The sequence below is a fragment of the Papaver somniferum genome, chromosome 3 (genome assembly GCF_003573695.1).
Source record: "Papaver somniferum cultivar HN1 chromosome 3, ASM357369v1, whole genome shotgun sequence".
Lineage (NCBI taxonomy): Eukaryota > Viridiplantae > Streptophyta > Magnoliopsida > Ranunculales > Papaveraceae > Papaver > Papaver somniferum.
This window is the reverse complement of record NC_039360.1, coordinates 158,572,468-158,644,556: the sequence shown is the minus strand read 5'-3', so window position 1 is coordinate 158,644,556 and position 72,089 is coordinate 158,572,468. Positions and strand designations below refer to the sequence as shown.

The following is a 72,089-nucleotide window of genomic DNA, read 5'->3' as shown; positions in this document are numbered from 1 at the left end:
CAATTTCATGGTGGGGTGTAACTTGTGGAGCAGTTGGTTTTGCACTTTGTTGAGCGGCTTGTTCAACACTTGGTTGCACCCCTTGTTCACTGCCTTGTTGTTCTACACTTTGTTCAGCACTTGGTTGCACTCCTTGTTGACTGCTTTGTTCTTGTAAGCTTTGTTGAGCACTTGAATTATCTTTGGAACTCCTTTCCCTCCTAGCACTAGCTGTCACTTTCTTCCTCCTTTCTCGACTTTTTCTAAACAACAAAGAAAGGAACAATATTTACAAACTATACAATCGGAAGACAAAGTATGGAAATATAACCCGAATGTACACATTCGGACGTAAGAAGACACATATTGTTCCCGAATACAAAACAATCGAAAGCCAACTAAACATATTTACAACCGAATATTCATCAATTGGAGTTCAGAAGCTCTAAATTTTTCATCCTACACAATCGGAAGAAAAAGTACAAAACTATAACCCGAATGAACAAATTCGTAAGTAAGAAGACACATATTTTTCCCGAATGAAAAACAATCGGAATATAATTAAACATGTTTACAACCGAATATTCATCAACTGGAGTTCAGAAACTCTAAAATTTTATCCTACACAATCGGAGGTATAAAACATTATATTGTCTTCCGAATAAATACTGGCCCCAAAATGGGATTTTTCCTATATCAGAAATTTTGAGATTTTTTCAATATATATATATATATATATATATATATATATATATATATATCTGTTCGGTAGTGAGTGTACTTCAGAATACTGTGTGTCTACTTAAATATATTCGGGAGCCAAAAAATTCATTAAACTACCGATTATTACCAGTTTGTATTCAGGAAGATATGGCCAACAATATTCGGCCGATAACCATCAAATATTTCTCCCGAATACTGTCGATGTTCTTGAGATATGAAGAACAAGATTACATTCGGAAGTAAATAAGCATGAATATTGCCCGAATCTGGATAAATAACTGAAAACCTAGAAAACTTTTTTCTCGATTTGTCGAATTAAAGCGAAATAAACCCCAAAAATGATAGATTCTTACCTAATTTGGGCCATTTGAAGTTGACGAAGTGTTTGACTATCGGAATCGCAACCACCGACTACATCGACAGGTACTTCTTCTTCGCGTTCTTCGCGTTCTTCTTCATTTGCAGCAACAATTTCTTTATTTCTTGCTAAAATCCCAATCTTTGGATCGATACCCCGAACAACATTTTTGGTTCTAGGTCTGTGGGTTTCATTTCCCTTATCCATTGTTTTATAAACGAATCGACGATGTTTTGATTTTACGATTCGCGGCGATGTTTCGGTTGAACACAAGAACGAGGGAAAGTTTTTTTTTCTTCCACAATCGGAAGATAATATGAAACTGGAAGAAGAAGAGTTGAAATGAGTAGAATTTTTTTTAATTTGGTTTTTATACAGTTTTACCAGAAGGGCATTTATGTAACTTCAATATCATATAGGGTACCCCTTAACTAGAGTCTTTGGCTGGGTATAAATTGATGGCCCCTAAATCCTTTCGGGTGGCCCCTAAAAACGCGAGGAAAAAAAGTACTATATGCAAGCTTAATTTTGCTTATTTGCACCCTTAAAATTTTATTTGCAACCCAAAGTAAATTTTTGCACCCCATCTCTTAAATCTTGGCTCCGGCCCTGGTGATTGATCGCTTCATTTGTTTGTTTGTCCGCCGCCGGGTTGGCTCCCCCGTGAACATGCGTTATTTTTACGTGTGGAATGCTTTCCATTAACAACTTAATTTCCTGCGTCATTCCCTTTAGGTACTATAGTGTTATGTCTGTTTGAAGTTGAACCTACTATCAAGTAAAAATGTAAGTGCCCCACCACGGGTTGAATCTTGTGATGTGTCCTCCACAAGCACAGGGGGGTGGGACTACCGTAACCACCCTTTCACACCCACCCATTGCCAAAATACTGGGTTTGGAGGGGTTCCCGCGTTGTGTCGGAATCCCGCAGCGAGTGTAGCAGTCTCGTGGCTCGGTAGAGAAAAGACATGTCATGGGAAAAGTTTTGACAAGAAAAAGTAAAACATTTTTGTTGAAATGATATTGTAGGAGTGAGATATCGCACATGTTAGTAAGTATGTGAAGTGAAGACTATATAACTTAAACGAGGGAGATCGCACACAGCAAGGTTGAGATGACGTAATGGATGATGTCAGCAAAGTCACGAGTAAAGTGTGAAGATCTGTGCGAAGTATGGTCTGTGCGAGAACGAGTGATTGTACATGAACGAGTGTATCGCATAGAGATTCCAAAAATAAATGATCTCTTAGCTGTCATCCACTACGTAAGATCTTATATAAAGAGGAGAGGTTATTACTTGAAGGGGGGTGTTATAGTTTTGAAAGTTGTAGTAAAAGTTTGTTGCTCGGACTTGTAAAGATAATGGATTTTTAGATTTAAAATATATATACAAAAATATTAACAATGGGTGCGAGAGGTAACCAAGACACTAGATTCCACTATTAGGCAAAATTGATTGATAAATATTTCAAATCTCTAATTAATTCTTAAGTCCTCTTTTATCTTTAATTCACTATCAATCATACAAATTCTCAAACATTATTTGTAAACCTTAAGCATAGATTATCAAGAGATTAAACCAAGCATAACCTATCAAACTGAATAACAAATAATTAAGACAATCATTCAAACAATTTAAAACTCCGCAAAAGCAGCGATTAGGTGAATTATATAATTAAATGAAATAGTTACCCATTTATGTTGCGTGAATAGCTTCCTCCATTGCCTTGGTTACGAGGGAATTAGCTCATCATAGTATAAATGCTCTCAAAATAATTTATTATGGCTCAAAAATGATTTACAAATGATGAGAAGAAAAGAAAATGGTGTAAACTGTAATCTGCGACGCACAAAAAGCGTCTCAGAATGAACGATAAATAACAAGTGCTGCTACTGTTTAGACTGTGCTGCGACCCACGCTTGCGAGTCGTTTCACTGTTGATAAACGACTGCTTCTGCTAGTCCGTTCTTCATGTTCTTCCTCTTCATCAATGGCAGCAGCAGCAGCAGAGAAAAATGGTGATTCTCCCTCTGCAGCCTTCTTTCCTCTCCTCCCAACTCTCGACAGCCTTCTACTCTACCCTAGAAGTCTTTTTATACTCAACAGGTAGACGAAATCCTTTGCAATAACTCCCAAAAATCTTCCATTACTCGGACAGTTCATAATATATTTTTTTTCCTTTTTTATTTCGATTACGTATCTGCAGCTGTTAATTTCATGGAAACTCACCTTAATTGTCTTCTACACGGTCCAAAAGTGTGTTAGAGTCCTCCATGCATCATCATAACACGTTCGAATTCCTCCAAAAATTCTCTCAAACCCGTGACAGACATGAACTGCCCTGTTCCCAACTCGTGAATTTCCTAGACGATTCTAGCCAAATTCGATCGGACCCGACACCCAAAATATCTTCCTTAGGCTTAATCACATCTTCCTGCCAAGTCTCAGCCATTTAATCTCCCTATAACACGTTAAAAAATTCGATCAAACTTCTGCCTGTTCTCATGCACGTTTTCCCGCAAAAATTCAGTTTTTGAAATGAAGAAGATGGTGTCCCCCTATCCAAACTGGGGGTGCGAATATCAATTGGGGTGGAAATAGTAATTTTTCTGGATTCCTCCGGCACATTTCTGGGACGCTTCCGGTGCATTTCGAGGGTGCCTTTAGTACTCTATCCTCGGGTGTAAAACACCACTTTTTGAGCCAATATCGCCGCAAGAGCTTATTTCTCTAAGAATTCCTACAAAGACATAAAAGAACACAATAAATACAAAATTGAGCACTAACAATACATACAATAGAGACATATTAGACACATAAATGCGTCTATCAGGGGGTTCCTTTAGTGAGTGTTAGATAAGAAATAAGGAGAGAGAAAGTAAATCTAGGAGCAAGTAAGATTGTTGTAATACTTGTATTTATCTTGTAAACCGACTTAAGTCTTGATAAATCAATGGAGAGTTTAATGATGATTACCTAATATTGATTATAGTTATAGTGGAGTGTGGTTGTGAGGAAACTTGCAACTACATTTTTGGCGCTAGAAACGGTTTTGAGTGATAAACCATGTTAGTAAATCCATTGAATCTTGGAAAAAGTAAGATCTGAAAATTGTGGAGAAAACTTTTAATTCTTTGAAATTAAAGATGGTGAGAATCGGATCTACTATTGAGCAAGGAACAACGGCTAGAAGGAGCAATAGAATCGCAGAAATAAGAAGAATTACAAATCTTGATCACCAAGAGGAAAGAATAGAAGAAACTCAAGAAAATGAACTCCAACATGAACCTCAGTCCGAACAAGAGCGGAACAATGATATTAATTATGATAGAGTGAGTGTTCATACTTCGCAAACAAGTTCTACTGGTGAAGAAACACAAAGGACTGGAATACCAGGACGGATTGATGGAAATGAAGAAGATATGACAATTGCAGAACTTAGACAAAGATTGATTGCAGAACGGAGAAGAGATGACGAAGAGCGTGCGAATTTGATTCGTCAAAATGATGAGAGAAGAAAATCATAGGTTACATGAACAGAGATCAAGAAGTGCTACAAGGTCAAGCAGAAGTCCATCAAAACAAAGTCAATCTAATTTGGCGACATTTATTTCTGTGTAACATTTGTGTGATCCATCAGTTTTTTTGATTTTTTGAATATAGTCAAATTTAGCGGACGTTGGAGATGACTGGGAAGCAGGGTTGTCATTGCAGGGAATATTGTCTCACTTCGAGTATATTCATATTGAAGAAATGGAAGGCTGTGATGATGAACTCATACTTCTAGGATTTTTGTTGAAAAATGCAAAGGTTTTGAAGGAAGTTGCTCTATACTTTTGTTCTAGTGTTGGCTCGCCCAAAAGAGTCAACTTCCAACAGCCTCTTCAAATATCAAAATGTTGGTTTATCAAAACTAGAACTAGGTTAGTCATAATAGGGTGAACTAGTTTACTAGTCAGAGAGAAAAGTCTAGAGAGAACTAAAGTGTGAACCAGGTAGTTTAGTCTACCAAGTAATACTGTAGATTACTTGGAGTGCAAACAGATGTATACTTGGAGTCCAAGGGAAGTATACTTAGAAGCCAAGGGTCTGTAGCCTATAAAAAAGGCAATCCAATATCATTTGTACGTGTGAGCAAGAAATACTAACAACTAGTTTACAGAGAAGTAAGTCTTTCTCCACCACTATTACTATCTCTATCTCTATCTATCTAGGAGCTCTGTATGAGCAACTCTATCACTAGCTCATACATCTCCACACACTACCTTCTATCAATATTATATCAAGAATCAAATAGATATAAAATTCAACACAAAATGATGTTGTTCTAACCTTCACAGATAACAACATAATGATATAATGTCTAGTAGTTTGGGGTTTTTCCCTTTTGTTTTTGGTGATATATCTTTTTCTGTGAAAAAGAGTGATTGAAAGTCTATTAGGGACTTCGTTGATGCCAGTTAAGAATTTCATCAATATCACAATCTACATTAATTGAGATACTTTTCGCAGTGCAGCTGTCACATTGTACTTTCCTGTAACCAAAATTAGTCGGATAATCAGATTTAGTAATCTAACAACAGATACTCGTACACTCGGGAAAGAAGCAAGAAAATGGTATGGAATCCTAAACGTTGAGTTTGTTCTTTCTGTTTTGCTTTTGCTTCTGGCAATATGTCTTATTGATTATGTCTATCAGGGACTCCGTTAAATTGCTTATTCAGACTGTTCTTCAGCGCTACTTAACTGAAATTTTGTCTACAATAGTACTTGTGTTTCTGCTTCCATAACTGAACTATGGGAGGCGAGATTGTTTATATTTGCCGCTTTGATGTGCCTGCATAATATGGAGTTCTGATGTTTTTGTACGTAATGGACTAATTTGCTGATTTGATCTGGGATCTTCTCTGCTATGAAAAGTTTTTGTTTTCTTTTACATTCTTCAAAAGATTTACTTGTACACGGCTTAGCTCTGAAATTAATTTGGTGAGCTGTTCAGCTGATTTTGATGTGAGGTTTTCAGACCAAATAAATGTAAAGGTGATGCACAGTAGCTTGAATTTACCTCATATGTAACTGGGCATAATTCTATTTGTAACTAAAAGAGAAACAGAAAACAATGCAAAAGATTTTAACTCGAATTTGTTGATTGCAATTGAGAATATTTTCACTGTGCATTATGTTGTCCTGTGAATGTGAACTAGTTGGATATATCCACATTTAAATGTAGAATAGAATTCAATAGATTACAGACAAATCTATGGGAATCATACTTTCTTGTTTAAATGCTTGTTTTCTGTGTACACATATATCTCACTATCAGACACGTGTATATAAAAAGATACGTGGAAAGCATGCAGGCCAAAACATCAAAACATGATGCGTCACGAAACACCAAATAAACCCCGAGGAATTACTTTATCTCATCCCCAAAAGAGAAGCTAAGATCAACAGTGGAGAGAAAGTTCGCTGACACGGACTGACAGGGGCAGAAGACACTTGTCTGACACGAGCAGACCCCTCAACTACCCGCATTAAACACTCTGAGTAGTGTATGTGTCGACCAACCTGTGGAACGAGCGAGGATGCTTCTGCGGGATCAAGGGGCAAACGCAGACCTCCGCGTGATGGACGCAAGGACACAAGAAGATAAGGTTCCAACGGTCTTCAGAGATGGGTCCCACGTTCTAACCTTATAAATACCCAATCTCCACCAAGAGGAAAGGGGATCGGAAAAATCAGGGAGAGAAGGAGAGAGAGAGAGAGAGAGAGAGAGAGAGATTGCAAGGGTAAGTTAATCACTAAGAAGAGAGAAACATGTAAACCCAAAAGTCATTCGACTATTCATGTAACCGTGAAGAACATAGTAAAACAACAAACCCCGTGGATGTAGGCCTTAGTGCTGAACCACGTAAACCTGGGTCTTATTTATATTTCAGCACTTTACATTTATTTAGCTCCATGGATGTTTACTTATATGTTTTGTTTTCCTTAATACTTATATCCCATGCGCAAACGCCTCGCATGGAGTTGTTAGATGAGGCCATGATAAACCCGAAGGTTTTGAGCCAACGAATCAACACCAGGATATCATCATCACAATCTCTTTAGATGATAATGATTGATTGTGAGCGTTCGGACCCTCACGCAGGTTTTTGTGCTCACAATTTGGCGCTAGAAACAGGGACTTCGTCCCGGTAAAAGATTTATCTTGTCCTGTGATTTCATTTTAAATTGGCATATGATTGCTCTGATTTATCAGCTCGGACCGTATAGATCATTCGTTAACTGTATTGTGTTCAAAAACCCACCTTTTATCTTCGATAAGAGTTATTGTTCTAATCCGTCGGATTTACAATTTTCGTAGTTTTTATACTAAGGATCTCCTTTAATAAAACTTTAACCCGTATATTATAACTTGCGTGTATTAATTCTCTCTTGGAAGATTGTATTTCGCCAACTAACCCGCTTCACGCGGATATTCCCGTTTTTGTTGTTTGAAATAACTTATGCAGAAAGAACGTGTTGTGAGTAAAGAAGGCAAGTTTCGGCGAGATTTCATTATCAACAAAAGGGCACGTGATGGAAAAGACGCAGGAAGCAGGAAAATCCAAAGCTTTGTCAAAAGAAACACCCAGGACAACCCCGGTCATCACCCGAAGCAAGCAGAGAGGAGATAAAGCTAAAATGACCAATCGAAGGCAAGATACTGCGGAAATCACTTCACCCATGAACGCTAATTCAGTTGCAGCGGCGGCTCTCATAGCAACAACGATAAAGTACGGGGAGGCTGCGGTAGTCCCGAAGGTTGCGGAGGCTAGCAATACCTTCACCATGAGTCAACTTAATCAACCAAAAGAAAGGGTGGATGAATCCAGAACATTCCAACCCGCGCACCTTCTAATTTTTGGAATGCCACTAACAAATGATCAGAATCAAACCATACCGGCGGCTCTAGCACCGCAGAGGGGCGCTCACCCAATTTGGAAATACCAGCAACCGAAGCTGAACCCCTGCCACCTTTAGTACAGACCATGGAGGAGGGCGCGCACCATGGCTGTAGCAGCACGCGCTGGGACTCCCAATCAGGGGTCCAACCAATCACACCGACTAATGGCTGAGCTTGAGGAACTGAGGAAGAGCCAGCAGGTTTACGCAGAAGCTGTAGCTCTGTTGGCCAGAGAAAATCAAGATTTAAAGGAGCGGATTGCTCTAAGCACGAAGACCAGCCAACAACTTGATGAAGCAAGCTCCAAAGCACCAGAGCCAAACCGAGACTGTAGAGTCGTCATAGCGGCTAATGAAGACGCGACAAGGAGACGTAGCGTATCCGACCCGGATTATGACGATGGAGAGTCAGACGGTAATGAGCCGAAGAATTTAGAGCACCAACGCGCAATGGAGGAACTACGAGATGAGATGATGGCCGAGATCAGGCAATTAAAAAATAAACAAGGGGGGGAAGGTTAGAAGAGGTCATGAGAGAAGCTAACTCCACGCCCTTAACTCATCGCTTGGCCAACACCCCTATTCCACTGAAATGCCCTGTCCCAACGTTCGAATGCTATGATGGATCCAGCGACCCTGCTGCACATTCGGTACTACAACCGTGTCTTAGCTAGATGGGGTCAGAACGACGCCGTACTCTGCAGATACTTCCCGTCAAGCCTGAAGGGATCGGCGTTATCATGGTTTGATAATCTGCCACCAAACTCCATCCACTCATACGACCAACTCGCAGAGAAATTCTTAAGAACATACATGTACAACAAGACTGTAAACACCGGGATGGATAAGCTCTTTTCACTAGCAATTGGCTACAAGGAAACCACGAGGGAGTACACTAACAGATGGCACAAGATCTGCCAAGCCATAGGGAGCGTGGACCCAGTGGTAAGCATCAACTGCTACAAATGGGGCTTAGACCGAATGAGTCCCCTATTTGTTGAAATTCATGGGAGCGTGCCCAAGACAGAGGAGATCTTCGAATAATTATCGAAAAGCACGCTCGACTTGAAGAAATTCAACGGGAAAACCCGAGGGCATATCCGCAGAGGTCTCACCGCACCAATTCAGCGGAACAAACCAATGGGGCCAAAAGGAGTTGCTCAGAGAGACCTCACGAAGATAGGAAGGAACGGAGGGATGAACGAAGAACAGGCGACCGAAAATTCGAAGATCAAGTTTACACGAAACTCAACGCTAGCTATGCTCGTATCCTACGAGAGATCAAAGGGAGGGAAAACTTAGAGTGGCCATGGTCTAAGGGAAAGCAGCCCCCGAGATCCGAGAAGTCTAAAGATTACTGTGAATATCACTGTTTCAACGGACACCAGACCGAAAAGTGCAAGAACCTTAAAATAATGATCCAAAAATTAATTGATGCGGGAGAGCTCAAACATTACATACGAAAGGATGTTACCGAGGACAGATCCAAACGAACCAAACCAGTCCAACTTCCGGAAGGAAACCGAACAATCAACACCATCTCGTGTTCCGAAGCCACAGGACCCTCACTCACAGCGCAGATTGGAAAAAGGTTACGGAAGCAATTCGAAGACCGCTGCGAGTATAAGGTCGATGGGATAGCGGTGGACGAACACGAAGAATGGATGGAATCTCCTATCATCTTCGATGCCGAGGATATCGAAGAAGATATGGAAGACCATAACGATCCCTTGGTCCTAACATTACCAGTAGCTGGATGTAACCTCAAAAAGATCCTCATAGACGGGGGAAGCTCTGTAACGTCCTATTCTATGATGCATTCAAACGGATGAAGCTCCATGATGAACAGTTAATGACCTCTTATCACACCATCTACGGATTCAATGGAGCAGCCACGAAGCCCTTGGGAGACATCGTGTTACAGGTTAACGCAGGGCCCATGAAACTGGAACCCGATTCAGTGTGGTGGACACCCCTTCCCCCTACAACGCTATTATTGGACGAAAATGGGTACATAAGCTCAAAGGAGTTGCGGCAACATACCACCAATATCTCAGATTTCCAACACCTGAGGGAATAATGGAGATCAAGGGAGATCGGATCACTACGCGAGAGTGTCAGGCCACTCAGGATCATATCAACAATGAGCAAGAAGAGCAGCGAAAAATCCGAAGAGTAAAAAATCAAGAAACCGCGAAAGAGAAGGCCGTAGACCTGTTCCTTAAGGAAACTACAGGAAAGGGCTTGACGAAAGATGGTAATTTCCAAAGCACGGAAACAAGTACCTCAACAACCATCGAAGAAAAGAAACACGCTAAATAGCAATTAAAGAGCGTTCCAGTCCTCGGAAACCCAAAGCCTGTGTTCACACCAGTAGAACCCGTAAAGGAAATTAACATAGGAACGGAAGAAGACCCGAAGATGATCGAAATCGGGACCATCATGGACGAAGAAAGAGAACATTCCTTAACCAAATTACTTAAAAAATATGCGGATGTGTTCGCCTGGAAGTTAGGAGATATGCCGGGGATTGACCCAAAAGTAATCCAACATGAACTACGCATCAAACCGGGCACGCCCCCGTTCAGGCAGAAAATACGAAAAGTGGCTCCAGAGTATCATGAGGCAGTAGAAACAGAACTTCGGAAGCTACTAGACGCAGGATTTATAAAGGAAGTCAAGTACCCTACCTGGATCTCCAACATGGTCATTGTTCCTAAGAAAAATGGAGGGGTTAGAATATGCATCGACTTTACTAATCTCAACAAGGCATGTCCAAAGGACAGCTATCCCCTACCGAGCATAGACCAGCTAGTAGAAGCAGTAGAAGGATACGAAGAACTATCATTCATGGATGGACATTCTGGCTACAACCAAGTAGCCCTGGCAGAAGAAGATCAGCCACACACAGCGTTCTATACCCCACATGGCCTTTATTGCTATACCAGAAATATTAATAATGGGTGCGAGAGGTAACCAAGACACTAGATTCCACTATTAGGCAAAATTGATTGATAAATATTTCAAATCTCTATTTAATTCTTAAGTCCTCTTTTATCTTTAATTCACTATCAATCATACAAATTCTCAAACATTATTTGTAAACCTTAAGCATAGATTATCAAGAGATTAAACCAAGCATAACCTATCAAACTGAATAACAAATAATTAAGACAATCATTCAAACAATTTAAAACTCCGCAAAAGCAGCGATTAGGTGAATTATATAATTAAATGAAATAGTTACCCATTTATGTTGCGTGAATAGCTTCCTCCATTGCCTTGGTTACGAGGGAATTAGCTCATCATAGTATAAATGCTCTCAAAATAATTTATTATGGCTCAAAAATGATTTACAAATGATGAGAAGAAAAGAAAATGGTGTAAACTGTAATCTGCGACGCACAAAAAGCGTCTCAGAATGAACGATAAATGACAAGTGCTGCTACTGTTTAGACTGTGCTGCGACCCAAGCTTGCGAGTCGTTTCACTGTTGATAAACAACTGCTTCTGCTAGTCCGTTCTTCATGTTCTTCCTCTTCATCAATGGCAGCAGCAGCAACAGAGAAAAATGGTGATTCTCCCTCTGCAGCCTTCTCTCCTCTCCTCCCAACTCTCGACATCCTTCTACTCTACCCTAGAAGTCTTTTTATACTCAACAGGTAGACGAAATCCTTTGCAATAACTCCCAAAAATCTTCCATTACTCGGACAGTTCATAATATATTTTTTTTCCTTTTTTATTTCGATTACGTATCTGCAGCTGTTAATTTCATGGAAACTCACCTTAATTGTCTTCTACACGGTCCAAAAGTGTGTTAGAGTCCTCCATGCATCATCATAACACGTTCGAATTCCTCCAAAAATTCTCTCAAACCCGTGACAGACATGAACTGCCCTGTTCCCAACTCGTGAATTTCCTAGACGATTTTAGCCAAATTCGATCGGACCCGACACCCAAAATATCTTCCTTAGGCTTAATCACATCTTCCTGCCAAGTCTCAGCCATTTAATCTCCCTATAACACGTTAAAAAATTCGATCAAACTTCTGCCAGTTCTCATGCACGTTTTCCCGCCAAAATTCAGTTTTTGAAATGAAGAAGATGGTGTCCCCCTATCCAAACTGGGGGTGCGAATAGCAATTGGGGTGGAAAGAGTAATTTTTCTGGATTCCTCCGGCACATTTCTGGGACGCTTCCGGTGCATTTCGAGGATGCCTTTAGTACTCTATCCTCGGGTGTAAAACACCACTTTTTGAGCCAATATCGTCGCAAGAGCTTATTTCTCTAAGAATTCCTACAAAGACATAAAATAACACAATAAATACAAAATTGAGCACTAACAATACATACAATAGAGACATATTAGGCACATAAATGCGTCTATCAACACCCCCAAACTTATTATTTGCTAGTCCTCGAGCAAAATTTATTCTTGAAAAATGACCGAGTTAATCTCGGGTGGGTTTATCAGAGGTGTACCCACAAAAACCAATACTCCAGACCCTAGCTATCTACGCAGAACCTTGGAAAGCACTAAAGAACCTCCTTGGTTGGCATACTTATTAATTACAGGAGGAAGTACCCTGATGCGAAATTCCAATTGCTGTATACGAGTTTGCACTCAAGCATACTAAAATTCATATAAGTGACAGAGCTCTACTAAGATAGTTTCACGATGGACATCATACTCGGAGTCAGACTAATCACATGAAAAGATTAAGAAGATGGAAAAAGAAAAATGTAGATGGTTGAAAAGTGAACGGTGTTTCCCATATCTGTCTGAAGGCCTCTGCCAAGGTGAACCTAACCTAAATGACTGAGATACCGGTCTGACTAATATTAACACACTGGCATATACAAGGGAACCAGTGGTCAATAACTTAAATCTAGATCAACAAACTGGCAAATACAAGGGAACCAGCAGTTGACTACACAATCATTTTTTTTTTTTTTAAACTTAACGACATGAATAGATCTTTTGGATCCAAGCGCATGCTTCTTGTCAGCAGATTACACGATAGTTCCCACGGGTCCTGCATTCCACGCTTGCTTAGGCGACGGAAACAGGGAGAACACACGCATATTGCTATCCAAGTGTTAATACTTATTCTGATTGGTCTAACTGGTCCGGTCTAATTTTTTTTATTTTTTTATTTTTTTTTTGAAAAGGTAACTCAGTCAATCTATTTCACCCTAGCAAAGGTAACAACTTGAATCGTGTGCCCCACCAAATCACTTGAAATAAAAGAAAACTAAAAATAGAAAGTGAAAAGGACTCGACGAGATATGGCGAAACTATCATGTTAATTCTAACACCTGAGCTCTGTGCTTTTATGAATAGACTCTATAGATGTTTCCATCTAGTCAGATTGGTTCCTCAGCTCCTAAAACAAACATGTTTCCATCCACTTAGATTGGTTAGTGCTATCCTTAATAGGCGTAAATTTCTAGGCTCTGGAGTTTATTTATTGCAACTAAAAAGTTTCTCCCATACCCCCAAACTTAAATCTAACATTGTCCTCAATGTTCTAAAGATGAAACTAAAAGCATGAACAAGGAGAAACTGTTACCACTTGAAGCAAAAGAGATAAGGAAGGATATTACCGTGTCGCAAGAATATTGGGTTACCACCCAAGAAGTGCTAAGTTTAAAGTCTTCATCCAGACGTAGGAAAGGGTTAGTCAACTCGAACCATATAACAGTAGCCGGAATAACTGTGGGTCTTTAAAACCCAAAAGAGCTGACAAAAGGAAACTGCATTGAACCAACGAAATGAACAAGACTAGCATGCCCTTACTTAGTTTCCTGATTAAGATATTTATATCTAATTGTGGTTCAGGTTCTATGAAAGGGTCTAAATAAAATATTTTTCTTGGATGCATTTCTTCATAGGTTGGATTCAAATTAATAGGTCCTAGAGTCTGGAAAAACTCAAATAAGAACTTGGAATCACAAAGTAATAACCTAAATAATTGCGGATCCTATAAGTCAATCATATATGACTTACAAAATTGACCACAATGAGAATAGTGGTCATTCTTAAGCAAATGTGTCGATTCTAATTTCCTAAGGCATTTAGGTTTAGTCTCACAACTTAATATTCGACACATTTGGAATATAAACGTTCCCACAGTTGGAAGAAAACTATTTGGTGGGAAAACAAAGTCAATCTGGGGATCATAGCCTGGGCAAACCACATCAACCAGAGGATGGGTTTCTAATGACTGAACTTCTTCTTGGACATCATTAGGTTCGGGAAAACGAGTATGAAGGTAATCTTGTAAAATGGTTGAGGCACATATGTCAAGTCCCAAGTGAGGGACCTTTCTAAGAGTTAAAGGTAAGGCACTAGGAAGGTGATAATCACCCCCAAACTTAGAGTTTTCAGTGTCTCTAGCTAGACTAGTCATAATCTCCCTAATTTCTGGATCATTAGATTCTTGAAAATGGTCAATTGATTCTCCTAAGTTATTATCAGGTGGTGCATCTTTACTCATATTTAAAATCTCTACGAGTTCATGTTCTTCGTCTAAGACTAATGTTTCTAAATCGCTAGACTCTAAAACAATATTCTCAGAATAAACTCGTTCCTCTAGACCATTATCGGCTTCGTAATCATCGTCTAAAACTGTGGTATCTCTAGTCAAATCCTCGTCCTTTTGAATAGGTGAATAATTATTAAAATTATTTGGATTTGAACTAGAAATAACATTATATTATAAGGCTCAATTGGAGAAACAAATTCCTGACTACTCTGCCTACATATTTCAGATTCTTCATCATCACTATCCTCATCATCATGATACAATTTTTGAAATTCAAGAATTCTCAATCTTTGTTCCAAACTAGGCGGTCTGTTTTTATAATACTTCTCGTAGATCATTAGAGGTGATTCCTCGCTTACCGTTGGAACATCCCAATGTCGTTTCCCATCCATATATTCACGAAGAGTTATTTTAGATGACGTCTCCTGATAATGAGAATTTCTAAGCTTATATTCTCGTAACGTCATCTCAGGTGGCGTCTCCTGAAAAGGATTCATCACCCTAAAGATACAAACTACAGAGGAATTCTACACAATCACAAACAAGGCTGACTCGACCAAATCAAACCTACAAAATCTAGCAAACAAAAAGCATGATGGCTCCACTTAGATTGTTTCTAGACCAGCTTCTAATCCTTCGAAGGGGAATTCGTTACAATTTAAGCAAACCCATCTGGAATCAATCCGAGTCAAAGCAAGTTGAATCGAGGCGAGGGAAGCTTAGTGGAGCTTTGATACCCAAGGCCTCACCGCAGTACAAGGCGGCGCAGTCACGCATTCAACTCACAGAAACCGTCATGAACTTCGAAGTATGCTAAAAGAATAATCAATATCCTTCGAAAAATTTTCCTAACAAGCTCGATACCCTATAGGTCTCTTTCTAATCAAATTTTAAAGCTTGGGTTCGCGTTAGGTTTTGTTCTCCTAAAGCGCGCAAGAAGGGAACGATGATGAAATCCGAACCCTTATCTTGTATTGGCCAGGCCTTGCCCTTTACTAGGAATTTAAAAACAGTCCAAATTCGTCCTCAATCAATGATCACCTTAAGGCAGACAGTAACCCGCTTGCAGGAGATTCGCGGGTGTTTCCATTGGACTTACCTCCCGTACCAGACGGGCGATGAACCGTTGTCGTCGACTCGGGCCACGACTCCTATGCCGTGTGCGAACCCGAGGGGCCGAGACGATATAGTAATCGTCGTCCTTCCCTGCACACAGTTTGTATTTAATTTTTTTTTTTTAATTGTATAACCCTTCCGTAGGGTTTTAAAAAAAAAAGTCCAATTGTTTAAAGTCCAATGTCCAAAAAAAATAAAAAAAAAATTACAGTTTTCCTCACACACTCTAAAAAAATTAAAAATTAAAAATTAAATCCTAAAATTGTCCTTTTTTTTCTTCTCTTTTCGCTTTTCGCTTTAAGCTTTTTCCTCTCCAAGTCCTTAGTTTTCACTTTGAACCTGCAAAATAAAGACAAAAAGAAACATAAAAAGGAACAAACAGTTCTAAAAAAAATAATAAACCTAAAAAAAAAAATCAATCTATATACAAGTCCGCATCTGCGGCGCCATTTTGTTATAGTTTTGAAAGTGGTAGTAAAAGTTCGTTGCTCGGACTTGTAAAGATAATGGATTTTTAGATTTAAAAATATATATACAAAAATATTAACAATGGGTGCGAGAGGTAACCAAGACACTAGATTCCACTATTAGGCAAAATTGATTGATAATAATTTCAAATCTCTATTTAATTCTTAAGTCCTCTTTTATCTTTAATTCACTATCAATCATACAAATTCTCAAACATTATTTGTAAACCTTAAGCATAGATTATCAAGAGATTAAACCAAGCATAACCTATCAAACTGAATAACAAATAATTAAGACAATCATTCAAACAATTTAAAACTCCGCAAAAGCAGCGATTAGGTGAATTATATAATTAAATGAAATAGTTACCCATTTATGTTGCGTGAATAGCTTCCTCCATTGCCTTGGTTACGAGGGAATTAGCTCATCATAGTATAAATGCTCTCAAAATAATTTATTATGGCTCAAAAATGATTTACAAATGATGAGAAGAAAAGAAAATGGTGTAAATTGTAATCTGCGATGCACAAAAAGCGTCTCAGAATGAACGATAAATGACAAGTGCTGCTACTGTTTAGACTGTGCTGCGACCCACGCATGCGAGTCGTTTCACTGTTGATAAACGACTGCTTCTTCTAGTCCGTTCTTCATGTTCTTCCTCTTCATCAATGGCAGCAGCAGCAACAGAGAAAAATGGTGATTCTCCCTCTGCAGCCTTCTTTCCTCTCCTCCCAACTCTCGACAGCCTTCTACTCTACCCTAGAAGTCTTTTTATACTCAACAGGTAGACGAAATCCTTTGCAATAACTCCCAAAAATCTTCCATTACTCGGACAGTTCATAATATATTTTTTTTTCCTTTTTTATTTCGATTACGTATCTGCAGCTGTTAATTTCATGGAAACTCACCTTAATTGTCTTCTACACGGTCCAAAAGTGTGTTAGAGTCCTCCATGCATCATCATAACACGTTCGAATTCCTCCAAAAATTCTCTCAAACCCGTGACAGACATGAACTGCCCTGTTCCCAACTCGTGAATTTCCTAGACGATTCTAGCCAAATTCGATCGGACCCGACACCCAAAATATCTTTCTTAGGCTTAATCACATCTTCCTGCCAAGTCTCAGCCATTTAATCTCCCTATAACACGTTAAAAAATTCGATCAAACTTCTGCCTGTTCTCATGCACGTTTTCCCGCAAAAATTCAGTTTTTGAAATGAAGAAGATGGTGTCCCCCTATCCAAACTGGGGGTGCGAATATCAATTGGGGTGGAAATAGTAACTTTTCTGGATTCCTCCGGCACATTTCTGGGACGCTTCCGGTGCATTTCGAGGGTGTCTTTAGTACTCTATCCTCGGGTGTAAAACACCACTTTTTGAGCCAATATCGCCGCAAGAGCTTATTTCTCTAAGAATTCCTACAAAGACATAAAAGAACACAATAAATACAAAATTGAGCACTAACAATACATACAATAGAGACATATTAGACACATAAATGCGTCTATCAGGGGGTTCCTTTAGTGAGTGTTAGATAAGAAATAAGGAGAGAGAAAGTAAATCTAGGAGCAAGTAAGATTGTTGTAATACTTGTATTTATCTTGTAAACCGACTTAAGTCTTGATAAATCAATGGAGAGTTTAATGATGATTACCTAATATTGATTATAGTTATAGTGGAGTGTGGTTGTGAGGAAACTTGCAACTACATTTTTGGCGCTAGAAACGGTTTTGAGTGATAAACCATGTTAGTAAATCCATTGATTGAATCTTGGAAAAAGTAAGATCTGAAAATTGTGGAGAAAACTTTTAATTCTTTGAAATTAAAGATGGTGAGAATCGGATCTACTATTGAGCAAGGAACAACGGCTAGAAGGAGCAATAGAATCGCAGAAATAAGAAGAATTATAAATCTTGATCACCAAGAGGAAAGAATAGAAGAAACTCAAGAAAATGAACTCCAACATGAACCTCAGTCCGAACAAGAGCGGAACAATGATATTAATTATGATAGAGTGAGTGTTCATACTTCGCAAACAAGTTCTACTGGTGAAGAAACACAAAGGACTGGAATACCAGGACGGATTGATGGAAATGAAGAAGATATGACAATTGTAGAACTTAGACAAAGATTGATTGCAGAACGGAGAAGAGATGATGAAGAGCGTGCGAATTTGATTCGTCAAAATGATGACCTGAGAGAAGAAAATCTTAGGTTACATGAACAGAGATCAAGAAGTGCTACAAGGTCAAGATCAAGGTCAAGCAGAAGTCCATCAAAACAAAGTCAATCTAATTTGGCGACATTTATTTCTGTGTAACATTTGTGTGATCCATCAGTTTTTTTGATTTTTTGAATATTGTCAAATTTAGCGGACGTTGGAGATGACTGGGAAGCAGGGTTGTCATTGCAGGGAATATTGTCTCACTTCGAGTATATTCATATTGAAGAAATGGAAGGCTGTGATGATGAACTCAGACTTCTAGGATTTTTGTTGAAAAATGCAAAGGTTTTGAAGGAAGTTGCTCTATACTTTTGTTCTAGTGTTGGCTCGCCCAAAAGAGTCAACTTCCAACAGCCTCTTCAAATATCAAAATGTTGGTTTATCAAAACTAGAACTAGGTTAGTCAAAATAGGGTGAACTAGTTTACTAGTCAGAGAGAAAAGTCTAGAGAGAACTAAAGTGTGAACCAGGTAGTTTAGTCTACCAAGTAATACTGTAGATTACTTGGAGTGCAAACAGATGTATACTTGGAGTCCAAGGGAAGTATACTTAGAAGCCAAGGGTCTGTAGCCTATAAAAAAGGCAATCCAATATCATTTGTACGTGTGAGCAAGAAATACTAACAACTAGTTTACAGAGAAGTAAGTCTTTCTCCACCACTATCTCTATCTCTATCTCTATCTCTATCTATCTAGGAGCTCTGTATGAGCAACTCTATCACTAGCTCATACATCTCCACACACTACCTTCTATCAATATTATATCAAGAATCAAATAGATATAAAATTCAACACAAAATGATGTTGTTCTAACCTTCACAGATAACAACATAATGATACTAATGTCTAGTAGTTTGGGGTTTTTCCCTTTTGTTTTTGGTGATATATCTTTTTCTGTGAAAAACAGTGATTGAAAGTCTATTAGGGACTTCGTTGATGCCAGTTAAGAATTTCATCAATATCACAATCTACATTAATTGAGATACTTTTCGCAGTGCAGCTGTCACATTGTACTTTCCTGTAACCAAAATTAGTCGGATAATCAGATTTAGTAATCTAACAACAGATACTCGTACACTCGGGCAAGAAGCAAGAAAATGGTATGGAATCCTAAACGTTGAGTTTGTTCTTTCTGTTTTGCTTTTGCTTCTGGCAATATGTCTTATTGATTATGTCTATCAGGGACTCCGTTAAATTGCTTATTCAGACTGTTCTTCAGCGCTACTTAACTGAAATTTTGTCTACAATAGTACTTGTGTTTCTGCTTCCATAACTGAACTATGGGAGGCGAGATTGTTTATATTTGCCGCTTTGATGTGCCTGCATAATATGGAGTTCTGATGTTTTTGTATGTGATGGACTAATTTGCTGTTTTGATCTGGGATCTTCTCTGCTATGAAAAGTTTTTGCTTTCTTTTACATTCTTCAAAAGATTTACTTGTACACGGCTTAGCTCTGAAATTAATATGGTGAGCTGTTCAGCTGATTTTGATGTGAGGTTTTCAGACCAAATAAATGTAAAGGTGATGCACAGTAGCTTGAATTTACCTCATATGTAACTGGGCATAATTCTATTTGTAACTAAAAGAGAAACAGAAAACAATGCAAAAGATTTTAACTCGAATTTCTTGATTGCAATTGAGAATATTTTCACTGTGCATTATGTTGTCCTGTGAATGTGAACTAGTTGGATATATCCACATTTAAATGTAGAATAGAGTTCAATAGATTACAGACAAATCTATGGGAATCATACTTTCTTGTTTAAATACTTGTTTTCCTTTAAGTTTGTATCTAGCAAATGACAATTGTTGACTAGATGATTTTCAATTTGTATTGATTGTTTGAGCTTCCAATTTGCAAAAATGCATTTGGTAGTTGGTATTAGGGTTAGCACTTCCACTATTTCATCGTGGGCCTGATCAGGTTAGGCCTTTACGGTATAGACAGATGCATGACCCACTCACTATATAAATTGTCACATGCCCATTTAATCACCTAAAATTTTCATGGGACATGATCGATAGTAATTGTGGTTCATTGAATCAACTTCACCCACAATTATTCAGTTTTGCGTACTTGCATCAAAGTACGCATATCCCATCACTCTAAAGGCTTTCCACAACGGAATTATTTTCTTCTTTCTCTTTAACTCTTCATGCCCCCATATGCATAAGAGATTTGCCATGTATCAAACCAATTGATCAATTCATACAAATCAGCAACATAAGAACACAAAGATATACTGCAACAAACATATTTTATTGCATTAAAAGAAGATTACAAAACTTGGCCATCACATGGACCAAAATAAGCCATTCACCCTCTTGGTGAATGCCTAACACTCTCTACAAATCGGTGGTTCTTCTCTCAATTGAACAACACCAACATTATTGACTCCTAAGCTATATATACATGCTAGAATCAGGCCAAAACTTCTGTGCAACCGCTTGCACAAGCCTTGAACAGCCAAGTGTCCAAGTAGTTTCCATAACTGCCAACTTCAATATCCACCTTTTGTGTTGTCACGCCAATAACCAACTCATAACCGTCACTTAAGTTGTATTGCACAACTTTAGTGCTTTACTGAGTTCTCTCTTGATCCAATGCTCAGCCATCTTGGGCATGCATACTTCTTACTCTTAGATAATGCACGGATAATCCTTGGGCTTCAATCATCAAGGCCAACTCCTTAATCTCATTCTGGTTGCTCATGCGTCATACGCTTCACTTAGCCAATTTGGTTGACAATAACAATGTCGCTCCTGCATTGTTAGCTTGTTTGCACTTCTCAAGCTTTTAATACTCGTGTTTCTGCTTCCATAATTGAATTATGGGAGGCGAGATCGTTTATATTTGCCACTTTGATGTGCCTGCATAATATGGAGTTCTGATGTTTTCGTATGTAATGGACTAATTTGCTTCTTTGATCTGGGATCTTCTCTGCTATGAAATTTTTTGTTTTCTTTTCCATTCTTCAAAAGTTTTACTTGTACACGGCTGAGCTCTGAAATTATTTTGGTGAGTTGTTCAGCTGATTTTGATGTGAGGTTTTCAGACCAAATAAATGGAAAGGTGATGCAAAGTAGCTTGAATTTACCTCATATGTAACTGGGCATAATTCTATTTGTAACTAAAAGAGAAACAGAAAACAATGCAAAAGATATTAACTCGAATTTGTTGATTGCAATTGATAATATTTTCGTTGTGCATTATGTTGTCCTGTGAATGTGAACTATTTGAATATATCCACATTTAAATGTAGAATAAAATCCAATAGATTACAGGAAAATCTATGGGAATCACACTTTCTTGTTTAAATGCTTGTTTTCCTTTAAGTTTGTATCTAGCTAATGACAATTGTTGACTAGATGATTTTCAATTGTATTGATTGTTTAAGCTTCCTATTTTCCAAAATGCACTTGGTAGTTGGTATTAGGTTTAGCACTTCCACTATTTCATCGTGGGCCTGATCAGGTTAGGCCTTTAGGATATAGACAGATGCATGACCCACTCACTATATAAACTGTCACATGCCCATTTAATCACCTAAAATTTTCATGGGACATGATCGACAATAATTGTGGTTCAGTGAATCAACTTTACCCAAAATTATTCAGCTTTGCATACTTGCATCAAAGTTCGTATCTGCCGTCACTCTAAAGGCTTTGCACAACAGAAGTCTTTTCTTCTTTCTCTCTAACTCTTCATTCCCCAAAAGCATAAGAGATTTGCCATGTATCAAACCAATTAATCAACTCATACAAATCAACAACATAAGAACACAAAGATATACTGCAACAAACCTATTTTATTGCATTAAAAGAAGATTACAAAACTTGGCTATCACATGGACCAAAACAGGCCATTCACCCTCTTGGTGAATGCCTAACACTCTACAAATCAGTGGTTCTTCTCTCAATTGAACAACATCAACATTATTGAATCCTAAGATATTTATACATGCTAGGATCATGCCAAAACTTCTGTGCAATCACTTGCACAAGCCTTGGACAGCCAAGTGTGATCTACTACTCTGTGATTGAAATTTTGCGTCTGCAAAATGATAATAGAGATTAGGGATGTGAATGAGATATTATTTTGGTTTATTATGAGATTACACAATTAAATCATCTGTCATAATGACTTCTCCTCTCATAAGCATTTCAATTGATTACACTGAAACCTAAAAATTCAGGTGGTCTTCATCTTCTCGGTATTGGTTTTGGGGATGAAATATCTTCTTGTAAGTTTTTCTTTTGGGTGAGATTCAAGGTTATGAACTTGATGTTCCAAGGTAGTTGGTAGGTATATGTCTTCTGTTGATTGTAGCTGAAGTAGTATTAGACTCTTGAAGTTTTTTAAGAGAAATTTGAAGAGCAACTTAGTTTGTGTGGTAAAACGGAATGGAACTATATTTCCATATGTTTCAGGAATCAATTAATAAATTTGAATGAATCATTGTCTTATCCTATGTATGTGTCATGCTCGGTAGAATTCTCAATACAATCTTAATGTAACTCCATCTGTATCCGGAATTTTGTTAGATGAAATTCATCATGGTGTCTTAGTGAGTAACAATGTGAGATTCAAGTAGAACTTGTATCAAAGGCTTCTCTTAAATATAACCCACGCATTTATTAACCATAGTCCAAAAATTTCAAATTAGAATGTAAAGCCAAATGTTAAACTGAAAAACCAAACAAATTTTAAATTGTTTTACTAATAATTGAACTTTAACTTCCTTTTTACTCAAACTCAAAATAAACCCTAATCATTTTTGTTAATCATACTTCAAATAATTATCATTGTTCTGTTAGTATTCTCACAAATTGAAAAATTATATATAAACCCTAATTCTTACTTTTTCACCAAAACAAAATAAATTTTTAATTTTAATTTTCTCTAAAATAATTTTTTCTTAATCATGATTATATTAAAATTGATGTATATTCTAATTGTTTACTTAGAAAAACTCCACAACAACATCAATCAAAATGGAATAAACTAAGATTTTGTTCTTTCCTATGGCCAATGTCCTATAACTTCATAAACATAATCCATAAAATAAAAAAAATCTCTAAGATGATGTTTTTTTTTCTTCTCAATCATGATTACATTAAGATTGATTGTGGGTATTGATTATTCTTCAAAAAGATTAATTATATCATATATCTTACATAAATGTAATTATATAATTAACTCTTTTTTTTATTGTTATAGATGTAGATGTAAAGATTTAATGAGTTTATTATTATTTTGGGCTATACATAATATAATTATATATAATTGTTTGGGCTATGTGGAATGATTATAAAGGTGTGTTTGGCTAGCTTAATCACTTATTTTAAATGGGTTATGGTTAATAAATGTGTGGGCTACATTTAAGAGAAGCTATAGCAAATAGTCATCAAATGAAAATTTACCAGATGTAGATAGTATACTCGATCCAAATGCAAGGAAATGCTGTGACAGATGATTTAATAGTGTATTCTCTTTCATTGTCATTCTTATCAAACAAAAACCCTAGCCGTCTCCTCCACTTTCCTCTCTTTGGGGATCTACTACTCCGTGATTGAAATTTTGCGTCTGCAATTCTGTGAATATGATTTCTTTCATTCTAAAGCTTCCATGCCAACAAAAGATAAATAAATAAATTCTTAAATGTATAGTAATGAAAAATAATGGGCCAAATGCCCCGAACTTCCTACCTGCCTACAAAAAAAGAAGAATCGGCTAAATTTGACAGAAATGGGTCATTATGATTTTCAACCAAATTGATCGATTTGTTGTGATTATGTTCATCAAGATTGTTGTCAGTACGTGTTTAAAGTTCAACTACGACAACTTTGAGATCTAAAGTCGTTTATAAACGGAAAATGGCCTGAATACATGAATGGAGGCAGCTTTGGTTTGGGGAAAGGCTACTTCGCCTCGACAAGCAATGTAGAAGTGCTTAACTTGAATTATATTATACAAATAATATATAATATAACTCCATTTGGTGTGTTCTTTATGTCAAAAGTTGGATAAATTCAGAATGGAATTCAATATGTTAAACACACATCTATTCATCAACTCGTCAAATATTACAGTTTACACTATTACCTGTTATCAGAGAAACTATGAGTCCCTTCTAACCACAATTTTGATGTTGGTGTAACTGGGAATAGAACTTGTTAAAACAACTATCCCGATCATTAGCGTTGCCAGTATCTTGTCTTGTTTACTCGCACATCTATGGGAATGGCGGATATTCATCAACCCAACATATATTCCAGTTGTACACTACTAATCAAAATGGTATCTTCTTTTTTTTTCTTCTTTTTTTTTGAATAAGATTCAGATTCATCCTAATATTAGATTTATCTAGTGAAAGTTGTTGTATAATCCCGGCTCCTAATATACTCTCGCCTTTTTTTTTGTGAGAGTGTCAGCTATTTCATTTCCTGGTATATAAATGAACTGAAAACCCAAAAAATTAAAAAAAGATTCAGCTAAATTATCTCATGCTACTGAAAGTGCTTTGTTGTGTCAAGAGATCATAGATTGCTTCCCATTCACAAACTTTGTTAACCTTTCTTAGTTACCATCAATGCTGAAATTGTTTATTTTCTTCTCTAGACTGCCCATGAAGTTGCTTGAAAAGAGCTTATATCTTCTGCTTCTTATGAACCTGTGCTTGTGGATAGTTTTGTCCTTCCTCTGGCGAAATCACATGCATCATCTCAAAGTATTAGATCAAAAGTAAAAGAAACAGTTATTAAATCCTAAGTGGCATCTTCATTAATTTGGGAATTGTGTTTCTCACGAGCTCACCACACAACATTTTGTCTTTTTTTTTTCTTTTCTTCTACGGTATACAACATTTTGTTTCTTGATCATGCAATCTTTTGAAGCTTTAGGGAGATTCTTTTTGGTCCAGAATAAAACATGTCTTTGGATTTTTAATGACAGTTTAAGAGGTGTTTTTTCTTTTTATGAAATTCTTTGTTGCATCTTTCTTTCCAAATAAACCACATGCACCAATTCTATATAAATTTCATTTTCAAGGTGAATTATCTTTTTTTTTTAATAAATACCTAACAGTTAAGTAGAGCTCTCGAATTGTATTTGAACAGAGCTAGGACCTACTTTCGAGAATGCTTTAGCATAAGGATAATGTAAGAAAATATGATCAATTGTTTCTCTTTTTCCCCACAAAAAGCACAAAAATGGTTGATGTTGTGAATTTTCCCATACGTCTTAGAATTTTTTGAGAGGAAATCCTGAATATATACCCATAAGAAAAATTTAATCCTTTGCGATACATTTATTTTCCCTATGGATTTCCACAAGAGCTCACCTAAACAATGACTAGATAGAAAGAAAAACCATACTCATTTAGTTTATTGTACATCGGTTTTACTGAAAATTCACATGGGTTTGTGGGAGCCTAATTAATGTTATCTTTCTTATGATGGTTATAAATGTCTAGGAAAATGTGGATGCTAGTGATCAAATTAGCTACATATTCAAGAAATGAGGCATTGATAAGAGAAATATTCCACTTTTTGTGACTGGATGAATGAAATCAGCCACAAGTGATAGAGAGTTATTAGAAGAATTGTGATACTCTCAAAGTTTAGTAGTTTACTACCTAGACCAAGTACCAAGTTACCGTCCCAAATATACTTAAAACCATCTCTCACTTCCCAAATACTATTTTGTTAACTAATTCCAATACTTTAAAAATACATCTCCAAATTCATGAACATTTATTTGATGGATCAACTCATAAAAAAAAATTATTTTTAAAGTATATATTAAACACCCATGGTTTTGGCCCAACGAGAATTACATTCTTTTATTAACCTCTAAGCCACTTTAGATAGCATTGGTAAGTTGAATTTATGGGCATCTCTGAATCTCAGTTCCCCATTTTATGATGGTTTACAAAGAGTATGCCAAGCTTTTGGATAAAAACCCATAGCTTTGGGTTGAACTCCACCCCAAAAGGTTTTTGAATGACATTTATCTTGTTAGCTATTTTTCAGATGGGATCCTGGCTAGAACAATTTTATTGAGCACCGTTTTACCAGACTATAATAGCATTATACTTTTCCATTCTTTACACTATTGTTTCAAAGTTTTTATTTTAGACCGATCTGTCAATGAATAAGGGAGTTCCTAGATAAGAATCTTTTAGATCTATATGTTTAATCCCTAAGAGTTTTGACAACCTTCATTGAAGTTTAGCGTGGAAGTTTTTGATTAAAAAAATATTAGATTTACTGAAATTTATCAATTGTCCTGATGCTTTACTAAATAGTTCTATGGTATTTAGGAGGTTTCTGCACTCACATCTGCTTTAACAAAGAGAATGCAGTCGTCAACAAAGAATAAACGAGAGATAGACTCACTTTTTAGAGTAATTTTAATTTCATGGAGAATTTGTTTGTTTTATTGAGAAATCTTGAGAAAAAATTTATAGATTTTATGAATAGGTATGGAGACATAGAGTCTCCCTGTCTAAGACCCCTAGATAGTTGAAAACATCACAAAAAATTCCATTAAGCAGGACAGAGTTAAAACCAAAGGATTTGAGAGCTCTAATAAGAAATTCTCAGTTACCTTATCAAAATCCTTTGACATGTCTATCTTAACCCCCATAGCACCTGTTTTAGCTTTTTTCTTCTAAAAGGAATGGATGATTTCATGAGCAACTATGATAGTCGGAGATCTGTCATGAAGATAGAAAATTAAGCCGATATTAGAATGAAGAAATAATTTCGACTAGCAAGGGTGTTATTCTATTAGGTAATTATTCTTTTTTTGCAATTATCTCATAAACGGTGTTGCATATCCCTATAGGTCTGATTTTTTTAAAAGAAAAAAACTTAGGCAGTACCTAAGGAAGGTGATACATAGTTGTGCAAGTGGTGTCATTGTTTGGACAAACATCAGACCCACTACTAAGATTCTTACAGACGATAGCTATTTTTAAATCTTCCAAGTTTTGGGTTCTATGAAGAAGTTTAAGACCCGTTAAGACAAAAGTTACATGTTTAATGTTTAAGGTGATTTCTTCATTCAAAAGCTTCCTTTCCCTGTGGAAGTTCCTGCTGAATCTTCCTGTGATGGCTTTGATGTAAAGAGCATGTATCTCGATATTCATGTGCTGCTTTTCCTCCGCCCAACCAAAGGCTAGTTCTGCTCCTTCTGCTTCCCATTGGAATGTGTGTCATCTGCTATCAACATAGTTTCCTACAAAATCAGTAACAGTTAGGGCTGAAAAAAACTGATAACTGTTAGGATCCTGTATAGTGCATATTTTGATTATGTAACCATAATACTGCTTTTGTTGAGGGGTCCCAACATGACTACCAGTTTCTGCTCTTTGGGAACCAATATTGGAGAGAAACCCCTGAGTATTCAGGGCATGGTTAGGAAAATTGTGAATTCTGTTATAGTCACATAGATGTTGTTGAATGTTAAGGAAGGTTTTTTTAGCATTGGGTGTGATGTTTTGAAAAACTAGATCACATCTAGTCTTCCAAATAAACCAGCAAGTAGTTGCATAGATGCTGACATTTTCACTGGTACTGATATGTTGAAACCAAGTATTGAACCAGTCCATGAAAGGTGTTTGATGGTTAAAACAGACCATGACTTTCACCTAGCATGTGCTGTCAAACATCAGAAGCAGTTGGGCAGTTAAGAAACAAATGTGTCATTGTCTCATCCCCACTTTTGCATATTTTGCATATGGGACCAATATAATGAAGAATACTTGCAGTTTTTGCATTAGTAGGGAGGATTTCATGAGCACATTTCCAGAGAAAGATTTTGATAGCAGGTGCAACTTCCAAATTCCATATAGCTCCCCAATCTCTTGTAGTTTTGTCATTTCTGTAAAGATTCTCTATTTTGGCTTTGTACAAAGATTTAACAGAGAATTTTCCTGTGTTGTTGAGGCTCCATTGCATAATATCATGTTCCCTGGGTGTATAGCAAGGTCAGAGATATTTTGAGCAATATCAGGAGTAAATATTTGTTGAATAAGCTGAATGTTCCATTCCTTTTGATCTGTCATCAAGTGATCTAGAATTTGAATATCATTGGAGCAGTTGGAAGGTTTTGTGAGCTTGACAGTTGAATTTGGTATCCATATATCTTCCCAGATTCTTATGGCAACCAGAAGAGGTATCAAAGGTAATAAAGGAAGTATGGGGATCAAGATTGATATGGAAAAAGCCTTTGATAGAGTTGACTGGAAATTTCTCTATTCCATTATGACAAAAATAGGCTTTAACTCTGGTTGGTGCAACAAGATTATGCAATGCATCTCCATCACTTCTGCAGTTGTTCTTATAAATGTCTCTCCAGATACTTTCTTCAAACCCTCAAGAGGGCTTAGACAAGGGGACCTTCTATCCCCATACCTATTCATTTTCTGTATGGAAGCTCTTTCTAGAACTCTATTTAATGCTGAAGACCTGGGCATTATATCTGGAATAAAAATATGCAAAAATGCCCCATCAATAAATCATCTTCTTTTTGCTGATGATTGTATAGTCTTCTGCAAAGCCAACACTACTGAATCCAAAAAACTTAAGGATATCCTTAATATTTTTGGAGACACCTCTGGTCAACTTATCAATTTCAACAAATCTGGTGCCTTCTTCAGCAAAGACACAGATCCAGCTCTAATGCCCTCTATATGCAATCTGTTAGGAGTTCAAGTTCTACCCTTAAATGACAAATATTTAGGCTCTCCTCTCTTCACTAATAGAAGAAAGATTCAATCTTTCGGACCAGGAGTGAATTAGATGAAGATAAGGCTCTCAAATTGGAAGAACTCTCCTCTAAACCCAGCTAGAAGAGAAGTGTTAATAAAATCTATTACTTCAACAACCAATATTTACCAAATGAAGTGTTTCATAATACCAAAGCAAACTTGTCAAGATATGAACAAGTTACAAAGGGATTTCTTCTGGGGGGAAAACCTGGAAAATCCCACAGGTTACTACCCTAAAGATGAGATAGCTGTTTGCAAACCTAAGGAGCTTGGTGGTCTGGGATTCATGAATATGGAACTATTCAATAGTTTCATGTTAACAAAAATAGGTGGAGATTGGAACAGGACAAAGATTCTCTATGGTTCCAATTGATGGATGCTAAATACTTAATAGGAAGAAATGTGCTTAACATGAATACCAAAGTTAAAGATGGAGACTCTTGGATATGGAAAGGGGTTCTTGAAGGGATTCAGAACATTCAACAACACTGTTCCTGGAGAATAAGCAATGACAACAAAATAAGAACCTATGGGTCTGATTGACTTGGGTCTTTAGGTTGTTTAAATTTTGGAATAGGAAAAAGGTGTGTGTTATTGAGTTTGAATTTTTTTAGAATTGGGGCAGTTAATCAAAAGGGTGTCGGAGCCCATCTTGTGTAAAGGCTCCTGACAAGTTTTTTGCAATCTTTTGTATAATTTCAATGTATAAGTTTCAAATAAGGGTAGCTTAAGTTCTTACCATTTCCCAATTACTTCTAGAAAAGCTAACATGAAAATTCCTCTGGACTAGAAGATTTGTTAGGTTTCTCTCTTTTCAGAACCATAAAGATTTATTGCTTAAAATGAACAGACAAAAAGAACATTCCACAAGAAAAATAGTCCACAAAAAGGTTTTCATGAACAGTAAATAGAGTTTGAAAATAATTAATTAGTATTTTGCTTATCTCAGTTTTATCATGTATCACCATGTTTTGGTCATTTCTATAACATACTATGTTATTTCCTTTTATTCTAAAAGTGATTGTACGGAGGTAACCAAGTTGGTATCAGTCGGATTTGATTGAGAAAAATAAATCTAACAAAATTCCAAACGCCAAAATTACGAATTAGTAGTAATTCCGTGGCAATTTCTTTCCTCCATAAATGCATACACAAGACGATAAGTTTAAGAAGCTCAATGCCCAGAATCGCTAATATGAGGTACCGATTTGTTTGGATGCCTACCAAAATACATATAAGACAAAAAAAGTCATTGCTTGTGGGTTAGTACACCGCCAAGCAAATTTGCGCCCCATTAACACCCTTGAGAGGGCTTGCTTTGGAATTTTTAAGGTTATTTGCGGTACCCTTGAGATTTTCGAGTGTAAAAGGGGTGTAATAAGAAAAGTGAAGGTTATTTGCGTCACATTCCCATTTATTCACTCTGTATTTCTCTTCAGTTCAGCATCCAGGGTTTTCCCATTCGACTCTGCTCAAGATTGACTCGTTGGTGATTGATTCAATCGTTCAATAGTTACCATCTGGTTGATTGATTAGAGATTCTACTTATAACAAAAAATACATCTTCATCTTCATCTTCATGTTTTGGTAATTTGAGGAATTAGATTTTGATTTTTACTTCAAGACCTTGAAATCGAATTTCAGAAGCTACAAATCATCAGCCATTTATACACTCAAAGGTATTTCTTCTTTTCTTCTATGTTTTTTCAACTAATTAGGGTTTTCGACTGCTACTAGTAATGCTCATAAGAATTGCAGATTAGGGTTTTTGTTTCTGTTCAGAGTGGTGGTGGTTCATAACTGCAAATTGGAAATTAGGGTTCTGAAACAACAAAATTTGGTGGGTTTTCTAAGGTTTGCTTACTTTTCGGTTTTAGTTAAGAATGGAAGAAACAAGAAATGCACCATTTGTTAATGGGGAAGATAGATTTAGTAGGTTACCTGATAATCTAATTCATCATATCTTGTCTTTCATTGATACAAAATATGCTGTTCAGACTTGTGTGTTCTGTCCAAAAGATGGGTCGATACTTGGAAATCTCTACCGTTTCTGATCTTTAATAGGAGTTCGTTTTCGGGCGAGGATACCGAGAGGTTCATAGAATTCGTTTACATGGTATTCATGTTTCGCGACCACACCAATATTCAGAAGTTGAGTGTGCCTTGGGAGGGTGCTGCATCTGGTGATTCGGTGGTAGTGAATGTCAATAGATGGATCCTTTTTGCTATTAAGCAAGATGTTCAAGAAATAACTATAAGAATCGGTGAAAGTCATGTTGCAGCATATGAAATTCCTCACCGACTCTTGAATTGTAAATCACTGAGAAAGCTGGAAATTTACATGTATGGTAATGGCAGATATACAGATATTATTCTACCAAAATCAATGAATTTAACTCAGCTTAAAGTACTAATTTTAGAGGGATTATCATTCTCCAATGTAGAACTACGTAAAAGACTCATATCAAGTTGTCCAGTTCTTGAAATTTTAACGGCAATCGATTGCGATTTACAGACTGATAATCACAGAGAGTCAGATGTACTAAACGAACAACGGATACTTGTACTCTCGGGCAGGAAGCAAGAAAACGGTATGGGATCGTAACATTGAGTTTGCTCTTTCTATTTTGCTTTTGTTTCTGGCAATATGTCTTGTTCTGTGAAAAGAATGATTCAAACGTCTATCAGGGACTTGGTTAACTGTCAATTAAGAATGTTCTTATTCAAAGCATCATATCTTCTAGCTTTAATACTTGTGTTTCTGCATCCACTATTGAACTATGCGATGCGAGGTTTTTCTTATTTGCTGCTTTGATTTTCCTGCATATTATAGTATGTTTTTTTCCATAACAAGCTCGTTATATGATCAAGAACACAACACATTATGAGTCCTGTCCTTGAGCTGGACGTTCTGATGTTGTGTGTGTGATGGACTAATTTGCTACTTTCATCTGGGTTCTCGGCTATGAAAAGTAATTCTTTCCTTTTTCTGTTATGTTCTTCTCAAGGTTTAGTTGCACACAACTTAGCTCTGAAATGAGCTGTTCAGTTGTTATGTGCACTCAGCTTCCTTACTGAGTAAATGCAAGTGCTTGGACTGGTTTTTGTTTTATCCAGCAAATAACAATTATTCATGAGATAATCTTCAGTTTTTAATGATTGTGCTTTCTATTTGCCATAGCGTGTCTATTATCAATTCATTTGGTTAGGGATGAGCAACCGTAAACCGCTGGGACCAACTGTATTTTTACGGATGGATGCCCGGATAGTTAGGCCTTTAAGGTATAGACAGAATGAGTCAGTATGATTTCTTTCACTGTCCATTGAATAAAAGAATCGGCTAAACTGGTCGGAAATAGGGCTGGATTGAAAACTAGAAACATCCTACTTTTACTCTCTACTTTATTGACAGTATGGTGCCTTGTACATGTCAAGAGTCGGATAAATCCACCAATAAATTTAGAATGGAATTCAATAGATTACACACACACATCTATGGAAAGGGAGACGGATATTCATCAACCCGAAGAAATATTACAGTGTACACTACTCTACAGATGAACCCAACTATGAGTCCTTTTTAACCAAAGTGTTTATATTGGTGTAGATGGCAATGGAACTTGCTATGACAGCTAACCCGATCATCACCCCTGCAAGTATCCTGTCCCGTTTTGTCGAGATTCCATGAGCATCTCTGCGGACAGCAAAAAAAAAAAAACGAAGGTAAGTTCAATTACTTGATTGCTGTGGTGGAACCTGAGAAGATGTAAGCAAAATGTACCTGAGAACGATTGCGCCTGGGAAGATAAAAGCTAAGCAGAGAGCAGTTGTTGATCCCATGAATTGGAAAAAATACCATATGTTTGGTATAGCTATTGCTGCTATGTAAATGATTGCGAGCAGGAAAAATGTAAGTGACAAGAACCGGATGTTATGGGAAGCCAGCAGGGGCCATGACTTCGGAAAGATGAGCCCGTCGATATTGATCCTCAGCGCGAAATTTAGAAGAGGAAACACCAACACAAGATGCAGCGCGTAGCTTAACCGAACGACATCGTTAAGAACTGATCCAACTTTTGACCCGAAGTTCTGATCAAAATTGGCTAAGATATCTGGCAAGACACTGTCACCGAAGAGCAAATACCCGAAAAAACCAACAGCAATGTAGATTGTGGCGCATAAAACAAGTGAAATCCGAACAGCCGAAACCATGTCAGAAGATTTGTTGAGCTCATTTCCAATCGGATGAACTACATGAACAAACAAGAGCACATGAGAAAAAAATTAGACGGGATTTGCGATTCATGAAATTTCCAGGTTCCCATGCCACATTACCATTGAAATGGAAGGTGAAGGCTGTGACAATCACAGGAACAGCAGTAAACAACTCGAAATAGGACGAGCTATTAACAAGGTCAGGCACAAGTTTTGGGCTGTTTGTTTTTCCTGCCCATAGTGCAGATATTGCCATTACAGTGCTTATAACTACAAACACCACCGCAAGTAAAATCGACACCGCTGAACTAAACCTCAATGACTCTGCATCATCATGCACCCCATAAATTAGTTCTGAATATTTGAAACTGCCAATCAACAACAGACACTACTAAACGCAATTTACTAAATAAATCTAATTACGTACCTACGCGTTTAAGCAACACGAGCGGGGCAATGACGAAATAACCATGAAAAGAAGAGCAAAAGTTCTTGTATTCCACCAATGGGTTCCAAACCATTCTTGCAAAATCCCCAAGTGTTCCACTGTAACCCCTTTTGAAACAGTATTTGCAGTTCCACACAATACATCCCCTGCACACAAAAATCTTAATTAGCCTAATTAAACACTAATTAGCAGTAAAAGATTACAATTAAGCAATAAATTTGTAATTACCGATGATAATCAAGTAGATAATGAGAGTTCCAAGAGTGGTAACCATGATACAGATCTGCAACCCAACCGATCCAGCTCGTCCAAACGATTCACCCATCAAACCCGCGTAAGTCGTTGACTTCCCCCAGCTCGTAAACCGCAGAAGAAAATCCACCGACACTTCGGATAACACGGCAATGAACAAAATCAACAAAACCGCCGGAATTACCCCCAGAACTTTCAGAGTCGCCGGAATTGACATGATTCCGGCACCAATTATACTCGTCGACACATTAAACACCGCCCCAGTCACCGAGGCACAACCACCACCAGCGCTGCTCGAACTCTCCTCCGCCGATACGCGCCGGTGGTGTTGGGGCAGCAGAGGTTCTTGCACTTGAATTTTACCCGTCATATTGCAGGAGCTATTCGCAATATCTGTCTGCACTCTGGGACGGGAGGGGAGTTGAGAAAAATTGGGATTTTAGAAGAGCAGGAGAAATGGGTAGGTAGAAACAATGGCAGGATTGAGGAACCTGCAGAGATATAAATGTTGTTGTTATCTTGAACAGTTAACGGGAACGACAGTTATGGTAGGGAAGCTGTGATTAGCTGTTAATAATGGCTATATAATTAAGTGAGAAGCTTGATTTAGTAATTGATGGGATAGATTTTGTTGCTATAAAGAATACAATAAATGACGCATGTATGTGGACTTAATAGTGGGATTGATTCGGTTTATGTGGAAACTAGAAGATCTCATCCAATGAGGATTTTGCCAAACAAAACAAAAGAGAGACGTGAAGGGGTGTTTTGCTTGTTTGGGAGGAAGTGTTCGGGGTACTCAACATTGCTAATAGGGGGTACTAACTTTTTTTGTTTTTTTTGGAGGAATTGGTGTGCCACAAACAATTTGGAACCCCCCTTAGCAGCCATGGTGGTATTTGGGAGTTGGTATAGTGAAAGGTTGGATATGATGGTGTTGGAGGAGGACCCTTTTATGAAGTCACAATCAAAAGAGGACTCATTGGAGTACTACATGTGAACCAATCCTTCACTCATCTATCATCCTATCTTCATAGTCACCAATTATTGCCAAGACCATTGTTAAAAAGATATTATTAAAGAAATATTCATTGGTTTAGTTAAATAGTGGAGGTAGTAATTATGTAATTAATGCTGACTACTAGGCAGTAGCATGCGTGATTAAGATATTATTAATACAATGGACTTTATTTGAAAATGCAATATGTCTCCAAATTCATCCCCATCCCATAATACTCTCTCCTTTCTAGAGAAGAGTTAATATAAGATTTTTCATCCTCAAAATCTCCCGAGAGGAAAAGTGGGGACAACCATTTGTTAGAGGCGAGATTTTGGATGAGGGTGAAAAATCGGCCAACCTAACATTTTTGATACTTTTAAGGCCAAAATGAAAGCAAACCCTCAAATCGAATATGGTGAACTCGCTGGAATTGGTGGAAGGTTAAGGATTAAATGCTATAAATCAGTATCTTTCCAATACATATTGGGTGATGATTATGGTAAATTGATTCTGTGAGTGGGGCGTATTTTTGGACTTTATTGGTATGTTAGTAGGTTTATATTGGACCTTATATATGCTAAATTTAGGACTTCGTAGTAAAAACATCATTTCTGATAGATTTATATGAATCTACATTTCTACGATATTGAGTTGTAATCAGATATGATTAAGCCTATATTTTTATCAATCATAACCTATTTTTGTTTCCAAAGGAACGTATGAAAATCATCCACTAAAAGGTAAGGTTGAAATTAAAATCGGTAAATGGTGGAGTTTGGTATGTAGGTTTATGCTCATTTTTTATAGGAATATAAAGTCTTATAAAGGAACGTATTATCAAAATATTAGCTTTAAATCGTTTGTATTTTAGGGAAGTGTTGATGGTGGTTTTTAGCTTAGGGTTAAAATCGTAAAACCTTACATCTGACATGACGTCACTACGACCACTAGCGCATTTATTGAATCATTCAAGCACCTACGTAAGAATTACAAGGGTACCTTTTTTACATATACATGTATCATGTTCCACAGCAGAACCCCTAGTATTGACCGACATCATCTTTGTATATACCAAACCTTAATTCTCACACCACCGTGTCAATGGAAAAACATGTCAGCCACGTCTCCGCGCCAAGGTATGTCGACCATGCCAGCCACGTCTTTGCGCCAACGGCAAACCATGCCATCCACGTCTCCGCGCAAACGCATGCCAGCCGCGTCACCGTGCCATCCACATCTCCACGTTAAGGCATGCCAACCATGCCAGCCGCGCAACCATGTCAGCCACGTCATGCCAACCATGCCAGCCATTGTACCAATGGAAAACCATGCCAACCACGTCTCCATGCCTTCATGCCGCTGGCTGCCAAAACGAAGGGTTGCAACAATCAACGGCCACCCTTCCACCTGAGATGCAGATCTTAGCCGTCCAAGGTCGCCATCTAACGCGTGGTAACCTTTGTCCCAACGCCAAGCGCTAATTTTGGCCGCGCCCAAACTATGCCAAAACCCTAGTTTTTGGTCGCGCCTAAACTACGCCAAAATCCTAGCTTGGCCGCGCCTAACACATGCCAAAGCCATGCACGACGCTGGCTTCCAAAACGAAGGGTTGCAATAATCAACGGCCACCCTTCCACCTGAGATGCATATCTTAGCGGTCCAAGGTCGCCAGCTAATGCGTGGTAATCTTTGTCCCAACGCCAAGCGCTAATTTTGGCCGCGCCCAAACTATGCCAAAACCCTAGTTTTTGGCCGCGCCTAAACTACGCCAAAATCCTAGCTTGGTCGCGCCTAACACCTGCCAAAGCCATGCACGACGCTGGATGCCAAAACGAAGGGTTGCAATAATCAACGACCACCCTTCCACCTGAGATGCAGATCATAGCCGTCCAAGGTCGCCAGCTAACGCGTGGTAACCTTGGCCCAACGCCAAGACCTAATTTAGGCCGCGCCCAAACTATGCCGAAACCCTAGTTTTTTGCCGCGCATAAACTCCGCCAAAATCCTAGGTTGGCCGCGCCTAACACATGCCAAAGCCATGTACGACGCTGGCTGCCAAAACGAAGGGTTGCAACAATCGACGGCCACCCTTCCACCTGAGATGCAGATCTTAGCCGTCCAAGGTTGTTAGCTAACGCGTGGTGACCTTTGGCCCAATGCCAACCCCTAATTTTGGCCACGCCCAAACTATGCCAAAACCCTAGTTTTTGGCCGCGCCTAAACTACGCCAAAATCCTAGCTTGGCCGCGCCTAACACATGCCAAAGCCATGCACGACGATGACTGCCAAAACGAAGGGATGCAATAATCAATAGCTACCCCTCCACCTGAGATGCAGATCTTAACCGTCCAAGGTCGCCAGCTAACCTTTGGTCAAACGTCAAGCCCTAATTTTGGACGCGCCTAAATTACGCCAAAATCCTAGCTTGGCCACGCCTAAACCGTACCAGCCACATCTCCGCGCCAAGGCATGCCAACCATGCCACATGTGCCAATGACATGTCGTGCCAGCCACGTCTCCGCGCCAAGGCATGCCGTGCCACATCTCCGCGTCAAGGCATGCCAACCATGCCACATGTGCCAATGGCATGCCGTGCCATATCTCCGCGCCAGGGCATGCCAACCATGCCACATGTGCCAACGGCATGCCGTGCCAGCCACATCTCTGAGCCAAGGCATGCCAACCATGTGCAGCCGCACCGCTGTGCCAAGACCATGCCAGCCTTTCCTTCACGACCGTTGGCTGCCAAAAAAAAGGGTTGCAACAATCAACGACCACCCTTCCATCTAAGATGCAGATCTTAGCCGTCCAAGGTCACCAGCTAACGCGTGGCAACCTTTGGCCCAACGCCAAGACCTAATTTTGGTCGCGCCCAAACTATGCCAAGACCCTAGTTCTTGGCCGCGCCTAAACTATGCCAAAATCCTAGCTTGGCCACGCCTAACCATGTCAAAGCCATACCGGCCATGCTTTCATGCCGCTGGATACCAAACGAAGGGTTGCAATATTCAACGGCTACCATTCCTCTCAAGATGCAAAATCTCGACCGTCGAGGGTCACCACCGAGCCGGCAAGTCTCCCAAGCTCAACTTTCCAAACAACAGCAACATACTACATGTTTTCCACGAAAATACTCGAGAAATCAACGCATGTCACAAACTGGGGGATGCTTATTAGAGTTTTGGTTTGGAGGTTTACAGCGTGCGGCGTACATCACGCCCGTTACAAGAAAGTGTCATAAGGATGAGGCGGTTAGTAAATACAAGGAGTAATGGTGAAACGTTTCCTTCATTAAGGAAACATCAATTCCATGAGTTACCCATTACCGTTTCCTTCCATTTACTCAAACTGTTTCCAATTCTTACGAGACCAGGTACGTTTCGTTGCGACTTGTATAAATGGGTCTCACCTATTTCCACCAGACAACAAGTTTTGGTCAGGAACATACAACATTCAGAAACCACTTGTTAGCTTTCCCATATGTTAGCTTTCACTTTCTGATACAAGTCAAACAACTACTTTTCCAGAACCAACTATTCTGGTCTCAACACTCTCTTCGCTTCCCTCCCCAAAACCAACCCTTCTCCTTCACTTTGTGACCGAAGCAAGTCTGGAGCGGCCATTTCTTGTTTTAGGCCGAAATTGTACAGATTGATCTCTCGAATCTAAAGTACTCCCTTGTAATACATTGTTTAGGGTTTAGACTCGTTTCTCACCCAAACACACGAAATTACCGAAACCAGCAGAAACTGTTTTCACCCTCAAATAAGAAGAAATGTCAAATCATATGAGATAGACAGATAGTGTACATATAAGAGTGTACGCAGACCCTGCCTCTAACAAAAAATCTTCATTTGTTATAACTATAGCCCATTTCATGACCCAAAATGTCCGTATTGACTTTTAGGGATTTTTGAAATTCTCAGTTGAATCAACTTGAATTGGAACCGATATTTCAAACCTTTCAACCGAGTCAATTTAACATTACAAACCTTCAACTAATGTTCATCATTGAACTTTTAGGGATCATAAAAATTAAAATATAAAAAATAGGTAAACGCTTACAACGATGGAGGTGGGGGAAGCTAAGGTAGGCTTTCGCCCACCACATAATATCTTAAATCTCCTTTAGGCCAGTAAAAGCTTTGCAAAAATTATTTTTAGCCCACCCATTAATTTAGCCTTTTAGTATTACTAACAAGAAAAGAAAAATTAAAGAAAATTTGCTTGTAATAAGAGATCGATATTCGTATCTTTTGTATATTTTTTTTCTCCTAATAACTAATATTATCCGATTAAGCTACTTTTCAAAAATACAAATAAATATATTTTTTCTTAACTAAAAAGGGCAAAGTTTATTAAAAAGAGAAACAGTCACCAAAAAAAGTGACTAGAATCTAAAGTTATAAGGATGTATCAAAGATTGCTTTCCAATTACAAAGAATAGTGGATAAAGAATAATCGGCAAAAATATATGTATTTCTAGTTCAGTTGAATAGTACAGCTTTTACTTCTGTAATCAGTTGCTTGACAGCCCTGTGAGTATTGCTATAAAACCTATTATTTCTTTCATTCCACACACTCCACCAAATCGCAAACGGCAAGTAACCCCATAACCTTCTAACTCTATTCTTGATTTTCTTATTACCCCATTCCCATAAGGTTCGCTTGACATCACAACCAAAAGACCAATAAATACCAAATCTTTTAAGAAAGTATGACCAAACATATGAAGTAAACTTGCAATGAATGAACATATGAGGATTAGTTTTTGTATGTTGATTACATAATAAACAAGTCGCATTTTGAACCATGCCTGCGTTGTATAAGTAGTCCATTGTAGGTGCACCATTATATCACAACGTCCAAACCATAAAACATACCTTCAGAGGGATTTTAGAGCTCCATAAATTCTTATCTGGAAAAGAGAGCAATCCATCAGTTTCGAGAGCCGAATACTCATTTGCAATAGAAAAGCCTTTCCCATTACCATAACTTCACTGCCTGCCATCTTCGACCAAGTTCTCACCAGACAAGTTCGAAATTGGTTCACCAATCACCTGCAATAAATGAATTACCTCAAGAAATTCCTTTTCCTTTAAATCTCTAGAAAAAACTGAAATCCTAAGCACCATCAGAAGTCACCATATCTCTAACCACAGCTGTTTTGTTTCCACAAAGTTTGAATAATGCAGGAAATAATGATTTCAACGATTGTTCACCTATACAAACATCAGTCCAAAAATAAATCCCACTGCCATTACCTAGCACCAACTTCGTTCCAGATTCAACAAATTTTTTATCATTTAAGATCCCAGCCCATAAACTAAAAAAAACAGACCTATTAGATTGATTAGGAAAAGCGCTTCTGTAACACCTTCAAATTTATGATTTTCCTCCATAAAGCTTGCTTCTTACTACGTATCTCCAAATTTACTTTGCATGCAGGGCTTTGTTGAATAACCAAAGTTTTCGAATCCCTAGTCCACCCCTGCATTTTGGTAAATTCTCCTTGGACCAAGAAACCCAAGTTCTTTTATTCACCGTAGCACCTGAACCCCATAGAAAATTCCTCATAATTCTTTCCATTTCTTTTGCCACACTCACCGGCATTTGAAACATAAAAAGAAAATAAAACTGGAAGAGAAGCCAAGAAACTTTGTATCATAATTAGACTCTGTCCTTTAGATAAATAGGAATATTTTCCGGCCCGCCAATTCTTTATGAAAATTTTGAATGATATCAACCCAAACAGCTTTGCATTTCGATTTAATACCAGGGGGGATACCTAGGTAATTCAGCGGAAGTTGAGAATGCGCACAACCAAACAAATCAGCACACATCTCACCATTATGCAATTGGCCAATACCTAAAATAGTGCTCTTCCTAAAATTTATTCTTAAGCCCAAAATAGCTTCAAACACGAGAAGAATACTCTTCAAATACTGAACTCGAGTCTCATTAACATCAAGAAAAACTATTAAATCATCAACAAAACGAGGATTAGTAATTACAGTACCTGATGAGCACGAAAGTGCGACACATTTTCACCCATAAATACATTAGCTGGGACTCATTTTATCACTAATAAACTTGTTTGTAGGTGTTTTTGTGAAATAAGCTCTTTTGGAGAAAGTTGCTCGAAAAGTGGTTTTTGTACCCCGGAGGACACGTGTTATTCGGACTCTCACCGTTGGATAAGGGGCACCTCAATTACTAAGGGGCACCCCAGGTCACCCCAAAAGGCATCTGCTATTCGCATCCCAGTTCAGGATAGGGGCACTTCATCTTCAACAATTTAAATTTTGAGTTTTGGAGGGAAATTTTGAACTTCACGGAACAAAATTAGGGTTTGTGTTTGTGGTGTGAATAATGAGATTCAATCGCTGAAACTTCTTGGGTGAGTCTGTTAAAGCTTAACAGGGTTGGTATGATTGATGGAATTCATAAACTTTGGCTGGGTTTGCTAGAATCATGGATCTGAAGCAACACAGTTTTGGCGGGAAAGTTGTTCTTCACGGACCAGAATTAGGGTATGAGAATTCGAAGCTTTGTAGTGAGATTTAATGGCTATACTTGTTTGGGATAACTCCATTAGGTGAAACATGGCCGGTAAGGGTCTTAGAATCAATCCAAGTTGGCTGGATAGTTGGATCCAAAGAAAACAGGGTTCACGGGTTTGACTGTATCTGCGTGTATTTGTGGAAGTGATTTGGCTGAAATTTAATCGGATTTTTGGTCGGAATTGGTTGCAGAATGACCTGTTTCATTCAAACAGGGAAGGTATGTGTGTTGGAATTGATCAAATATGGCTGCAACGTGGAGATTGGTTGAAACAGTGAAAGAATATTCTCGAGAAATATATTTTTGGTATTTTGTTGAGATATTCTTGGTGGTAGCATGTGGCTGGATGGAGTTCAATTCATTCAAGAGTCGTGTATCAAAGTAATTGGAACATGTCAATACCAGCAGAGCGCGTGAGGAGATAAAAAAAAGGAAGAAAATACTTGTACCTTGCATGGAGAATAATCAAAAATATTTTGCATCTACTCGAGAGACTTGGAGTCGCTATGGGTATAAATAAGTTTCTGGGAATCCTAGAAGGATATTGAGAGTTTGGGGCAGAGATTGAGTGTAAAATAGGAGGTTGCAGAGTGAATCATCACCTGCAGGAAGAATAAGCCACAAAGAAAATAAACTGCAAACTGCAGTCGTTATTTCTAGTGTCTTATTTTTCCTACATCCTAGCGTCTTAAATTTTGTAACAGTCCATTGTAACAAGTAGCTTCAGTTTGCAACAAATATTGTAACAGTGATTTCTGTAACGCCTATATAGCGTTGCAGATTCATTGTTTTATTAATAAAAACACCATTTGAGCTATAAATCATATTTTTTTGAGTGTGTTTTTATCATGAGAAGCTAGACCTCAACACTGGGTCGACGGAGGAAGCCGGACTTTATACATGGTGAATTTGTTTTATTTTCTATTTGACTTTTGCACTTAATTAAAATAGAATTATGATTTGAAAAAATTAGTTATTATTTTATTAAATGGGTCATGCTTGCTTAGATGTTTGATGTCCCATGCTTACGATTTATAACTAATGTTTGGATAATCTACCTTGGCAAGAATAAGAGTCGATGTTGTTTTATTTGTCGAGCGATAATTGTTTGAGAATGAATAATTGAACCTATTGATATGAGTTTGGCCGAATCCTAGACCCAGTAACTCTCTATTTTATTCCTTTAAAATTAATCTTAACAAGTCTTAGAGTTCGAATCTTTACTACTACAACAACCACAATCAAAAATCCAAATCATTTTGGCGCCGCCAACGCGGATTTGTTTTTAGATTAATTTTAGGTTTATTTTTTTTTATTTTTTTTGTTATTATTTGTATAGTATTTCATTTTATTTTAGATTATTTTTTTTCCTTTTTATGTGTTTCTTTTTGTATTTCTTTTCAGGGAATTTTTGAGGATGATGACTTCTTCCGAGGAGACGTCACCTAAGATGACATTGGCAGAATATAAGCGTAGAAATTCAAATCAGCATGCATCCTCATCCGAGACGACGCTTGGTGAATACATGCAGAGGAAACGGTATGGAGTTTTTGATCCACATGTGGTAAGTGAAGAATCTCCTTTAGAGATATACGAGAAGTATTATAAACACACACCACCTAGTTTGGAACAAAGATTGATAATTCTTGAATGTCAAAGATTATTTGCTGATGATGATGATGAATCATGTAGTGACTCTCTGTCCCATACTGAATATATAGATGACCCTGTGAATGATTGTGTAGATGATTCGTCTAATTTATTAGAAGAACCTATCTCACAAGATCTTTCACCCAGCTTAGAGGTTGTTTCTAGTCCCTTAGACTTCCAAAAGTTACCTAATTTAGGGTTATAATTATGTGCTCCAAAAATTTTGTTGGAATACTTTGCATCCAAATACCCATAGGACGTCCCTGTTTTTAATTCCGTGCATGAGCCAATTGACAATTTCCCAGTCCCAATAGTATCCCCATATTTTGTTCTTTATGCACTTCCTTGTGCAGTAAAAACTTGGTTTAGGGGTAAATCTTTGTTTTTGATAGTTTCAGTGTCTCCGCATCGTTATAACATAAGTGTGAAGCTGTCATTTACAAATGTTGTATTTTGGGTCGATCCCCAAATTTTCAGGTTGTTAATTTTTGGGGATCCTTTTTTGTACATTCCAGTATGTGTATGTGTATTTTATTTTTATTTTTATATTTTCGTTTACTTTTTTTTTCATCTTATGGATTTCCCATCTTAAATTTTGCATTGGATGACTCAATTACATTGAGGACAATGTAATGTGTTAAGTGTGGGGGAGTGGTTAACGTTTTACTTTTCTTTTTCAGGAATTTCCTTGCATGTTATGACCAGCTGTTTAGCGGGTCTCCAAAAAAAAAAAATGATCAGCTGTGTAGCGGGTCTATATAAAAAAAATGATTGTTAGGGTTATGACCAGCTGTGTAGCGGGTCTTAAAAAAAAAAAAAATTATGACCAGCTGTGTAGCGGGTCTCTCTATGTCTCTTATTATATGACCAGCTGTGTAGCGGGTCAGTTTTCTGTTTTGCTCGAGGACTAGCAAAATGTAAGTGTGGGGGAACTTGATGAGCACGAAAGTGCGACACATTTTCACCCATAAATCCATTAGCTGGGACTCATTTTATCACTCATAAACTTGTTTGTAGGTGTTTTTGTGAAATAAGCTCTTTTGGAGAAAGTTGCTCGAAAAGTGGTTTTTTTACCCCGGAGGACACGTGTTATTCGGACTCTCACCGTTGGATAAGGGGCACCTAAATTACTTAGGGGCAACCCAGGTCACCCCAAAAGGCATCTTCTATTCGCACCCCAGTTCAGGATAGGGGCACTTCATCTTCAACAATTCAAATTTTGAGTTTTGGCGGGAAATTTTGAACTTCACGGAACAAAATTAGGGTTTGTGTTTGTGGTGTAAATAATGAGATTCAATCGCTGAAACTTCTTGGGTGAGTCTGTTAAAGCTTAACAGGGTTGGTATGATTGATGGAATTCATAAAATTTGGCTGGGTTTGCTAGAATCATGGATCTGAAGCAACACAATTTTGGCGGGAAAGTTGTTATTCACGGACCAGAATTAGGGTATGAGAATTCGAAGCTTTGTAGTGAGATTTAATGGCTATAATTGTTTGGGATAACTCCATTAGGTGAAACATGGCCGGTAAGGGTCTTAGAATCAATCCAGGTTGGCTGGATAATTGGATCCAAAGAAAACAGGGTTCACGGGTTTGACTGTATCTGCGTGTATTTGTGGAAGTGATTTGGCTGAAATTTAATCGGATTTTTGGTCGGAATTGGTTGCAGAATGACCTGTTTCATTCAAACAGGGAAGGTATGTGTGTTGGAATTGATCAAATATGGCTGCAACGTGGAGATTGGTTGAAACAGTGAAAGAATATTCTCGAGAGATATTTTTGGTATTTTGTTGAGATATTCTTGGTGGTAGCATGTGGCTGGATGGAGTTCAATTCATTCAAGAGTCGTGTATCAAAGTAATTGGAACATGTCAATACCAGCAGAGCGCGTGAGGAGATAAAAAAAGGAAGAAAATACCCGTACCTTGCATGGAGAATAATCAAAAATATTTTGCATTTACTCGAGAGATTTGGAGTCGCTATGGGTATAAATAAGTTTCTGGGAATCCTAGAAGGATATTGAGAGTTTGGGGCAGAGACTGAGTGTAAAATAAGAGGTTGCAGAGTGAATCATCACCTGCAGGAAGAATAAGCCACAAAGAAAATAAGACTGCAAACTGCAGTCGTTATTTCTAGTGTCTTATTTTTCCTACATCCTAGCGTCTTAAATTTTGTAACAGTCCATTGTAACAAGTAGCTTCAGTTTGCAACAAATATTGTAACAGTGATTTCTGTAACGCCTATATAGCGTTGCAGATTCATTGTTTTATTAATAAAAACACCATTTGAGCTATAAATCATTTTTTTTTTTGAGTGTGTTTTTATCATGAGAAGCTAGACCTCAACACTGGGTCGACGGAGGAAGCCGGACTTTATACATGGGTGAATTTGTTTTATTTTCTATTTGACTTTTGCACTTAATTAAAATAGAATTATGGTTTGAAAAAATTAGTTATTATTTTATTAGATGGGTCATGCTTGCTTAGATGTTTGATGTACCATGCTTACGATTTATAACTAATGTTTGGAGAATCTACCTTGGCAAGAATAAGAGTCGATGTTGTTTTATTTGTCGAGCGATAACTGTTTGAGAATGAATAATTGAACCTATTGATATGAGTTTGGCCGAATCCTAGACCCAGTAACTCTCTATTTTATTCCTTTAAAATTAATCTTAACAAGTCTTAGAGTTTGAATCTTTACTACTACAACAACCACAATCAAAAAAAAATATTTTCATTTTGGCGCCGCCGACGCGGATTTGTTTTTAGATTAGTACCTTGAGGAGCTACCTTGAAGCCAGAAACAAGGTTTCGAGCAGCGGCAGATTTGAACATCAAAGAAAGAACCTCAGCAACCAGAATAAATAGGAATGGTGATATAGGGTCACCTTGCCTGATCCCTTTTTCGCTTCTAAATAAATTAGTCGCTTCACCCTTGATTAGAACAACAAACCTAGGAGTTGATATACACCAGTTTTTCCATTTAGAACCAAAGCAAAATATGTCCAGAGTATTATCGACACACCCCCAATTTACATTGTCGAAAGCCTTTTCGAAGTCCACTTTGCAAATAATACCTGTAAGTTGTTGTGTTAATATTGAGTTAATAAGTTCTGAGGAAATCGGAATTCCATCATGAATTTGCCTACCCTGCATAAAAGCACCTTGAACATCTGAAATAATAGAAGGCATAACAGACTTCATTCTTTCTGCCAACAACTTAAAAATAATTTTATACACACTACCAATCAAACTGATAGGTCTGAAATTAGTTAAAGAGAGTGCACCATTATACTTTAGAATTAAAGTGATATTAGTACAGTTAATTCTCCAATTCAGAGCACTAGTTTCCTAAAATTATTTCATCACCAACATTAGATCATCTTTAATAACCTCCCAAGCATGTTTATAAAACTCTAAAGTGAAGCCATCAGGCCCTGGACTCTTGTATTATGATAAAAAGAAGATTGCAGAGGAAACTAGGAATTTTCTTCTTTGTTCTCTGATAAACATAAGTCTAGGCCTGATTTTTACCATTTGGAAATGCCCTCTATTTCTACTATGGAGAGTATTAATCTTGAAACACCTATGTCTATTGAGGAGGTAAAGAATGTGGTGGATCATTTTGGGGTGAACAAGAATACAAATATATATTAAGGCTTTATTGGTTATATCTCTACTCTTCCACATTGATTGCGAAGAATATAGTTTTATTTGCTGGCTTTATTGGTCACTTCATTATTACAAAACAAAGCTAGGCTAAGTTTGTCTGTGTTAGTGGTGGTCAGGATTTGTCCAGGCAAAGATAAATCAAGGGTTGTGGTTTTCCTGACCACTCCCTACAACTCGCACGCGTGACGTTAATCATAATATTATGAATGAAATGAATAATCAAGTCAAGATATGGATTTTCAAAAATTATAACGGAGAGGTTCGAACTCATGACCTATTGTGTCATAAGAGTGGCCTCTAACCAGTGTTCCACCTTGGTTGGAATTAATAGAAAAGATAAATCAACGGTGGTGGTTTGTTCAACTTAAATATCATAATTGCTTTATTAATTAGTGTTTCACTAATTGCACATAATAAATAATCTATTCATTATAAAGTGTTCTTTAATTAGTGTTTCACTAATTGCTCATAATAAATGACTAATTATTTTTTAATTATAAATGTTTTCTTAATTAATTATAATATTTATTTCTATTAATAAGTAATTTTGATAAATAATATCAATAGACTTTTTTGGTGACAATGAGTAGTTGAAGATATAGAGACCGAAAGATTAGTGGTGGTTAAGGGCGGAGCCAAGCACAATTATATTTATTTTTGTTCTTTTATCGTAAAATGGGATACAAAGTCCATTTTTCACATGTATCCAACTTGCAAAGAATTTTTTCTCCCTCTTTCCTCAAAATCCTGGCTCCGCCCCTGATTTGTGGTGGAAGAAGTAGTGACGGTGATAGTGATGGACAATATTAATTTTATGTTTTTGTTACAACATCGATAACATCGTAGTGTGGAAGATGTAGTTGGTTGTTTTAACACTTTTGATAAATGAAGGTACCATATATTTTAGGGATGATATCATACAAGACAATATTTTCATGATCGTAGTTGGATCACCCAAATGGTACCCCTGTTATCTTTGGTACTATATCGTATAAATCATAATTTTTTGATGTTAAAATAAAATTGATTGCAATAAAAAAAACAATATATACAAGGAAAAAAAAAATGAAACTAATCAATTGACGATATTTTGTGCAATCAAACCTCATACATGGCATTTGCGATTGAAAATTAGAATTGCGTCCAACAACCTACATGGGGTGGGCGGCAGTGATGGTGGCAGTGGTGGAGTCAAAAATTGACATTGAGGAGGCCTACTTTTTTTTTTTAAAGAAACATGTAAACTTTGGTGGACTAAACCATAAATATATATGGACAAAGTACTATTTATAAAATAAACTAAAAAATTTATGTAGTTATTAAAAATTTAAGGGGTTAGAGACAGGTTAGTCAACCCTTGGCTCTGCCACTAGATGATGGTGGATAAAAAAAAATGGATTCATATGGTTTTATGGTGGTGGCGGGTATTGGTGAACAAAAACATATTATGCTAATTTCGTAACGCCAATATGTAGCGTTATATTATAAAGTATAAAACATGGTTGATCATTCTAATGTTAAAATAAACTCGATAAAACACATGTCCATTTTAAAAAATTGGTGCAATCAATTGCCATGTTATGTAATAACTAAACGAACGACACGAATCAAGATCAGAACATATGAAATTATTTATAATATATTTGTCTATGTAAAGAGTGGTCAGGATTTGTCCTTGGCAAAGATAAATTTACCGCTGGGGTTTGTTCAACTTAACCATTTTTAAATGTTTCATTAATTAGTGTCTCATTAATTTTTCATAATGATTAATTAAATTTCTATTGTAAATGTCCCTTTAATAATCTAACATAAATAAATAATTTTATTAATAAATAATTTTACTAAAAACTAAATTAATTCTAACGGTGGCGGGTGTTTGTGAATGGTGGAGGCGGTAACATTACTATTGGTGGAAGAAATAGTGGTGGTGGATGGTTTTTATGGTGGTGGGTGTTGGTAATAGTAGTGGATAACAATAGTTTTTGCTTTTTAGTGAGTTTTATTGACCGAGTAAAAGAAAAATCTTCACAAAACATGCAACATTGTATTTTGAAAGATGTATTTGGTTTTTTTTAGCACGATTGATAAAGACAAAAACCAAATATTTCGAGGATGATAACGGAACGTATAAGACAATATGATCATGACTGTTGGATCACCGAAACGGTATCTGTATTATATAAAGGCAATTGGTGTACCCGCGTAAGAGAAAATTATCGCTCTCTCAAGTACTATTACATTCTTTTTCCTGAAAGACCATCAATGTCGAGTTGTTTCGCGACAACTGCCTCTAAAGTTAACAACGTACTTTCACTCAATTCCCGATATAAAACCTTATTGATTGGGAAAATGTATTTACATTCTAAAATATTTGTTTGAAAATTATGTTTGTTCATCAAAATCATCATAAAAAACTTTAAATCATAAATCTAAATTTTTCCTCCGATGTTTATAGAATATTTTTTATATTTTACATTCTCAAATCATGCGACCTCTTGATTACAAATCAACAATATCAAATTACGGATCATTGTATAGGTTTCATTCACTGGGTTAGAAGGTATATTAGGTACAGATGGGTAAATCACACAAAGAAGAACATGTCTGAGAATAGTTCAATAATTTGGTCAAGAAATAAGGTCAAAAATTCAAGATTAACTTTCTATAGGACTAATTAGATCGGCTTCGATAGGAGCCGATTAAAATATGGATTAATAATAATTTCCATGTAAGACAGTTGCAAAACATAGTTTGGCTAACTCTGCCTATGTAAAGAGTGGTTAAGATTTGTCCTTCCTCAATTGTTATGTTATGTGACAAGAAGGTGATATCTAAGATTGAGGTACAATTCAAATCTATTAGATTCATACCATTTACAACTGGACGCCTTGAAAAAAAAACTGACGTGTTGTTATTATTATTACAGTTAAGGGATACATTGACCACACTTGCGCAAATATCTCACTTCGCAAATGATTGGTGTTCCATGTACTGTCAAATTAATTAAGGAAATGAATATAGTTTCCTTAGTTACAACACATTTCCCATATTATATTACAATTTTAAAACCCTTATCATCTAAAACACCACAAGAAACAAGATTTTTGCAGATGTCCGGAACATGAGGAACTTCATTCAAAGTGAGAGTCTTTCCAGAAGTGAGCTTGAGCCCAACTTTGCTTTTTCCTACCCGAAGCTGCAGATGAGTTACCCATATAGAGTTTCTCGCCTTCCACTACCTTATTATGAGAGGTGAACATATCTCTGTTTCCACAGACATATTTGGTAGCACCAGAGTCTACCCACCAGTCTCTCACATTTGTTACCAAATTTACTTCAGACACCGTGCCAGAAAATTCGTCTTTGTTGTTTTCAACAAAATTACATTATTTTTATTTTTAAGGTCCTTACGGTTTCTACAGTGAACCGCCATATGTCCAGGATTTCCGCAAGCATAGAAATCACCCTTAAGGTCAGAAGCAGTGTCCGGAGCATTTTGGATATAGTAACTTAGACCCGATGTAAGACTTATGTTATTTTTTTTATTTTTTTAGTTTTTCACAATCTATTTATTTAAGAAAAAAGAACATCGCAAATACATAACATCAACAAAAATTGTATAGATTGCGTTTGACAATAATGGCTACTGATGGTCCGGAAACGATAAAAGAAAGGAATTGTTGTAGAAGAATTGTTGGAATATACAACGGATTGCTTGATACGAATGAAAGAGGTATAACTATTTCGATTCTGAAATCACATAAAGTTCACAGTAGAAGATGACATCAAGTTTAAAGCTATTAACAAACATAATATGGCTAACTAAAATGTTAAAAACAAATAGGATATATAACTTAGAAAGCCGTGGGACTTGAAGAGGACAATTTTGAAAACTACAATCTTCGAAAGCAACGATCCACAATACCATCATTTTTTTTTTATAAATATTCAACGTAGAAGATGTCAACTTTTGGTAAAGGATCTATTCACAACCTATTAATTTGAAATAGGATTCGGGAGTAAAATATGTGTTCAAGGTTCTTTATGAGGTAATGTGTCGCCAGATTTTATTCCAAGTGAAGGTAGGAACATATAGAAGTGACAAAATGTCCAAGACTTTTGAAGTTACCAAAGCCTTCGTTAAGACGAACTGCTGGGCACAATACTTTGTTGAAGATTTAATGGCAGAGGTTCGCATATATACAATCCCTTCGAAAAGGTAATGGGTGCACATTTTAAACATTGTCATCTGATGGATGTTGAAAAATTACAGGAAAATTTTGTCACATTGGAGAGTTTGTATCATCCGTTCGATGCAAAAAAATACTATTCTCTGCCTATTTGGAGGATCGACAACATGACCATTATAGATGAGTCAGCTGGAGCGAAATAGGAGCTTGTGGAGACTTTTATGGACGATATTAATTAGTTGATTTCACTGAGATGAGCTGCTAACAACATATTTCCAAAAAGTATTTAAACTTCCATGTTCATGTAGAGCATTATCTCATTATAAGCAATGAACCTAAATAAAAAAGTGTCTGGAAGTTAAAGATTATATTTCTTTCGTTTGAGCAAATTTCCGGCGGTAAAATATTAAAGGAAAAAGAGAAGAAAACCCCAACAATTTTTATGACAAACTCATATTAAATCATAAGGAGTTGATAAGTATTCGGGACACAAATTATACAATATATTAAAAATGAACCAACATCATGGCCCATGCCGTTACGGTACGCGTTAAGAGCTAGTTAACTATATAATACAAGGCTCATACTAGATATATTTGTCAAACATATTTTCAAGTGGTGACTGAGCCCTTTAGCTCTAGAAAATTACAAAATTCCCAAAAGATGAAGCAGAATGTATTAAAATCGTCATTGAAATTTATGCCCATTAAGATAAATGTCTAGCTCCATACATGATGTTAGGTTCCTTTATGGGTTTATCGCGCCTATCAGTATTCGGAAAATGGGTTATATGATCATAGGCCCTAAATCATGGGAGTAATAGATTTGTAAAATATAGGTCTGGGTGAAAAGACATAAAAAATATTAGCTATATATACCCTTTGTTTTAAACTTTATTTTTTTTCTTATCATTTTCTCTCACCTATTTATTTTCTTTATATCCAATTAAAATTAATCACGAGAAATGTCTTAACTTCCGAAATACAAGTCGGATTTTAATAAAATTTATATTTTCGGTAAGGGCTGAAAATCTCTACAAAATAAGATCCATTGTTGATATGAAATTTGAAAAAAAAAAAAAAATTAAACCTGACCGATAATACATTATGCACCCGGGTGCAACCTGGGCAAAATTTATTTTCTATAAAAATATACATTATGCACCCAGGTGCAACCTGACCAAAAATTATTTTCTATAAGAATATGTATTATGCACCTAGGTGCAACCTAACTAAAATTTATTTCTTGTGAGCATGTCTATTTCATACAGGAACCAAAAGAAAATATATTATGCACCCAGGTGCAACCAAGCCAAAACTATTTCCCTTCAGAACATACATTATGCACTCGGGTGCATCTAAACCAAAACCTATTTTTCTGTTAGAATATCCATTATGCACTCAGGTGCATTCCTACTAATATTGTCTTACATATGCAACACCGGTTCCCATTGATGCAGGAAACATCAGTAAAATTGAAATCTTGCTAGCAAGTCTATGATAAATCAACAATCATTACAATTTACGCCTGCTAATGTGACTCATAAGGTTGTTATTTGCCATACCCACTGCTACTAAGCACCAGATAACTAAATGTTAAACTTTTCTTCTTTACGCTGTTAGCCAGGCATCTACATACTGACTGATACATATCTAACCACTTTCAAATTAAACCAAAAAAATTCAAAATTTCAAACAGCATCTACTTTCTCTCGTACATTTTGATTAATTTTGAACTTGTATCATCGAAAAGAATTGGTAGCAAAGTGGATCAACAATAGCACAGGTCTAGTGAACAGTGTTATATATAGTAAGGAAAGAATACCAGAAGCAATATATCCACCATTGAAGCCCTTGGCCAGTGAACCGCACCCACATGCTCCAGCTGCATTTATCAATTCAACTGGAAATCAATCTACATTTCACTAACTAAAAAGCACTTGTAATAATCCAAACTAGAAACATAAAAATTAGAGGATTAAAATCTTACAGCTGAAATGCAGACTTAAATCACTAGTCTAATTAAACACCATTTGAGCCTATTTTCAAGATACAAATCAAAGCCCATGTTTCTCTAATAAATTCTCGTCTAATTGATCGACTCAATAACCCCGATAATTAAATAGGTATAAAAGGCTAAAACCCCCGGAAGAAGAAGAAAAAAAAGTCTGAAATCTCAAAGTTTGTCAATCAACGGTATCATACAATAGCCTCACTAACCAGATTTTTGTATCAAACCCAGCTTCAAACTAATCAAAAAGTCCAAAATCAAAACTAAATTTTAACAGATAAAAAGGAAAATGGGGATTGAAATAATAATACATACCCATTGAATTTCAGGTTTAAGATGATTTAGTGAGTGTGAAATGAAAGGAATTGAATTTCAAGATCTAATCCAAAGAAGGAATTCATGTCAGAGAATAGACGGAGATAAACTAAAGAAAAGAGACGGGATATTTTAGTTTTAATATCTGGGTGATATATCCAATCTGGATATTAGAAAAGTATCATGAAGAGTCTTGGACATTAGAAACGTCTTGATATTTTACTTCTCTTTTAGACCCAAGAATTCAAATTAATTAACCAAAAAACTGATCAGTCAGTATTACAACCTTTGTGGTCTATTTATTACGCTTGAGTATTTCTGGATTTTCTTTTAGCGCATCCATACATAATTCCTGATTCCGTCGCTGCTGTTCCGGTACTGATGATGTATGAATATTCATACACCACTTCCACTACAAGGGCATGGTGGTGGTGGAGGTGGTGATTGTGGAGGGGGTGACGGTGGAAGTGAATGATTTATTTTGCAGCAACAAGGGCACACAAGTAGATCAATAAGAACTGTTGTGCCAAATTGGAAATCCTGGAAGCAGACTTGCCTGGTCACCGTACCTCCTACGCGATCACATTTAGTTTTACAATTGTTAACACAAAGTTTGCAATCAATCAATGAATTACGTAGCAGATTAAACCTTTTCTTTTCTCCAAGTGGACATTGATTCCAATAGATGGGTTTGCTGGGTGGTGGAGTTGAGGATGGTAACGCACAACAGCACTTGCATATGGCCTGATCCGTACCCCAAAAGTTGCATTCAACCTGAGATACTTCTCTTCCTTGCGACTTACATTGGGTTATGCACTGGTCTTGACAACCATAGCAGTAAACTGTAGGACGATCAACTGATTTAGTCTGTACTTGAATTTCCCCGGAGGCACACGAAATGGCTGCTCCAGCTGATGGCATCTCTACACAAAAGGAAACAAGCTAGTAGATGTAAAAACTATAATCATACAAAATAAGGAGAGGACTGAAAAAAATGAGCTACTTACGCAGCATCAACGTATACCCTACTACCATGCCAGCAAAAAGCAAAAACCCAGCCGAAGAAAAATTTCTGTTAGTAAACTCCATGATCATGATCAGTAATATATATGGAGAACTTGTTTTTATGTTAATGAGAGTTGATGTGTATTTATCCAGATCTAGATAACATTTTGGATATAGAAAATCTACAAATATCAATAAACCATCCAGCTAGGTAGGAGGATATAGCTGGGAGGATACATAAATAGATGGACCCTCTCAATTAATTAAGCTCCAGAATGTCACCATGGTGCATGATTCAACAATAGCGACAGCTACTTGCTCGTATTAATTCCAGACGACTAAAAGATAGCAGCTACTTGCTCATATATATTACCTCCATCTCATGGATCATTTTCATGGAATATCTTGGTTGAGTTTTGCTGTCTAAATATTATCACCGTGTACTTTACTAGTCTAGAGCCAAGCTTGCACGTAGCAATTCGTTGCACATATTGTTTCATTTGGTTGACAACTTGAGTGTACATCTAGAGATACTGCAAACATGTATCATCATCATCATCTAATAAATTGAATATTTTAAGTAATCATGAGTGATAGACTAGCGAGCAAAATTTTGAAAAGAGGATTTCAGTGATAACATAGTGTGGAAAGACGTTTGTCGAAAACCAGACCAAGTCTATTGTTCTCAAGAAAAAGTTACTGAGATCAAACGGAAATGATTTATCCACCGAGAGATAAATCCCACAAAACACACCGCAAGAGATAAAAAGGGGGATCCACATTCCATTTTTACCATCCCAATACAAGAGTCACTAAATGACTGCCACACCATCAGTTCACGGACAAATCTCGGTTGAAAGTTTCGGTGGGTCTATCATTTCCCGAGATCAAATTGATCTAAAGTTACAAAGAGTATCAGCACAGCCGACCTTTGACCAGAGACTTCTTTAGTTTGAAAGAAGAATCATAAGACAGCCAACAATGAAGAATGGGCTTTGATACATACACCGATACAGTGTGCACCGAGGGGATTTAACTGTCCTTAGCATCCGGAGGTGGTGGGCAGGTATGGGTCCCATCCCCTCTCACACGGTGCCCATCACCATACTCAAATTCGGTGCATCTATCATTTTCCATGAAGAATATCTCTCAAAAAGGAATTGTGGCGTAGTTTGTTGCCTACTATGTAATTTACTTTTTTTAAGAAATGTAATAAAATCATTATTTTTCTATTCATTTTTCCTAATAATGTAAAATTTGGGTCGGGCACCTGTCAGTGCCATTTTTGATAAGGGTTTGACAGGCTCATTTCCGCTGTGAGCATCTTTAACTAGAGGTGAGCATTTGGCCCGTAATCTGTGGATTTAACCGGGACCAACCGTTCATTTGTGGATGGACGTCCGAACCGTTCATTAATGGGTTGGATGAGGATGGAATTTTTGAAATCCAACGGATGACGGATCGGGACCGGATGTAATCTTGAAAATCCGTTGGACATCCATATCCATTAAATTAAGGGCATTTATATAGTTCTAGAAAATACTATGGATTATTTAATAAGTTTTTAGATGTTTACTTGGGGTGTTGTACATGACATTTTTATATTTGTATACATATATAGGATATGTAGGTTTTATAAGGAGTCTTTTGTGTTAGCTTTATTTTCATTACTATAGATTTTAACTAAAACAAATCCATTGGATTATCCGCATCCAATCCGTCCATCCGTGGATCCATTGGATATGGATTGGATGCGGATGCCAAATTTGAAATTCGTAGTACAATGGATTGGATGCGGATGAGGCGAAAACCGGTCCATACCCGCCCATGCTCACCCCTATCTCCAACAGTTGGTGTAAAATATCCTACGTAGAAGTCTAACTAAGATTTTTACTTGGGAAATTATACACATATAGTAAATATAGGACTCCATAGTTCAAAATATATCTCCAATAATAAAGAATTTAATCTTAGAATATTTTATACGATAAAACCTTAATCTACGATTATTACTTTCACTAATTATCTCCAATAGATAATAAGTATCTCCAATGGATTATGATTTTAATTTGCAGTGAACGGTTATGTTCTAGAGTACTTAAGACTACCGTGTTGATCGAAGGAGTGAAGAAATTGGAAGACCAGCAGTGCGAGTTGCATTTGTTGAGAAGTTGTGTTCGTGTGTCTAAGTTATATTTTTCTATGAGAAAAACTGATCAAGAGTAGTTAACTGAGTCTCAAGCTATTTTTGACTCTCATCTGTCTCAGCATATGCGGCATATTGTTACGAATGATGGACCTGGTTGGGGCTTGTTGTAGCAACGTATTGCTTCCTTTCTGCTTAGGTTTGGGGAGCTTGGGATTTATTTTATGGATGATGCGGTGCACTACTGCTTCTTAGCATCGCATATCCAAACTCAACCTTTCCATGCCATTATACTTCACAACACATCTCTTCAGGAGGTTGACATTGGTGTGCATCGTGTTGTTGAGATGTTTTCGAGTGTGTGTGGTCCTTGTGATCTTACTGGCCCCTCACATGAAGACCCTGGGAGTTAAATATTTTGGCATTATCACGAAGGAGATTCCCACTAAATTTTCCATGACTACGCAAGATAGTGTGCTTTGGAAATGCAACAAGACTAGCGATGTTCAAGATTTTCTCAAGCCGTTACCTATTCAAGGGATTAACGAGAGAATAGGTGCGATACAATTTAGCGTTGTGCTGAGTTACCGATTAGGCGTCCCCTTATTCTCTGATAATAGCGTGTGTGTTTCTTATAATAGGGACATGGATTTTTTTGGGGGACCATGCTTTGCATTGTGTGAATGAGGTAAGTCTCAAATTTCAACATGATCTTGTTCGTGACATAATTGCAGACATGTGTTTTCATGATGGGATTTCGATAAGGAAGGAAGTTGTGTTGGGATTCATGTCTAATCAGGGGAGTGGTTTGCGGCCGGCTGATGTTCTTATTTATAATTGGGGTAACGGTCGTGATGTATGTCTGGATGTGTTATGGGGTCTCATCTTTCACTGGGGAAGGATTTTGTTTTTTTCATCCTGGTTTAGCTTTGAGCAATGCGGTTTCTCGTATAAATAAGAAATATTTGGATAAATGTTTGGCTCAAAGTTATGGTTTTGGCGCTTTAGATTTTACGACGCTTGGTGATTTGGGGGATGAACTGGTTGATTATATAATCACCTTTTTAGGTTCGACGTTAATACTAAGAGATGTAATTTGTTTTTCCACAGATTAGGCATTGTTATTCAGAAAGGGGTGGGAACCCAGCTTGTTGTTAGGATTCCTTCTAGTTTCTTTCCTACAAAAATTGATTAGTTTCTCTTTAGGATCGGATAATATAAATATTAAAATTGATACATTATTGAAAAAATAAATTAATTGAATATATGAAGTGGAGGTGCAACCAAAGGTGTAAATAAGACTTTATTTAACCTGGCTAAATTGGGGCCTATAAGGATTAATTTTGGCCTATCACTACGCGACAAAAAAGAGACGTTTTGAAGTAAAATGAAAAGCCCCTTAACCAACTATTTTTTTAATGGCTAATATATTCCTGATTAATTAGTGTTAATTAGGGTGATTACTGGTAAAATATCATGTTAGATATGAAATTAACTTGTGTTAATGAATCATCTGAACATGAAAAAATTGAAAATTTGAAACTTTTTGAAGAACACCAACTCAGAATCGGTATATGTTGCCATTGGTATCAACCGATTGTAACCTCAAAAACATACAAAGATTTTCTGAAACTTGCTTCTACCCAGAATGGGTTTATATGGACTTGAAAATCAAGCGATTATCCAGAATCGGTTTATATGGGCATGAATATAAACGGATTGTGGGTAAATTTTTTATTTTTTATCTGTGAATTATGTGTTTTTAAATATCAAATAAAATTAAAATCCATTTTATGCCCGAGTTAAAGAATGAGTATGACTTCATACTCAGTTTCAAATCGTTTAAGAAGTTGTACTCGTTTTCAATTCGAGTATAAAGTTAACTCGTTTGAGTATAAACTTATACTCATTTTCACATCGGGTAAAAGCATATAGAACTATTTTCATTTTCATTTTTAATTCAAATAAAATCTAGTACAATTTCATACTCATTTTATGATCAAGTATTAACTAAAGTTTTTTTTGGTTAACCAGAATCGGTTTACACGATACATATGTAAAAACAGATTCCTAACATTGCATAACAAGAATCGGTTTTTATATATGTATCGTGTAAACCGATTCTAAAAAAAAAAAAAAAAAAAAACACAGGAAAACAATTATCTCTTCCATACCAGAATCGACCTATGTGGGCATTAACGTAGACCGATTGTGGTTCAATTTCCTCTGACCATAATGCCATCCAGGACAACCGGTCTTTGTGGGCATAAACAACAACCGTTTCTAAATGAAATCGATTTACAAGTGCACTGACGTGGACTGATTGTTATAAACCCAAAAGACTTTGATTTAAAAAAATTTGGATTGTTTGAGTGATTACATGTTATTGAAACCTACTCTAGGGGATTGGGTTAATTAGAAAAGTAGTTGATTCGAGCTAAAACGAAAAATTACCTATTTTAGTGAATTTGGTGATTATCGACAATATTTTTGTTTGATTTTAATGATTTAGTTTTTTTTTTTTTTTTTGTTATTAGGATTTAATGAGGATAAATTGGTAGTATTAAAATTTCATAGAGGGTAAAATGGTAGTTTCATCAAACTTAGACACCCCTTATAATTTTCTATGGGATGGATGAAAAAATCTATTGACCCCAATTAATCACCATAGACGCCAATTTATCCAGGTTATTTAACACCTTCGTATTTATTTTCCCATTCCTCATGTATTATATAAAACCTATTGTTGAAGATGAATTTATTATAAATGAAGGAATAACATCTTAAGTGTTATTAAAAAATAAGACTTCCGCCTTCTCTTCCATAGTCTCTTAAGACTAAATGGGGGTCTAAAATCTTACGTATCATTCGAAAAAAATGACTTCACCCTCGGAGAAAGATGCTCTTATAACATCCTAAATCATATCTTTAGATATGAATATCCTTACATGTTTAATTATTCCCTCTCCGCCTCTTTATTAGCAATGTGTAAAATTGAAACTTCCATAAATAAATAATATGAAATAACTATAAATTATCAAAAATTTTACCTTCATACCTTACATAATTAAAATTTTCGGCTTAACTCAGCAGGTATGGTTATCCCATGGATTTTAGACATACACTTGCACTAATTTGATCCAATATTTAATGATTTTCATGAAAGCGTTCATGTCCAATCCGTCCATAAACCAAGTTGGGTGTCCATCCGCCGAATCATGGACAAATTGGGTCCGGTCAGCCGGTTAGATAACTCAAGCCCACCAGTAACATAGCATTGCACAACAAAACAAGTCCAGCCCAATGTAGTCAATATCGGCCGTATCGGCCGATATATCGGGGATATTTCGGATATCGACCTTGGAGCGGTAGGATAAACATTGTATCGGCGATACGATATCTTGACAATAATATCGTCCAATGTAGTCAATATCGGCCGTATCGGCCGATATATCGAGGATATTTCAAGATATTCTTGATGGAACTTTGGATGATTTGCAAGATATTCTTGGTGAAAAAAGTAGACCAGTTGGTAATATAGGTGCATGTAGCTCTCGAAGCAAGTCTACTTACCCAACCGACTCTAAGTACGATGGATATGATACCGATCAATTGATGTTAGAAACTGATTATAGACTACTTGATGGAGCTAATGGAGTTACTGAAGATGATGATATCTATAGTGGCTCGTATGATTTTGAATAAGATTGTAATATCCTTGTTTAATTACCATTTTGGGTAGTAAACTTTAAAGTTGTTGAAGTTACTCTTTTGTTTCTAGTTTGAACTTTGTACTTGTTTAATTACCATTTTAGGCAGTAAACTTTAAAGTTGTTGAAGTTACTCTCCTATTTCTAGTTTGATCTTGTTTATTTATCATTTTAGGTAGTAAACTTTAAAGTTATTGAAGTTACTCTTGTTTTTTTGATAAAATTAATGGTAGCTATAAAATTATAGTCTCTAAATTTAGAACCGATATTATACCGATATTTGAACGATAATATCCCCGATATAAAGTCGTATCAGTGTATCGATCCTGGCCGAGATAAACCGATATCCGATATTAACTACATTTGTCCAGCCAGAAAATCATATATAAAGAGCTTATTAAAATAAAACATTTTTGTTCATTCTTATCAAGCAGACGGCAAATCAAGCGTGAAAAAAAAAAAACTTTTCTTTTCCAAAAAATTGTAACCTTTTCTTTGAAAAATAAAATACTCCCTCCGTTTCTATAAAATAGGCAGGTTTCCTTTTTTGGGTATGTCAAAAAAATACGCTTGTTTCCATATGTGGAAAGTCAAATGTTATGATTTTACTACTATACCCATTGATGAACTTTTTTCTCTCTCCATTTTCTCTCCTAATACAAAAAGGGTACCACTTCTTTCTCATCTTTCTTTAATAACAAATGAGTGGGGACCAAAGGATAGATTAGGAAAAAACATGAAAAAGTGGCTCCAATAATTAGTTTTCTTAATTTCTTTGAAAACCAAACAAACCTATTTTTAGAAACGGAGGGAATAAATAAATACACTTCCTGGTCTTCATGAACCTAAACGGCAATTCTCATCGACTAATGAGAGCTCCATATCACTGACATCATACAAAATCTTTTTATCAGCTTGTTGCATAGCTCCTAAAATAAAATCATTCACATCACCACCCGGATCATCATTTTCCATTCTTAACTACCAAAGCAAATATAGGTTGCCGAGTATTTAGCAAAATCCTCCAGATGAAAATGTAATGCCAAAAAAGAAGTACGCCAAAGCCACTCCAAAATCGTTTTGCAAGACGGAAAACGGCCTATGTGGACATACTTATTGGCCAATTGTTGGAACTGACTTCAAAAAAATATTAGCGCTGAATTTTCCTGTTTCTGCGTCTTCCATAACTTAATTTGTTTCTCTTTTCATTTCAAAATCAGACATCAATGACAATGGAAGCATGCAAACCAGATGGAGGATATGGATCTCGATAGATCATTCCTTAAGGTGTTCCATGAACATCCGGATGAAATATGTTCAATATGTGGGACGAGAGTGAAAGAGTGCACCGCGAATCTCTAAAACCGTAAATGGGGAGATTTAGTATTTCGATTCAAATATATTAAATGTGTAATGCGAGTAAGAAAAATGGTATCTAATAATCATCCCCAAGTTCCTTTTCCTGAAAAAGTGAAAATCCAACATCTTATATATATTTATCTCATCGTGCTTCCTAACATGTATTTCAGTTGAAGCAATTTTATGCCCGCCACGAATAAGACATGGGGAAAGATAATTCACTTGCCACAAGTAATATGTAGTGTTGTACCATCATACTCTCAAGTTCATTGATGATGTGCCTGATTCGAGAATACGTAAATTGTCCTAAGTAATCCGTTAATCCCGTAACCTAACCGATGGGATGGCATGGTTCCTAAAACCATTAATGATTTTAAGTATGATATAGTCGTTCTATGTTCATTTTCAATCTTTCTTCTTTTCCTACAATCTGTGTATGTAGTAAGTAATATCAACCGATTTTTGATGTTCTTCGTGAATGAGAAACATCAATTCGGAATTGGTCTACGAGTGCATGAACATCCACCGATTTTTGACTGATTTTTTTCATGTTTTAGTAATGAATTTGAAGTTAACAAGACAAAACATATATTAACCACCCGAATCAACACCAACTAATCATGATTAACTTAACCAATAATTAGATAGCAAATAATTTTTCTTCGGACCAAAAGTCAGGTTTTCTTTAGCGGGACATTTTAATGTCGATTATGTATATATAACCTGGCTCGTAAGGTACGGTAAAATAGTGAAAGGCTAGTTACTATAATCATAAAAGAAAAACACAAAAAAACTCCCTTCTTCCCTAAAAAGACGATCTTCTTATTTTAAAATTTTATCTTTCTAAAAATCGACATGTATTATTATATAAGGGTATATATTTCTAAAACTACTCAATTAATTGTTAGTATGATTTGATGATTATGTTTATGTTTGTTATGTAGTTGTTTTAAAATGTTAGTATAATTTGATTGTTAGTATAATTTGATAATTATGTTTATATTTGTTATGTAGTTGTTTTAAAATATTTTTTTAGTGATAAAGTTTATGAATATCCGTTGTCTAGTTTGAGGGATATATCGTTTTAAATTTCAATAATTATTAATCACAAGGGTAGAATCGGAAAAAAAATTCCCCTATCCATCCTGCCACAAGAACTGTGCAAACTTAAACTAACACCTTGTTTGTTTTATCCCGATTCATATGAGTCATTTGAATCTGACTCGTCTGGGTCTGACTGATATCGCCTGACTCAATATGTTTGTTTTCTTAGTCAGATCTGATTTATTTGATTTAAAAAATATGTGAGTCAGTGACTTGGTCAGATGAATTAAGGACATTTTATTACCTGACTCAAATAGGTTGGAGGGGTTAGGTCTGAGTCAACAACAAGTCAACCCCGATTCGAAAAAACAAGAATCGAGTTTGGGGCCGAGTCAAACTCAGACGTGCAGTCAGCAAAAACACTCTAGGTCGTCTATTTGGGGACAAATCCGAAGATCCTCTGGCATCCACTCACTTCCTTGCGAATTCACCGTACAGATAGATGGATCACGATTGTCACCCACTTTCTCCCTCAGCACCTACTACTTCCCCGCTTCCTCCTCCTTCTCCAGACGGCTTTCAGAGAAGTGCCCTTAAGTACAAGGAGGATCAGATAGCAAAAGGTGAAAACTCGAGAAAAATGCTCAGAAAAAGATCAATGGATGGTTTATATTTGGTTTTAATTACGAAGCTGCTGCTAGATTATATGCTGAAGCTGCTGAGTGTTACAAAATGTCAAAATCATGTAAGAATTTCTCATCTCATTTCATTCCTTAGGGTTTACATTTTCCCCAAATTCGATTGCTGAAATTTAAGGTATAGATAGATGTTCACTGAATAGTTGAGTTTAATGGTTCCCATTTCCTGAGGTGGGATTTTCTTTTGTGTGTGTGATATCTGAGTATTATGATTTATAATTCATATTTTCATCTATTCTATGGATTTCTGAATATTTTTTTGGGGCAGTAAATCTGTATATGGAAACTGGCAGCTTTCCATCGACTGCTAAATATTGCCAGGTGAATTATTTTGATATGTTATATAATGTACACTAAGAGTATGTTCGCATGGTGTTAATATTGCCATTAATATGCCATTTTTCTCTGGGATAGTGGTTAACTGAATCAGGGTACAATACACACCTTTGGAAACTTCGCGACAGTTTATGACATGGATGTTTGTGTTTGCAGGTAATTGGCAAGTTATATGAGGTTGAGCAAAATATTGAGAAAGCTCTTATTAATTTTGAGCGGGCTGCTGATCTGTTTCAAAACGAGAAACTCTCCACATTTATTGCAAACGATTGCAAGCAGAAGGTTGCACACTTTTCTGCTCAACTGGAGCAGTAAGTCGCTCCATGTCATGGATTTATCTTTTCGTATGTCACATTTCATTTGTCAATGTGCAATGTTGATGCATCCTTTCCTCTTTTAATGGTTTTGAGTCACCAAGCAACAATTGTCTCAACATGGTGTCATTGCATGAACCCCCTGAGTGCTATAATTATGGGTAATTCTAGTAAACCTTGAACAAGAAAAACATATATGTTGTGTTTACAGGTATTCTAGGGAAATTGCGATGAATGAAGATTTAGCAAAACAGTCCCTCAACAAAAACCTCTCGAAGTCTAGTGTGAAAGGTTATCTTCTCAATGCTGGTCTTTGCCAACTCTTTAAAGCCGATGCTGCTGCTGTATCCAATGCACTAGAGCACTATGAGGTCTAAATCTAATATATTTCTGTTTCTGCATCTGCAATTTCACCTTTCCAAATATCTCGATCTAAGCAGATATTGTATTTGCTTCTGCAGGAGTTGGACCCAACTTTTCCAGGAACACATGAATACAAGTTTTTGGCTGTAAGTGGTTGCCTGTGACATTTGTTCCTCATTTTCTTGTCTTCGTTGAGTGATAGAAAGTTCTGATTTAAGATTATCTCGTCTTCAAAAGACAATTAGTAGCATGAATCTTTTACCATTTTAGGTTTAGATATATTCCACTTTGTGCATATTTTAGTGTCCTATATTTTAGCATTTCATGATTCTTGAGAACTGTTGATTCCGGCATTTTGATGTTCTCATTTCGATTTGTTCCATCTGGATTGAGAAAAATTCCCAGCTAAGATAGAAAAAATATTTGGGAGAGTCGGTTTTTACTCAGGGAGTTGGAAGAATTGTATCGTAATCGACTCACTGATCATATTAATAGTTTATTTGTGGTTAGGCCCTGGAGTCCCTTGATTGAGAGCTCAATTGCAGAGATGAAGTCCATTCCGGTGTGGATGTTGATTTACAAAGTTCCTCTTCATCTCTGGAACAACTTAGGGCTTGGTCCAATAGCTAGTTTTGTGGGACAACCCTTGATGATGGATGATTGCACCATCAACAAGACTAGACTTTCATATGCAAGGGTTCTTGTTGAAATTAATTTTGATTGTCAGTTTCCTAGCGCCATTCCTTTGTGGATTGATAGTTTGTAATGAATCTCCCCGTGGAGTATCAGCGGAAACCACAAAAGTGCAATCTTTGTCAATCTTTTGGTCATTCGAGCAACAAATGTTCTTTAAAGAAAGCTACTGGGAAAGCTCACTCGAATCCTAAGAAGAAGCAAAATTCTGAGATGTTGAAAGGGTTTAAATCCTTATCTAAGGAAGGGGAAATAGAGAAGGCAGTGGAGGATATTGGGATCTCAGAGGAGACCAACCCTTCTACCTACATTGATGAGCAACCAAATCAGCAAATAACAATTGTTGGTGAAGGAGTCTTAGCTAAAGCTGCAGAGATTGGAAAGCAAGTAGAAGAACCTTCTATTAAGAGTCGAACCTATGCTAAAAGGATTAAGAGCTCATCCAAGAAGGGGAATAAGCAAATCCCAATTTGCAATTTGAATCCATATAGTGTCTTAGGTGCTGTTTCTGAAACTGTTTTGGAAGAGTTACCAAAGAGTGGTGAAAAAAATGCAAGACCAGATGAGGATAGCGGTCAGGCAAAGGCTCAAAATACTGAATCTCATGTCTTTCTGACTGCAGCAAGAGAAGACTCTGAAGATCATAACGAAGACAACAGCGATGTTAATGAAGAACATGATATTGAAGATCCCAAAGTAGATTCGTGTGAAGGTGAAGAGTCTGAATACGAAGCGGACAGTGATGTTGTGGGAGTTGCAAAGGTAATGTCAGTTGAGGAGGTCTCTCAATGGAAACCAATGACTAAAGAACAAAATTTGGATAAACTTATGAAGTTTAGTTCATCAATTGGTCTTTAGCGTGGATCTAAAGAAGTTGATGTTAAGAAAATATTTGGAGGCATCGTTGATACTTTCCATTCCTCAAAACCAATCAAAGATTTGGGTCCTAGCAATGATAATTTGGGTAGAGAGAAAAGAACCCAATACCCAAGAAGAAATTATAGTCTGTGTAGGTTAGGCTTGCACTTATATTGTTAGGCAGTTGCTGCCAATGTGCTTCTTGCAGCTTGTGTGTTGGGTCGGCTTTTTCCTTATCTTGTTTGTGCTTAGGCGCCTCTCATCTATACTTCTTTTTTCTTTTGAATAAAATTTTAACCTTTTCGAGTCAAAAAAAAAAAAAAAACTAAAAATCATCTACTACCCTCTCTAACATGAATCAAGATTATCACCCACTTTCCCCCTCAGCGCCTAATTCTTCACTTCCTCCTTCTCCAGACGGCTTTCAGAGAAATGCCTTTAAGTTCAAGGAGGATCAGATAGCAAAAGGTGAAAAACTCGAGAATAAAGCTCAGAAAAAGATCAATGGATGGGGTATATTTTGTTCTAAATATGTAGCTGCTGCTAAATTATATGTTGAAGCTGCTGAATGTTACAAATTGTCAAAATCGTGTAAGAATTCTCAGCTTATCTCATTCTTTAGTGTTTAGGTTTTGCCCAAATTCGATTGCTAAAAAACAGGATTATATGCAGAAATAGGTCTGTTCTGGACCCTCCCTTTCGTTTTAGGCCTGTTTTTTTATTTATTGCAAATCTAACCCTATGGAACGAATTCCATCCAAATCCGTTATCTCAGTCAATATCTCTTGTTGACTTGTCAATATCTCGCCAAAATCTCGTATCGAGAGATCTCGTGCAGGTGTTAAGATTACTAAATTGCCCTTTCTGTACGTGTGTCAGTAGATAGTTAATCTCACCCACGTGTGTCGATCTGAAAGCCTAATCTAAGAGTGTTGAAATCTCGAAGATAATTGAACGACTACGATGAGTAATCTGACATATGCAGATCTCAGATAAATTGGACGGTCTAGATGCTAGGACAACAAGATGATACGAGGGAAAACCCATCTAATTGCAGAAAACAGAGAGATCGATTTTGATTTTCTTCTTCCTGGTTCTCTCTGGTTACGAACTGAGAAATCCATGACTTGCAGTTGATTTGAGAGATGGTGATGAAACACAAGTAGTTTATGGTGGATTTGAGTTGGGTTTCGATCGAATTTGCAATCTGACTCTAGTTGGAGATGTTACAAAGAAATTAGGGTTGTGTGGTTATCTGCAATCGAGATGAAATTCATGAGGAATTGAAATGATTTTCAGAGATTCGACGGTTTTATTGTGATGAGAAGATGGAGATGTTGATGTCGATCGATTAGATAAATTTAATCTCCTTCTGTACTTTCATCTCATTCTTGAGTTCAGAAGAATCAATATCAAGTATTAGGGTTTGCTGCAAAATCTAGAAAAGAGGTCTAGTAACTTGATTCAAATATGGAGAAGAGAGATTTCAGGTATATAACAGATGGGTTATTCTGAATTCAAAGTTCCACATGAATCTGGGAAGGAATTTGTGGATTTTTGAGGAGATGGGTTTAAATAAGAAAAGATGATGAGCTGTTGTTGTTGGTGACCCTTTCTGAGTTCAACAGGATTGAGTTGAAGTTGTTGTTCAAGAAGAACTCACGAAGAAGATAAATTAGGAATTAAGGTTCTTTAATCGTGTTTGAATCTGAAATTGAGAAGGGGGATTTGGAACTGAAGGATTTTGCAGATTGAAGCAGATGAAGAGTTGAAAGGTTTCTGAAGCTAAATTAGGTTATGAAGATTATGAAGTTGTTGTTGCTGTTGTAGTGGCTGTTGGTGGTTTTGAGTTGGTTCTGCAACTGGAACAAGGAATTGGCCTGAGTTATGAAGAATGAGTTAGATGGATGGTTATGAATTGCAGGTCATAATGCCAATTTATTGATGCTGCTGCAATAGATTGTACAGCTACAGATGGTGCAGTTTGCAATGACTGAAGATGTAGAAAGAGATGGGGTTGTTCTGAATCAGGTAATTATGCAAAAACAAAGAAGAATTGCAGGAACAAGGTTCTGCAACTGCTGCAATTGGCAGATGATTGTGCCGGAATGAGAAGAAATCGGCCTAAACTCGGCCTGAGAAACACCAGAAAAATCCAAAACTCTGTCTGAATCATAGTTAGCCGAGTCAACTCACCGATATATTTTAGCTCCATTTTGAAAATATGTGTAGTTGATGGAACATTGAAGGACTAAAACGTCCTTTAAGCTGGGGAACCTTTGACAGTTGGAAGATAACTGCAACTAACTTTCCATCCATCACTTTTGGTCAAAACTTACCTAGTTTTGCAATAAATAAAAAAACAGGCCTAGTTTTGCAAACTATAAAAAAAAACAGGCATATTTCTGTAAATTGCCCTTGGAAATTAAACCTACTTGTTATCCCCCAAAATCTTCCCCTAAATTTTCCCTCCATTAGGTGTCATCAGTGTTGAACCTTTATGGTAGTTGTTGGTCCCACGCAAATGCCATGAAGCAGTAAATGCGGGTTGACACCTATTGGAGGGAAAAATTAGGGGACGATTTCGGGGGATAACAAGTAGTTTCCTTCTTCAGAATAGCATGAGTTATTAGATATGTCCTAGTACATGTCAGCTTCTCCACTGTGTAACTAATATGATTCATAAAGCATCTCTAAAGCTATATAATGCCTATATAACTAATGCTAGCAAGTAGCAACTTTCCTTGATAAGGAATAGGGCTGACGAAGGAATGTGACTGAGTTACTGGTTCTTTGGAATATAAGGAAATCTTCCAGCAAGTCGACTTCTCTCTATTAGTCTGTGTTTCTCAATGTTGCATGTTACCCTAACCCTCTTTAAGAACTGTAATCTGATACTTGGGTTATATTTTACGATACTTGTAGTTACAAGTTTCCTCACAACCACATTCCACTATAACTATAATCAATATTAGGTAATAATCATTAAACTCTTCATTGATTATCAAGACTTAAGTGGGTTACAAGATGGATACAAATATTACAACAATCTTACTTGCTTCTAGATTTACTTTCTCTCTCCTGATTTCTTATCTAATACTTACTAAAAGAACCCTTTTACAAGTAATAACCTCTCCTCTTTATATAAGATCTTATATAGTGGATGACAGCTAAGAGATCCTTTATTTTCGGAATCTCTATGCGATACACTCGCTCATGTACAATCACTCGTTCTCGCACAGACCATACTTCGCACAGATCTTCACACTTTACTCGTGACTTTGCTGACATCATCCATTACATCATCTCAACCTTGCTGTGTGCGATCTCCCTCGTTTAAGTTATATAGTCTTCACTTCGCATACTTACTAACATGTGCGATATCTCACTCCTACATTCTGCCTCTTCTCATTTCGCTTATTCTACTGGGTGAGCGATATGAGAAACTCCCACCCTATATTATCGCATATGCTTGTCTTTTCACATTTTTCTTTGCTGACAATTTTCCGGAATTCCGTCTTCCTTTGTTTACGCGTGTCTTTTTAACCATTCATTTTTTGACACGTCTTTTTAACCGTTTGTTTCTATCCATTCATTTTCTCGCATTAATGAGAAGAAATTTTGAAAAACTGGACACACTTTCCCTATATATCTTCATTTATCTTCTTCTTTATTCTTTTTATTTCTTTTACTCTTCTTCGTCTTCTCTGCTACTGTTCTTTATCAAATAACCTCCATTCCCATTCTTTAATGGCTCCTGCTGGTAAAAAGATGGAGACATAATTTACCAAATTAAAGGGAGAACTTCATTCGAAAGGTTATACACTTTCTCTTCCTCCATCAACTGATTATTCCTCCAAACTTAATTTTAATTTGATCAACTCTGAACAGTTGAGTAACCAGAGAGTCATTGTTTCATTAGGGCAACTTCAAATTCTTCCAATTCCCTTGTATAACCCTGAAATTCCTCTTTTCTATAAAATTCTTGCTGATGAGAGATTCGCACGGGGAATATTTCAACTGAGTGGTGATGCGATTAGAATAGCATTAGAATATTCTCGTCGCGCAGCTGGATTAAAGTCTTCTTACCCTTATGAGGTCCGAAACAAATTGTATCATGATAAAGTTATTGATCCCACCGAATATACTCTTGATAATTTCTTCAATCATTATTATGTTGGGATTATGAAAAGTAATTCAACCAAATGGGCCGTTCTCTTAAGAAGAAAAGACGGCATTGCTGAAGATAACAGAATCATGTGAGACGTTGACTGGAATGACAAATCCAATAACAGTGCCCGCATATCTAATGATTCAATTTGGCTTAATTGTCCCACTATTTTAGAAGGTCCCTACATTTCTGGTAAAGCTGAGGATGGTTCTGATCTTCCGCTTCCCGATAATCTTTCTTCTTATCAACCTTGGAAGTTCGCATTGTCCGAGAGTGAGACAAAGAAAGTGGTATGTAATTTTCACATAAGTATTCTCAATCTCGCATAACTTTTCTTATAATTTCTTATTTTCCTGTATTTTTCCTTTGCAGGCTACTAAGAAGGCCAAAATTTCACATAATGCATCACCTTCGCAGAATAAGAAAGTAAGAAACATCCTTTTTAATTTTAACAATATTGTTTCCTCTGTTTCTTATCTCGGTTATTCGCATAGGTGAAATCTTTGGGTGATAAGACTTTGGTCAAGGGTAAGAATATTATGAAGAAACTGTGTCTAAGTTTTCATCCAAAACGACTTCGTCCATGGATGATCTCTCTAAGAAGCGAAAAAGATACGATTCTTCCTCAAGTTCGGAATCCACTAATGATGACATTCTTGCTCCTAAAGAAGATCCATCAATTGATTCTTATGCGAAAGAATTATCAAACCTTTTTTCTAGGGATATGCTGACTACTGTTGATCATGGAGGGTTGGATCATGCCTTTAAGATGGTCTCAAATGTATGTATCACTCCTAACTTGGAGGATCCATCTCTTCGTGGAATTTCCTCTGCGATAAATCCAGATCTCCAATTTACACTTAACGCTATGGTAATACTCGCAACTTTATTTTTAACTTTTCCTTAGTATCCCCTCCATTTACTCATAATACTTCTTTTACACTCTCGCAAGGAGCTCGTTTGTCTTATGCAATTTTTGTGGATTATGAAAGGAAGCTTCTCAAGCTGAAAAATGAGAATGCCAAACTTAAAGATGAGAACTCAACTAATTCTAAACTGATTCGCCAGAATCGAGAAATAAATAATGAACTTATTGGTATGTAATTATCATTTTCTTCATTCTTTTTCTTTTATGCGATAATTCGCAGTTCTTACTTTATTATGTTCGCAGACTTGTATAACCTTTCAGATGAAGCAGCTAATCTCCCTGATGCTGAAATTCTCTTTGAGCATCTCAATTCTTCCCTAAATAATTATCCCACTCAAGGATTTGAGAACCTTAGCTTGGAAGAATTAAATTTGGAATACACTACCCTTAGGCAAAGCCATAAATGCATTAACCTCATTCAATAGCTTTAAGCATCGTCTTTATGAAAGTAGAGAAACAATTCGAGTATTGGAAGCGAAGAAGAATAAACTTATTACTGAAAAAGATGAAATCGCTCTCAATGGTGCGAAAGCACTAAAAAAGTTCCAAGAATCCCTTACTGAAGTTAAGAAAGAACGTGATTCAGCTTTGAGCGAAAGGAACACACTCATTCAAGAAAGAAATTCAATTCGATCTAAACTGCTTATAGAGAGTGAAGCTGAATTTAGTTGGGCTGCTAGAGTTCTGAATGATTCTAGGAATAATTTAGGTGTAAATGTGAGCCTTCAGACTGAGCATTCCACATTGGTCGCAGACATTGTTTCCAATTATGAAGGTCATTTGTTGTTCTTTAATGCTTAATCATACTTCGAGAATAACATCTTACGTCGTTTTAACTTGCTTACTCATATTTCGCAGTGAAGGAGAAGGATTATCTTGAGTGAATTAGAGATTTAGAAACTCGCTTAACTGCTAAAGAAGAAGAATCTTCTAATCACAACTTCAGGTACCAGCAATTGAAGGAAAACTGGACCCGTATGGTTTCAAGCAACAACATAATCG

The 72,089-nt window shown here is 36.8% G+C and overlaps 4 protein-coding genes, 2 long non-coding RNA genes and 1 pseudogene across 12 annotated transcripts; 4 read left to right on the top strand and 3 right to left on the bottom strand.

The window, feature by feature from the left end:
• The first annotated feature begins 5,204 nt into the window (after positions 1-5,204).
• Positions 5,205-6,202, top strand: LOC113361745. Its single transcript, XR_003365298.1, has 2 exons — positions 5,205-5,678; positions 5,761-6,202. It is a non-coding gene; the product is annotated as an uncharacterized LOC113361745 (long non-coding RNA).
• Positions 6,203-18,980: 12,778 nt separating this feature from the next.
• LOC113357770 lies at positions 18,981-20,022 on the top strand. Its single transcript, XR_003363913.1, has 2 exons — positions 18,981-19,464; positions 19,547-20,022. It is a non-coding gene; the product is annotated as an uncharacterized LOC113357770 (long non-coding RNA).
• Positions 20,023-30,563: 10,541 nt separating this feature from the next.
• Positions 30,564-32,885, top strand: LOC113357769 (putative F-box/FBD/LRR-repeat protein At1g66290). Of its 3 annotated transcripts, XM_026601223.1 has the most exons (4): positions 30,564-30,823; positions 30,903-30,984; positions 31,142-31,735; positions 32,752-32,885. In XM_026601223.1, exons 3-4 carry the CDS (start codon positions 31,258-31,260, stop codon positions 32,778-32,780), a joined length of 507 nt encoding a protein of 168 aa, XP_026457008.1. In that variant the 5' UTR covers positions 30,564-30,823; positions 30,903-30,984; positions 31,142-31,257; the 3' UTR covers positions 32,781-32,885. The 3 variants fall into 3 exon arrangements, with proteins under 3 accessions (XP_026457008.1, XP_026457007.1, XP_026457006.1); XM_026601222.1 differs by lacking the exon at positions 30,903-30,984; XM_026601221.1 differs by having other exon boundaries at positions 30,903-31,735.
• Positions 32,511-34,676, bottom strand: LOC113357767 (annotated as a pseudogene).
• A 10,576-nt stretch (positions 34,677-45,252) lies between these two features.
• LOC113360180 lies at positions 45,253-46,479 on the bottom strand. Its single transcript, XM_026603717.1, has 2 exons — positions 46,053-46,479; positions 45,253-45,350 (listed from the first exon to the last, which is right to left on the bottom strand). Exons 1-2 carry the CDS (start codon positions 46,477-46,479, stop codon positions 45,253-45,255), a joined length of 525 nt encoding a protein of 174 aa, XP_026459502.1.
• Positions 46,480-53,732: 7,253 nt separating this feature from the next.
• Positions 53,733-54,548, bottom strand: LOC113361744. 2 transcript variants are annotated; one of them, XM_026604883.1, is made up of 3 exons: positions 54,470-54,548; positions 54,112-54,385; positions 53,733-54,034 (listed from the first exon to the last, which is right to left on the bottom strand). In XM_026604883.1, exons 1-3 carry the CDS (start codon positions 54,495-54,497, stop codon positions 53,971-53,973), a joined length of 366 nt encoding a protein of 121 aa, XP_026460668.1. In that variant the 5' UTR covers positions 54,498-54,548; the 3' UTR covers positions 53,733-53,970. The 2 variants fall into 2 exon arrangements, with proteins under 2 accessions (XP_026460668.1, XP_026460667.1); XM_026604882.1 differs by having other exon boundaries at positions 53,733-54,385.
• Positions 54,549-63,198: 8,650 nt separating this feature from the next.
• LOC113361743 (alpha-soluble NSF attachment protein-like) lies at positions 63,199-66,538 on the top strand. 4 transcript variants are annotated; one of them, XM_026604881.1, is made up of 6 exons: positions 63,339-63,471; positions 63,693-63,745; positions 63,917-64,071; positions 64,286-64,445; positions 64,536-64,583; positions 66,406-66,538. In XM_026604881.1, the coding sequence occupies exons 1-6, from the start codon at positions 63,459-63,461 to the stop codon at positions 66,448-66,450; spliced, it is 474 nt and encodes a 157-aa protein (XP_026460666.1). In that variant the 5' UTR covers positions 63,339-63,458; the 3' UTR covers positions 66,451-66,538. The 4 variants fall into 4 exon arrangements, with proteins under 4 accessions (XP_026460663.1, XP_026460665.1, XP_026460664.1 ...); XM_026604878.1 differs by lacking the exon at positions 63,693-63,745 and having other exon boundaries at positions 63,199-63,471; XM_026604880.1 differs by lacking the exons at positions 63,693-63,745; positions 66,406-66,538 and adding an exon at positions 64,933-65,069 and having other exon boundaries at positions 63,199-63,471.
• Positions 66,539-72,089: the final 5,551 nt, after the last annotated feature.

Bases quoted from the DNA above. Each gene is read 5' to 3' on its own strand.
- LOC113357769 (XM_026601222.1), top strand. From the start codon at position 31,258: ATGGTATTCATGTTTCGCGACCACACCAATATTCAGAAGTTGAGTGTG. The intron at 31,736-32,751 runs GTATGGGATCGT...ATATTGGTGTAG, and splicing joins GGGCAGGAAGCAAGAAAACG to ATGGCAATGGAACTTGCTAT.
- LOC113360180 (XM_026603717.1), bottom strand. From the start codon at position 46,479: ATGAAGTCTGTTATGCCTTCTATTATTTCAGATGTTCAAGGTGCTTTT. The intron at 45,351-46,052 runs GTACTAATCTAA...TTCTTCCTGCAG, and splicing joins CTTCAAGGTAGCTCCTCAAG to GTGATGATTCACTCTGCAAC.
- LOC113361744 (XM_026604882.1), bottom strand. From the start codon at position 54,497: ATGGTAGTAGGGTATACGTTGATGCTGC. The intron at 54,386-54,469 runs GTAAGTAGCTCA...CCTTTTGTGTAG, and splicing joins AGGGTATACGTTGATGCTGC to AGATGCCATCAGCTGGAGCA.
- LOC113361743 (XM_026604878.1), top strand. From the start codon at position 63,229: ATGGATCACGATTGTCACCCACTTTCTCCCTCAGCACCTACTACTTCC. The intron at 64,446-64,535 runs GTCTAAATCTAA...TTGCTTCTGCAG, and splicing joins ATGCACTAGAGCACTATGAG to GAGTTGGACCCAACTTTTCC. The intron at 64,584-66,405 runs GTAAGTGGTTGC...CTCCTTCTCCAG, and splicing joins ATGAATACAAGTTTTTGGCT to ACGGCTTTCAGAGAAATGCC.